General features: G+C 40.7%; 1 protein-coding gene across 1 annotated transcript; it reads left to right on the plus strand.

The window, feature by feature from the left end:
• The first annotated feature begins 16,064 nt into the window (after positions 1 to 16,064).
• On the plus strand, positions 16,065 to 59,266 carry LOC134528857 (uncharacterized). The gene is made up of 3 exons (XM_063362524.1): positions 16,065 to 16,464; positions 55,359 to 55,582; positions 58,860 to 59,266. The coding sequence occupies exons 1-3, from the start codon at positions 16,065 to 16,067 to the stop codon at positions 59,118 to 59,120; spliced, it is 885 nt and encodes a 294-aa protein (XP_063218594.1). The 3' UTR covers positions 59,121 to 59,266.
• Positions 59,267 to 72,089: the final 12,823 nt, after the last annotated feature.

Genomic DNA, 72,089 nt, shown 5'->3' on the forward strand with positions numbered 1-72,089 from the left:
ACTCTAGTATTATAATAAATTGTTCTTGATTTGACTAGCGTATTATTCCATCCGGTGCATGTATATAAGCGAGTCCTAGACAGCAGGTCGCTCAGTTGTTACTGTCGTCGACGGTGTACGGATCACCTAGTTTGTTTCTTCTGGTGCATTAGTCACGTAATTACCTGTTCTTACGAACTCACTGGCATCTTTACGGACTTTAACGACGAACTCGATGGAGGTTGTACCATCGTCTACGGGAACCTTGACGACAGCTACGACGGAGATAGAGCAGATCCCGTTGGCAACGACGACGTCAACACTGGAGTAGACTTCAACAGACGTGATACCACCAGCAGAAGAGACTTTAATGCCGGTAGTGCTGGCTGTACAGGAAACCTCTACGAACGCTGTTTCGCCCTCGATGGTGACATCAATGGATGGTGATTCGACAACAAACAACGAACATCGGTGCCGTTACTGCGACAAGATTTTCTCAAACAACAGTAATGCTCGACGACACGAGAAGAGAGAATGTGTTAAGAACCTTTATCGAAAAATGTTTGGCTGTGAGAAATGTCGTAAGCAATTTACAAGAAATGCTAATTTGCAGCAACACTTGGAGACATGCAAAGGACCTGTTACGCGGCAGAAAGTAAACGTGTCTATACAACAGCGAATGATTGATGTGCATAAGAGTATGCCTGGAAATGGTACGACGGCCGCAACGTCAGTATCTGGATCGAGTCTGAAAGGTTCGTCTTCATCACCGCGGTATCCTTGTAGCTACTGCGATATGACGTTTGCATTTGCTCATGATGCACGGAGACATGCGAGGAGTAAATGTACAAAGAATACTTCTCGCATGAAGTTTCGCTGCGATGAGTTACATGAATGGTTTATTCGAATTGATAATTTGCGATGACATGCGAACAAATGCAACGGTAAAGTCCGGGCGCCTACTGCTGAACTACCTGCAGAAATTTCGACTCCTCGCTTTATATTGGAGACTCGTAAGCGTACAAGCAAGAAAACAGATGCGCAGCAAAAGATTGGTATGTCGTCTGGACATGGATCTAAGCCTAAGACTGTTATCGGTGCTCTTCAGATGAATGATAATGGCTTCTACTTGGCGCAGTCTGCATTTCGTGGAACATTGAAAGACTACTATTATCTAAATACGTTAGGTGAGTCGAAATACATTTGTAATTTTCTTGACGATATTAGACAGAACATAATCAATCAGCTTACTGATGACGTATCAAAAAACGGACCTTTGAAATATAACTTGTGGTTGGACTGTATATATGGAAAGCCATATCCGTTGGATGATAAAGAGAAGAAGTGTGCATTCAAGACTGCGGCTGCAGAAATTTACAGTTCTGACGATGTGAAGCAAACTGTTAAACACGGTATCCAGTAACTCTGTCAAGAAGAGGAGGATTATGTCAGTAAAGGTTCTGTTTGGTCACTGTCTAGTATAAACCGATTGGAGCTACGAATTAGTCATTTCACACCGATGCGGAACTAAATGATTATAAGATTGCTGGCTTTGGCAAGTGTTCGTGTAGTAAAATATAAATTATGTAATAAATATTATGTTTGTAAAAGAACTTGCGGTGTTTTATTTCTCAAACCTGCCACTTAAGTGGTACTTTTGTAAAATTAAAGTTGTTTTGTATCGGTCAGGGATCGAACCAATATGTTCATTAATGAGTGAATTATTTAATTAATTTTAATTTTTTTCATTAAAATCGGATAATAAATACAAAAATCCAAGATGATGGACGTACTGGCTTAAAGGATGATGGTTGATTTGGAAACTATGCTTCTTTTAGGACTTTGATCATTATTTATTAAAATTATTATTTTTACATAAAATTAAATGTTGTGCATCGTCTAGGGATCGAACCAAGGACAGGAGCGGATCGAATTAATCTGTAGAATGATTGCAATATTTTAATTAATTTTGGAATTTTTCCCGCATTTCTAGCATTAAAATTACGGATTTCCAAGATGGCGCCCAAATTTCAAGATGGCGGATGTCACAGTAATAAATTATTACTGTACTCTAGCGGTTAAGAATCAAACTAACGTGGCATCAGCGCACTCTAGCAGACGATAACATGATGGTGGCTTCCAGCAAACGAAAACAAGATGGCGGACATGACGTCATACTAGGTGACGATATATACTTTGACATAAGTGGTGGGGGCCAGTCTGCCAGCACCCACTGTGAGGGAAGGATCGGTCGCCATTTTTTTTGCCCTCGTCAGTTTCGAACCGAGGACTCTGAGCTCCGTGTCGTTAATGTTTGTTCTTAAAATATTTTTTATTAAAATTTTATTAATTGTTTTTTTTATAATTTTAAAATTATTTTTCATTAAAATCGGATAATAAATAAAAAAGTTAAAGATGGCAGGCGTAACGGAAATTGCAACGGTGACGTCATAATCCAAGATGACATATTCCATGATGACGTCAGAGGTTTATCGGAGGCTGTAGGCATGAATGCTTAAGCCTCTATATGGACATTTCTAGCCGCTGGGATTTTTAAGGATTAAAACGGTAAATTTTCCCTCGAAACGGGAATTTTCCCTCGAAAACGGTAAATGTTTCCTCAAAACGGGACTTTTTTAATTATTTTGAGTCATTATGAGGAATTTTTGAGTCTTAAATTGCCGCCGTGACGTCAAAATTCAAGATGGCGGACACCGACACACACACCACACCCTGAACCCTGCACTCGGAGCCCCTTTTCTATACTACTTTGCTGCACTCTAGCAGGTAAAAATCAAACTAACATGATGGTGGCATACTCTAGTAGTCGAAAACAATATGGTGGTCTCCAGCACAAGAAAACGAGATGGCGGACATGACATCATACTAGCTCTTGATTTATATATTGTTACAGCCTTGTTCATTAATCTTAACCAAAGCAGACAGAAAGTTAACCACACTAAATGCTACCATATTTGTAACAGCACTGCATTCTGATTACCATTTTTGTTACATTGAGGCAGTATAGGTAAATCAGATTAAGTACATAAACATCACCATGAACATTATAAACTGCTGTAACGGTGGATCTTTTAGTTTCACAAGGACATGAGGAATGAACAGAAACAAGGTGTGAATCCGTCTGAATATAATTACTCCATATTTATTTAAGAAAACTTATAACATATATTAAAATGTGTTAAAATACAATTACAATTACATAATTAAAGAGCCGGCCCTAAACTAATTTTTAAAGGTTTCACTTATTATAAATAAACAAACTCAATTAAATTAAAGAAAAAAATACAAAGTGGTATAACAATTGCAATGTATATTCTTAAAGTCCAGAACGGAAGTTTTATATAATTAATTTCTTCGAAAGTAGTAATTTAAAGAATGTTCCAAAAAGGTCCATACATACTGTAGCACCGGAGGTCGGTGGTTCGCTGCACGGAGTTCAGTAGTCAACATGGTGCCAGGGCGCCTGTTTGTTGAAGAGGAAGAGTGTGAAAATCCTAAGTTTGCATCCGGCTCTTGGACCCTGTCTGTGAACAGTCCGAATCAAACATGATCAGAACTAGTACACAGACAGTTAGCAAACTGGGCAGAAAATGCCCGCAAAAGATAAGGGGAGGTTGCGGAATAACGCTGATAGTAACTCACCAGACAGTGAAGTTGGCGTCTAGGATCTGAAGCGTAGCAAGTCCGGATCTGAAGCTCGCGTAAAAACGGGAGGCGCGGACGATTCCATCATTTAAAAAAAATATATTTAAAAGAAATAACTATTTTGTTGAGTACTGTACAGACGGACTAAACTACTTAAAGAAGAAATATGGATAGCATCCCTTGTCTAATCGACTACATCGTTGGTTGCGGCCGGACAGAAGTCTTGTAGTGCGTCTCGTCGATCCGCCGATAATGTTAAATAGTCCTCCTGGAATCGCGACGCGAAGTGTCCGCGGAAGGTCCGCGTCTTGTAATTCAAAGGAAATGCTCAAACCATATTTGGGGGGGGGGGGGGACTAGGGTGTCCGGACCGAAAGGTTCCGAAGTTCCCCGAGTGGAATCACAGAAAACTTTGACTTCGATATCTCGAAGGTGGTAGCACTGGCCGATTTTAGCGCTACCTGTTGAGGGGTGTCTGAAACAAATAGGGATCGACTCGCCCGAGACGTTTGCTACAGCCTGGGGCTAATGGCGCAGTCGGTGCTGCTCTCTGGCGGCCTTCAGGGGAAGGTAGATGGGAGGTTAGCAACGTCGCCACCAGATGTCGCGGGCGCAGCTCCACCATCTGGCGACAAGAGAATAAGTTACTATTTCTGCTGCTAGATGTCGTGTATGGTCCATCTTTGCACATATTTTTTCTATGGCAAATCGTCCTTGAAGTCGGCCACTGCCTGGCGAGGTTCACGTCAGGGCAATGATCCTGGGCTAAATTCTGAGAACCAAAGTGGATACTGGGAAGTAAGGGGGGACAAAAAACGCAACGGGGCTGGGAACGAGCGTTCTAACGTGACTTTCTAGGAGAGAACCTAAGACGTATGCGTGACGGGAAAAGCTATGGAAAGCTCGTCTCAGAAATGGTAACAACTCGTCCAGAGCTGTTGTATGCAGATTCAGTCATCCAGGGAAATAATATTACAAACCCCGCACGTGACTGTAAGTGGTAGATATGTCAACCGGGCAGCCAACGACGTTTTAGACTTGCAAAAGATCACATTGGTCCCTGAAAAAAGGTGCCTCGGTCCACTGGCGCAAATTTTAACTAAGTAGAGTACACCAGCCTAACAAAGTGTAAATCACCCCTTTGTAACCGAATTATATAGAAAATAAAATTTCCAAAAATAATTTAAAATTATAACAATTTAATAAAACGTTTCGAAATACCTAATTTCCGGCACAATATATTTTGATATAAGTGGTGGGAGGTCAGTCTGCCGGCGGCTTCCGTGGAGGAAGGATCGGTCACCATGTTTTATTCTTTTATGCCTTCGCCAGGTTCGATCCGAGGACTCCGAGCTCAATTTCGTAATTGTACATTTTTTATATATTTTTTTTATAATTTTTTTATTATTTTTTTTAAATTCGATTGTTTATTTTTTTTATGTATTTTAAATTTTTTTCCGATTTTCTAACATAAAAATTGCGTATTTTCCGGATGGCAGCCGTTACGGAAATTACAACGGTGACGTCATAATCCTAGATGATGTCAGAGGCTTATTGGCGGCTGTAGACATGGATGCTTATGCCTCTTTTAGGGATTTGTGTTCTTTCTAAGGCAAAAAGTATTTTTAGGTTTTTTGAATTCCTATATTTTGAATTAACAAATTTTTAAGAATTTTTTTTACAAAAAACTGGAAATTTTGGCAAATGTTGGTGAATTTTGAGCAAATTTCGGCAAATTCTGATGGTTAAAGATCAAGGACAAGGTCAAGGTCATCCAAGATGGCCGCTGTGATGTCACAATCCAAGATGGCGGTCGGCTCCACGGCTCCATCGCCTGGTGCCTAGCGCCGGACCGCCATTTATATACGACTATTGTCCCACAGGTAATCTGAAAGAACCTTAGTTATAGAAGTATCTAATCACAGGCAGCCCAGTACAGACGTACAAGCCAGCAGCCAATGAACGGGTGACATTTGCCCGAGCATGCTAAGGACTTTGGAGTCGACCCTTTAGGTAATTGAACCCACGAATTTCTACACTTCATTCAAAAAACATAATATATTTGTAGCGACTGAAAATTTTCACGGATTCAATAACCTCAAGGATAGACTCCACGACCATTTGCAAACTTGGCCCAACGGCAAGTGTTCATTGGCTGCTGACTTGTTAGGCGTCTCAACAGCGGAACTTGAGATTCGACACTTCTTTAATTGAGGGTATCTAATTGCCTTAGAGTCCTTCTGATTAACCGTAAAACAATAGTAGAAGTAGCAGAAACGTTTAATTATTTGAATTCTAGCATATCACGTATTGATTCCGCGAACTTTTCCGGTCTCTATGTGTTGGCCCCAGTTTTCTGAGGCTTGTAGTGTTCAATTTTGGGTGTCTGAAAACTGTAAATATTCCTGTTCTAATAATAAAATTCTTGCAAACATTGTACTAATTTCTGGGTTCATAATTGATTTCACACACGCGCGTAATAAATAAGACAGTGTATTTTGTTCGATGGCTTCTGGCACATTTTCCATTCTTCTCAGTGTGCTTTTGGTTGGGTTTATGGTTATATGTAGGGACTGGAAAAATTCGCGGTTCCATGACTTCTAGGATACACTCCATTATTCCCTTCATACTCGCGGAAATGCCATATGCTCATTGGCCTATCAACTGCAATGCTTTCGATTCGATACATCTGTAGTTGAACGTTTTCGTCGGCTCAAAGTAATTCAGATAAACCGTGAGCCAACCACAGAAGCAATACAAAGGTACATGTATTTTGATTCTAGCAAAACGCGAAATGAATCCACCTGGAGACAAGGTGAAATGTCGCTGCAGCCAATGAACACGTGATAACGTCTTTATTCTACACAAGTAGTATGTACTAGTATGTCCGAGAGCAGGGTTCAGGGTGTGTTGCCTGTGGTGTCGACCGCCATCTTGGATTGTGACGTCACGGCGGTCATTATGGACTCAAAAATTCCTCAAAATTCCTCAAATATGACTCAAAATAACAAAAAAAATCCCGTTTTGAGGAAAATTTTCCCGTTTTCGAGGGAACAATTCCCGTTTCGAGGGAAAATTTCCCGTTTTAGTCCTTAAAAATACCAGCGGATAGAAATGTCCATATTGAGACACAGCCAGCTGTACACAGCCTCCGATTAGCCTCTGACATCATCACGGATTATGACATCACCGTTGCAATTTCCGTTAAGGCCGCCATCTTGAAAATCTTTATTTATTATCCAAATTTTAAAGAATAAAATTTAAAATTTATAAAAAATTCAATTAATAAAATTTTAATAAAAATATTTAAAAACCATATTTTTACGACATGGAACACGGAGTCCTCGGTTCGAACCCGGTGAGGGCGAAAAAAAATAAAAATGGCGACCGATCCTTCCACCACGGAAGTCACCTACAGACTAACCTACCACCACCAATAACAAGGTCAACGTGTATGATGTCATGTCCGCCATCTTGTCTTCGTCTGCTGGTAGCCATCATCATCTTGTTATCGTCGGCGAGAGTGGCATGTTTCGTTACAGACACCATCTTGTATTCTAGATCGTTGCACTTTTCATTAAGCCTACCATCTTGAAATTCCGTGATTATTATGCTAGAAATTTGGAAAAAAATTAAAAATTTTTAAAAAAATTATTAATAAATTTTTAATAAAACATGATTTAAACACGCACTTACATCCTTGGTTCGAACCCAGAGAGGTCAAAAATAATAATATGACAATAGATCATTCCTTCATGGAAGCTGCTGGCAGCCTGACTACCCCCACCACTTATGTCAAAGTATATATATCGTCACCTAGCATGACATCATGTCCGCCATCATGAAAATCCGTAATTTTAATGCGAGGATATCGGGAAAATTTTTAAAAATCATTAAAAAAATTATTAATAAAAATGTAACAAAATATAAGTTAAAAACCACTGTTGGACTCATCGTTACGGTCGTCATATTGGATTATATACATGTTGCATGTTTCGTTAGGCCCGCCATCTTGGTTGAGTACCATGACATCATTAAACTTTACATTACTACCGCCATATTGGATCATATTAATGTTGCATGTTTCGTTACGGCCGCCATCTTGAAAATCTGTAATTTTAATGCTAGTAATTCCGAAAAATATTCCAAAAAATATTTAAAAAATTGCTTACTACAAACGTTTAGTTACTTAATTCTTTTCGGTCCTCAGTTAGATTCCTGGCGAGAGTAAACCAGTAATTTATTAATATATACTAAGAAATTCTCATTAAAACGAAATAAAAATGTCTTACACCACACCCGTAGTTTTGGATTATGTCACCACTGTATCAATTATTGTTACGGACGCCATCTTGAAAATTATTATTTATTATCCGATTTTAATGAAAAAAGTTCAAAATTCATCCAAAAAATAACTTATTAGAACAATGATTGATTAGATCGGTTCCCATCCTTGTTTCGAAACTGGTAAGAGCAAAAGATAAAAAATGACAGATCCTTCCTCCACAGAAGCCACCTACAGACTGACTTCTCACCACCAATACCAAGGAAAATATCGTCAGCTGGTATGATGTCATGTCCACCATCTTGTCTTCGTCTGCTGGAGACCACCATCTTGTTTTCGTCTCCTAGAGTGTGCTGGCGACATGTTAGTATAATTTTCTGCTCGTCATACCTTTAACCTCAACTGTTGACATTGAACTTTGGCCTTGACCTTGAAATTTGACCTTGAATTTGAAATTTGACCTTTTCCTCGAAGTTTGACCTTGATCTTGAACTTTGAACTTGAATTTGAAATTTGACCTTGACCTTGAATTTAGACATTGACTTTTAAATTTGACCTTATCTTGAAATTTGACCTTGACCTTGAAATTTGACTTTGACCTTGATGACCATCATGGATCCGACATTTTATGTTCAGTACATGCTACCAGGAGGTACCACCTGCTAGAGGACATTGCCACCATCTTGTTTTCGTCTGCTGGAGGACACCATCTTGTGTGTGTACTCGTCTTATAGAGTACATTACCATCATGCTAGTTTTATTCTAACCCGCTAAAGTGTAGTAAACATTTATTATTACTGAGATGCCCGCCATCATGAAATTTTGGGCGCCATCTAGGAATCGCGTAATTGGTTAAGTATATATGCGGGAAAAATTCCAGAATTCACCAAAAAAAAATTACAATCAATTTACAATTTGATTAGATCAGTTTCTGTCCTTGGTTCGATACTTGACCAGTGACAAGTGTAACTAAAAATTAAATAAATTTTATATTTTGGTTTCCATTACCTTTCGCAGAATTTATTAATCATTAACTCTACAAAAACCACTCAAGACAATATACCTGACCAACGAATTAAATATGTTATTGATAAGCCTAACATGAAAGTCTAGTTTTTGATACTTAGAATAACCTTTAAAATGTTCATGTACAAAGCCATCCATACATATACACCAAACGTCTTCGGACCGCAGACCGGGTCATGAACAATGTCAGACATATAGACCATGAACACACAGTACCCACAGTACACACAGGAAACGGAATGAACGCACAGTACACACAGGAAAACGGAATGTATACACAGTACACACAGGAAAACGGAATGTACACACAGTACACACAGGAAAACGGAATGTTCACACAGGAAACTGAATGAACACACACAGTAGCGGAAACACACACAGGCTTAGTTAGAAATCATAATAAAAGAAATGAAACATTAAATTTTTACTTTCAATATTTAATTTATTTCTCAACATTATAGTACAAATACAAGTAAAATAAGCCTTTATTGTATGTAGCCAGCTTCCCTCAGTTCTTCGAGTATGAAGGATATTTCTTTGATGCACGAATAGTTTCCGCCATAAAGCGAGCCATGTAGAAGTCTTAGCCGGTCAACCAATATGTTTGGATCTTTCCATGATGTGTAATCAATCTCTTCTACCACCATCTTCCATGCATGCTCATTATAAATACTTTTAATATCACTATCGTCCCAGTGATCATAATAAGCTTTTTCAGATTTATTTATTATAACACGTCGTTTCCATCGTTTTGGTCTCAGGACACCGTCACATTCTTCGATCTTGTCAGCTTTAGGTGCTTCATCACAGTGTATGCCTTTGTCAGCAGCCTCAGAGTCACTGTAGCAATCACCGTAGAATGCATCGTATTCATCCAGATTACCGTAAGAATTCGATATCGATGATGTCGAAGTGTCTTCATCGTCTTAATGCTTCCTTTTTAGGAGTCCATCATTTTTACAAAGTAGGAAAGATGTACTTGAATTCGGTTGAATGTATTCTTACTTTTCACGTTAAGAATTCTTCCATTGTCTTCATTCTTCCATAAATCATCAACGTCCTTCAATTTAAGTTGTACTAGAACTCTAACTTTGCACGACAATGAGAAGTTCACAAGCTAGCAGAATCTGTTTTTGTATTTTTTTGTTTTCATTTTCAATTTTTTATTAATTTATTTTTATTTTTTCTGTAATTTTATGACATCAAAGAAAACTTGTGATGGTTTTCTCCGTGTGCTCCTGATTATTCTTGTCAATATTTTGATGGTTTTCTTTTAGTGCTTCTAATTATTCCTGACTAGACATCTGATGGTTTTCTCCGAGTGCTTCTGGTTACAGATGAGAAATTTATCTCTGCATGAAGGATTTTTTTACTTAATGAGTTATGTCATTTTATCCTGTGATGCAATTAAATTGTGAAATTCTGCTACTAAATCAGAACAGACAATATTTATATAAGGTGGATTTTTTAAAAAAAAAACAATATTCAGTCCAAAAATATGTGACAAGACGGATGAGAAACACTATCACGAAGGACGAACTTCCTTCTCCTTGTTGTCTAGTAAAGCCTTCCTTCTTTTAATATCGTTAGTGAGCATCCCGCATCCCACATAAAATAAATAATATTTACCTGCAAGAAAAAGGTGTCGTCATCAGTTTTTGACAAGCAGAACTACTTACAACTAGTTGCTTTGCATAAGATAACTTAACTCTCGCTGATGAAATATATAAAATTCTATTTAAGTAATGGTTCCAATTGGAAAACTGTCAGTTTGCATCTAACATTAGTCACAGAAGCTACCATGGATCCTGGTTTGTTATCTGCAGCTGAATCGGAAGGAAGCGCTGTAGATACTGTAGCAAGAATTTTGTCACGAGAAGGAATGCTAGACGTCATGAGAAGAATGATTGTATTAAAAGCCCACTACGCAAAATGTTAAGCTGTAATCGGTGTAGCAGGTTGTTAACACGAATTGACAGCTTAAAAAGACATGGTAGAACATGTAAAGCCAAGCCCACTTACGGCATAGAGGACATCGATGGATCTACTAGACTAAAGAAGAGTGATCTGCATTACGACAATAATTTTCCTTGTCTTGGGAGAGATTATGTTCGTGGCTTTTCCGATCTCGGCAAAGAACTTAAATTGAAGGACGTTGAAGATTTATGGAAGAATGAAGACAATGAAATAATTCGTAACGTGAAAAGTAAGAATACATTCAACCGAATTCAAGTAGATCTTTCCTACTTTGTAAAAATGATGGACTCCTAAAAAGGAAGCATTAAGACGATGAAGACACTTCGACATCATCGATATCGAATTCTTACGGTAATCTGGATGAAGACGATGCATTCTACGGTGTTTGCTACAGTGACTCTGAGGCTGCTGACAAAGGCATACACTGTGATGAAGCACCTAAAGCTGACAAGATCGAAGAATGTGACGGTGTCCTGAGACCAAAACGATGGAAACGACGTGTTATAATAAATAAATCTGAAAAAGCTTATTATGATCACTGGGACGATAGTGATACTAAAAGTATTTATAATGAGCATGCAAGGAAGATGGTGGTAGAAGAGATTGATTACACATCATGGAAAGATCCAAACATATTGGTTGACCGGCTAAGACTTCTACATGGCTCGCTTTGTGCCGGAAACTATTCGTGCATCAAAGAAATATCCTTCATACTCGAAGAACTGAGGGAAGCTGGCTACATACAATAAAGGCTTGTTTTACTTGTATTTGTACCTATAATGTTGAGAAATAAATTAAATATTGAAAGTAAAAATTTAATGTTTCATTTCTTTTATTATGATTTCTAACTAAGCCTGTGTGTGTTTCCGCTACTGTGTGTGTTCATTCCGTTTCCTGTGTGAACATTCCGTTTTCCTGTGTGTACATTCCGTTTTCCTGTGTGTACTGTGTGTACTGTGCGTTCATTCCGTTTCCTGTGTGTACTGTGTGTACTGTGTGTTCATGGTCTATATGTCTGACATTGTTCATGACCCGGTCTGCGGTCCGAAGACGTTTGGTGTATATGTGTGGATGGCTTTGTACATGAACATTTTAAAGGTTATTCTAAGTATCAAAAACTAGACTTTCATGTTAGGCTTATCAATAACATATTTTATTCGTTGGTCAGTTATATTGTCTTGAGTTGTTTTTGTAGAGTTAATGATTGATATAAACTCTGCGAAAGGTAATGGAAACCAAAATATAAAATTTATTTAATGTTAAGTTACACTTGTCACTGGTCAAGTAACGAACCAAGGACATGAACTGATCGAATCAATTTGTAAATTGATTGTAAACTTTTTTGGTGAATTCTGGAATTTTTCCCGCATTTATAGCTAAATAATTGCACGATTCCAAGATGGTGCCCAAATATCAAGCTGGTGGGCACCTCAGTAACAATAAATTATTACTGCACTTTAGCGGGTTAGAATAAAACTAGCATGATGGTAATGTACTACTATATAAGACGAGTACACACACAAGATGGTGTCCTCCAGCAGACGAAAACAAGATGGTGGCAATATCCTCTAGCAAGTGGTAGCTCCTGGTAGCATGTACTGAACATAAAATTATCGGATCCATGATGGTCGTCAAGGTCAAAGTCAAATTTCAAGGACAAGGTCAAATTTCAAGGTCAAGGCCAAATTCCAGGTCAAGGTCAAAATTCAAGGTCAAGGTCAAAATTTGAAGTCAAGGTTAATGTTCAAGGTCAAAGTCAGTTCAAGGTCAAGGTCAAAGTTAAAGTTCAAGGTCATGATCAATGTCAACAGTCGTGGTCAAAGGTATGGTGAACAGAAAATTATACTAACATGTCGCCAGCACACTCTAGGAGACGAAAACAAGATGGTGGTCTCCAGCAGACGATGACAAGATGGCGGACATAACACCATACTATCTGACGATATTTTCCTTGGTATTGGTGGGGAGAAGTCAGTCTGTAGGTGGCTTCTGTGGAGGAAGGATCTGTCGTTTTTTTTATTTTTTGCTCTTATCGGTTTCGAAACAAAGACGGGAATCGATCTAATCAATCAGTGTTCTAATAAGTTATTTTTTGATGAATTTTGAACTTTTTTTTCATTAAATTCGGATAATAAATAAAGATTTTTAAGATGGCGTCCATAACGATAATTGAAACACTGGTGACATAATTCAAAACCACGGGTGTGGTGTAATATATTTTATCTCGTTTTAATGGGAATTTCTGAAATATTTTAATAAATTACTGGTTTACTCTCGCCAGGAATCGAACCGAGGACCGAAAAGAGTTAAGTAACTAAACATTTGTAGTATGCAATTTTTAAAGTATTTTTTGGACTTTTTCTGAATTACTAGCATTAAAATACGGATTTTCAAGATGGCGGCAGTAACGAAACATGCAACATTAATATGATCAAATATGGTGGTCGTAACATAAAGTGTAACGATGACATCGTACTCAACTAAGATGGCGGGCGTAACGAAACATGCAACATTTATATAATCCATGATGGCGACCGTAACGATGAGTGCAACAGTGGTTTTTAAGTAATATTTTGTTACATTTTTATTAATAATTTTTTAATAATTTTTAAAATTTTTCTTTAATTTCTTTAATTCGGATAGTAAATAAAGATTTTCAAGATGGCGGCAGTAACAGAAATTGCAACGGTGACGTCATAATCCATGAATACGTCAGAGGCTTATTGGAGGCTGTATACATGGATGCTTAAGCCTCAATATGGACATTTCTAGCCGCTGGTATTTTTAAGGATTAAACGGGAAATTTTCCTTTGAAACGGGAATTTTTCCCTCGAAAATGGGAAAATTTTCCTCAAAACGGGAATTTTTTTAGTTATTTTGAGTCATTTTTGAGTCATTTTGAGGAATTTATGAGTCAAAAATGGCTGCCGTGGCATCACAATCCAAGATGGCGGTCGACACCACAGGCACCACACCCTGAACTCTGCGCTCAGACATACTATCAGTATTACATACTACTTACACACGTTTGTGGAGCCTAGTCTAGGATGAGTAAATAACGTAAATTTTGCAGTTATCTAGTTATGTCATTATATAAATTTTGATATGTTATAAGTACTTATTGGTTTCTTGTTCTTGAGGGTGGATCCATGCATATTTCGCGAAAATATTCCGAGACTAGCTGAAGTTAAAATACTGTAGCTTGACTGTTTTTTGTGATTAGGTGAGTTTATTTTATGTGCATGTCAATTGTTACACCAACAATGGCTGCTATTCAGTTTGGAAGCAAACGTGTTCTGAGTGGCTCGGTCAAATAAGGCAACGACTTCTCTCGCAGACGACCGCCAATCACAAGGAAGAAACCGCTAGTGCGGGTATACCTCGTTGCTTGTTGCAGTCTAATAGACGTTCAGGTTTTTTCGCGAAAATGCCTGCTCCTAGCTATCGCTTGTGCCGAGACGTCATATCCTTTTTTGTCTTCCCCCCAAATACGGAATCCACTCACCCGATGGTTATAATGTTTACCAAGTGTTTGACTTACCTTGGTTGTGTTGTTTGAAATGCCGTCCATTTACATAGGAAGAAGAAATCCACAGATGTTTGAAATGCAGCATGATGGCTAAAATATAACTGTAACCGTAGGTTTGCAGTCTCAGTGACCTTGACGTTGGACACTAAAATCCTCACGGTACTCGAGTATAAATGCCATCCGCTCATTGGCTATTGGCTTTGAAACCGGTTAGATAGATTGCTCGTTATTCGATATACTTATATTTATGTTTACATAACGGATCAGTTCTCAATGGTCAAGCTCTAGGACTCAAGTGTACAATTTAAAGGCAAAAAAAAATGTATTATTGTAAAAATACTTTGAATAATCCTTCGTTCAGGAGATATTTCACATCTTGTGTTTTTACATCTTTGCGCTACCTTACCGTATAAAAACTTTAGTAATTAAAGATATGCTAAGACTACAACAAATTGGATCTTTCTTTAAATCTTGTACGGTTTTTTATTGCTTCAAAGTCTAAAGAAGCTATAGTTAGGGATAGACTCTACGGTCCCCTACATATTCGGGCGAATGCCACATGCTCATTGGCTACTGATTTGTGAGACCTGTCAACTGGGATGCTTCCGATTCGATACTTCTTTGGTTGAAGGTTGTACGGCCACCAATTACAAGGGAACACATGCTAGCGCATGCATTCCTTATTGCAGTCTATTGAGCGATCAGATTTTCTCGCAAAACATACATGCTTCTAGCATGTCCAATTGCTAGAGACCTGCAATATTCGCGGTTTCGATGGCCTTCAAGATAGACTGCACATACCCCTGTACACTCGGGCAAATAACGAAAGTTCATTGGCTGCCGACTTGTAAGTCGTCTCAGCTGGTTTGTCTGTGATTCGATCCTTCTTTGGTTGAGGGTTTATAACTGGTTGAGATTCGTCCAGATGAACAGTAAGCCAATAGCAAAATTATCTAAGAGGTATATGTGTTTGAATTCTAGCCTATCACCGAATGAATCCGCGAATTTTGCAGGTCTCTATCAATTGCAGAAGGTATACTTGTGTGAATTTTAACCCATCGCTAAATGAAATAGCTAGAGACCCGTGAATTTCGCGGATTCAATGACCTCCAGGATAGACTCCAATATTCTCTACACACTCGGGCAAATGCCAACTGTTCATTGGCTGTTGACTTGTGAGTCGTCTCGACTGGGTGGCCTGTGATTCGACATTTCTATGAGTGAGAGTCTCTAATTGGCCCTCAGTCCTCCAGATTAACAGAGAACCAATGACAGAAGCAGCACTAAGGTATAATTATTTGAATTTTAGCAAAACACGAAATGAATCCGCGAAATTCACGGGTCTCTAGAAATAGCTAATTTGTTAGTGCCGCGGACAGGAGAAAGGGTTTTCGGGAACAGCCTGTGGAACAAACGCGGCGAGAAAGTGGACCCGTGGACGGCGGAAACCGGCACCATGCGTTAAGCGCCGTCATCCTGTCGGAGGAAGGGGAGACGATTTGGGGCTGAAGCATTGACCAAGATGCCTCTCCAAGCAGAATGGCAGTTGGGCAACGCGGCTGCGGTATAAATGGGCCGGCGGCCGCGCCGACCCGCAGCACGATGACGTCTCACGGAGTGTTGCTGCTGGCGGCGGTCTGCGGCAGTCTTGTGGCGGCTCAGCTGGACACGTCAGCCAGCTACCCGGCCGGCTACGGCCTGGGCTACAACCTGGGCGGCATGGGCTACCTGGGGGGCGGCGGCGGCGCGCTGCAGTCCGTGTTCTCGGGCGGCCAGGCGGGGGGCGGCCAGGCGGGGGGCGGCGCGCTGCACAAGTCGTCGCTGTGGCAGGGCGGCGGCGGAAGCCGGGCCGGGGGCGGCGCGGTGGTGTCCCAGGGCGCCGCGGGCGGCGGGGGCGGCAGCAGCTTCGCGCAGAACGGCTACTTCGGCGCCGGGGGCGGCGCCAGCAACAGCTACCAGAAGGGCGGGGCGCTGATGGGCGGCGGCGGCTACTCGCAGTCAGGTGATCGCTGCTCTGCGTGTACCATGTCTTCGTGGTCCTGTGCATTCTCGGACGATATCGACTTTGTGCGTGCAGAGGTGGTGCTTTATTGAGACCAAACAATTTCGCCTTTTCTTTCGTGATGGTGTACAATTCAAATAATGTTATATTGTGATCGGTTCACACCTTATGTGAAGGACTCTGAGCAAATGAAAAAAACCTGGACAAAAGAAGTATCGCATAAAGTGCAACCCAGTTTATACATGCCAATGAGAAGAGAAATATCTTACCGAGAATGTAGAGGACTGTGCAGTATATTGTGAAGATCATTGAACCCGCAAATTATTTAGTCATAAGTAGGGGCATGCAGATTTCGCGAAAAGATTTCGAGACTAGATGAAAGTTAAAACACTATAGCATCGTCTGTGTTTCGTGATTGGGTGAGTTTCTCCCAGGTACATATCGATTGTAACAACACCAATCACAGTGATTCAGTGCGGAAGCAAACGCGTCCTGAGTGGCTCAGTCAGATAAGGCAACGACTTCTCTCGCAGACGGCCGCCAATCTCAAGGAAGAAACCGCAGGTGCGGGTATAACTTGTTGCAGTCTAATAAGTGTTCAAATCTTTTCGCGAAAAATGCCTGCCCCTAGTCATAAGTGACTCATGTGACAGGAAGACTTCACTTTTTGATGTTTCGACACACTTTGTCCATATTTGCATTTCTTTTCTCATTGGTTCAGATAGGCGGAAGAAGTTCGTTCCGCACTCAACTCAACCAATGAGGAGAGACATACTGCAAGTGCATAAAGACTTTGATCACTTTTGAGACACGAAAAGTTTTGCAATATTATCTGGAACCAAGGTGGGCTCCAAATTCTCCTAACATGACCATTACGCTGTTACCTGTTGGTTGGATGCCGCCACATTGTGAGCCTTGTGTTCTGGTCGCACATGACCAGGCCATGTGCTTTATTTCAACATTGTTATTGGCCCTTTGTACTCTAAATCTTGTGTAGGTAATCAAGTCTCGGTCTAACACTCTATGTTGATTTTTTTAAATTTTTCATCGTAACTTTTAACTGAGAGCTGTTTCTAAAATTTTAACTCAATACCTTTATTACATTTGTTGTTCTGCCACAACTATTTTCAACAGACACTCACTTATTGTATTTTCATGGATGTAAAAAGGCACGCAAGTTTTCTTTATTATCATCGTCACTTTCGTCGCGAATTTTTATACCAACATATTTTTAGGGACCGGAAAAATTCGTGGATTCGTTTCGCGTTATGCTAGAATCCAAACACATGTACCTTCATATTCCTTCTGTGATTGGCTCACAGTTTATCTGCAGGATATTGAGCCAGTGAAAAACCTTTAACAAAAGATGTATCGAATCGGAAGCATCCAAGTTGACAAGTCTCACAAGTCAGTAGCCAATGAGCATGTGGTATTTGGCCGAGTATGTAGGGGATCGTGAAGTCTATTCTAGAGGTCATTGAAACCGCGAATTTTTCCAGTACGTACCCATTATATTACACTAAATTAAAATATGTGGAAAATCCTTGTGGCAGAAAAACAAAGTAAAAATTTAGAAATAGCCCTTAAAAAATATTATGGAGACAAAGCTAAAAAAAATCAACATCACGTGTAAGGTCAAACCTTAACTCTAATGGGTATATATTATTTGTGGGCATCCCCAAAAATGCGTTTCGTTTTCAAACATAGACAATGTGTGGGTTGCCATATGTGTAAAAAAAGTAAATAACTACTGCTGACGTAATCACTACAGTCCCGGAAATTTCGCGGATTCCTCTGGCCTCAGGATAGAATTCAAAGTTATAGGTGTGTTCGACCCATGTTTACTTTCCCATTGGTTGATTTCTTAGCGAGAACATTTTTATCCTTGTTATTTGGTACTACCTGATTCGCCTACTTCTCTCCTAGCTGGACATCGTTGGCTCACGGTCGTAGAGGGGCGTGTCCAGATAACTGCGGTCCAACCATGAACACAGTGCGACAGTGTGGAGGTTTGCATTCTAGCTTGCGACTAAATGAATCCGCGAAAATTCCGTGGCTCTAGCTATCACCATACAAACAGCCCCCCCCCCCCCCCTCCCCGGCCAACATGTCATTAAAAATAAGCAAAGCAAAGACCCCTGCCCTCCTATACTTATACGGATTCACGAAAATGGAAGAGTTGGGTATCGCTCAACTTCGTTACGTGTATCCGTACATGACCGCCACCTCATGCGTGCTAGTTTACATACTCTTTTTCGTTGTTTACGTACCCGCGTGCGTGATCCGGCTCAGATTACGTACGCGGATACGTAATACGTAATGGCATGCAGATTTCGCGAAAAGATTTTGGTACTAGATTATAGTTAAAACAATCTAGCATCGTTTGTGTTTCGTGATTGGGAGAGTTTCTCCCAGGTACATGTCGATTGTAGCAACACCAATCACAGTGATTCAATGCGGAAGCAAACGTGTCCTGAGTGGCTCGGTCAAACAAGGCGACGACTTCTCTCGCAGACGGTCGCAAATCACAAGGAAGAAACCGCTGGTGCGGGTATACCTTGTTGCAGTCTAATAAGTGTTCAGATCTTTTCGCGAAAAATTCCTGCTCCTAGTAATACGTAGGGACCGGAATAAATTCGCGGATTCATTTAGCGACAGGATAAATTTCAACCATGCATACCTATAAGCTAATTCCGCTATTGGCATACAGGATATAGGGAATATTTCTGGCCAATAAAAAAAAAAGAATTACCGAATCACAGGCTACCAATTTCAGACGTCTCACTAGTCGGCAGCCAATGAACATATGACATTTGCCCGAATTTACGTAGACTGTGAAGTCTATCCTAGAGGTAATGGAAAACACGAATTGTTCCAGTCCCTAATAATAAGTAAATTTTTTTTTGTTTGAGTTAGTGGCAATAGGACAAATAATTGCCAACTGCCAAATTATTTGTGACTGAGCTGCTATTGTGATTGAAGTATTTTTACTGGCGTACATTCCAGGGACTCGCTGCAATTCTTTGTCCAAAGAGGTAGATGATTTGAGTTTCATCATCTCTAGTGCTGCTTAAATATTCATATGCTGAAAAAGTTTCTCAACTCACCGCCCAGAGCTTAATAATATATTCTGCGCAGTATAACTGTCTTTGAAGTAAGCATTCATTTCTCGCGTTTTGTGTTTCACACTATAAGCAGCTTCATCCCATTTTGAACTACACAACATGAACTCATTTGTTCATTTCATTAAAAAATATTTAAAAAATTAGGTCTTAAATTCCATAGCTATTCAATCCATATATATGGGTATTACTTGTTTTATTTTATATGGTGTTAGAGTCCTAAGGTTATGCCAGAGATATGTTGGGAAACGGCTTTCAAAATAAATCTTAACTATATTCATGCACAAGATATCACTTGAACCCATGACTACAGGTTCAGACTTCGAGTGTACTGAGCACTACATTAGCTCTGCCAACCTTTTGGGGAAAAAACTCCTTGCACGTAAATGACAACAGTCATCATTAAATACACTTTATATATTATAAACCCGCTTTCTTTGGAACAGTTAATTTATTTACACTTAAATAAACTTTAAATACACTATAAAACCACTTTCTTTGCGAAAATGTTTTTTGCAAAAAAAATTGCATGTCATATTAGATGTATATTTTCAGTAAAAGCAGGCTTAGATTGTCAATAGATAGTACAACAACTTTAAAAATGACAAAATTAGCTACTATTGCTGCAAAGAAAGTTGAACTAATGTGACATTAAAGAAAATTTAATGTAAAAATAAACCAAACATATCAAAGATAGTTTTGCTAGCAATAATTATTTTATCGTTGGTATCATGTTAGCTTAAATTAATATGAACAAAAACTAGTTTTTTTTTTTTTCATTTTGCCATAAAAAAGTGACTTAACGGTGAAAGGTTAACCACTATCTCCGTTACAGAAAATATTTTTGTTTAGTTCTTGAGGTTAACTTTTACGACAATGGAACTAATTTTCCTGGCCAAAACTCGGTAACATGGTGGTGAGACGTCACGTCTAGGTCTCGAGTCGTGATGACAGTTTCGCAAGATTTCCTGAAATCTCCCTAGGAAATTGCTGGGATTAGACTATTCCATGCCAAAGACCGGAGTTGGTTACTTGGCCAGCACCTGTATTTGTGAAATAATGTTGTTGCATTGCTGCGTCTCTAATGATGTTCTGTCGTTTAAATGGGTTTAAACTAAGCAACTTGCTGGTTAAATTTCCTGCAGTAAGACCAACAAGGAGGGACCTTCGAGATTTACTTTGTTTCCCGGGACCAGGATGAACTCCACATACTTGTACACAAATAATTGCATTTCAATGGGACATTTTAATTTTGTATTATTAATTATTATTAGAGACCTGAAAAATTCGCACATTATTTCACGATAGGCTAGAATCTTAAAACTGTGCATTTCTGCTGCTTCGTGATTGGGCCACAGTATATCTGAAGTACTTTAGGGCAATGGAAAAATGTAAACAAAAGATGTTGCGAATCACGAGCATCCCAGTTAACAGGTGCTGCGAGTCAGTAGCCAATGAGCGGATGCAATTCTCCCGAGTGCATAGAGGATCATGGAGTCCATCCTATAAGTCATTGAAATCGCGAATTTTTCCGGTCTCTAATTATTATTATTGAAGTGAAACTTCTTTACTGAGGGGGCAACAATATTCTAGCGTTACGAAAATTCCGATCGCGTGAGGGGAATAGTTAGTTACGGGGTGGGGTAACCGGTAGAGCAGGACAGTGCGTCAGCGGTGACGCCACTCCAACGCATGCGCTAGCGGTCAAATGGGAAGACGGCTTGGTGGAGGGGGGAAGGAAGAATAGGTACTTAGTAGAGCATGCTATATGCTAGTTGTAACGGCTGGGGGGGGGGGGGGGAGAGATAGAAATGACGCAGCAGTGATGCTACGAAAATCTTGTAACGCCGCTTGTGTTTGTCTACTCCTTGATTTTCGTAACGGCTGACGATTGACGCTGACATATTTATTTTATGTTATTTAAATAATCTACAATTTATTTATTCTTGTGAAAAATAGTTGTGCAATTGAGTATATAATTATCATTAGAGACCTGAAAAATTCGCGAATTCATTTAATGTTATGCTAAAATTCAAATAATTATACCTTAGTGCTGCTTCTGCCATTGTTTCACTGTTTAATCTAGACATCTAGAGGAATAAGGGCCAATTAGAGACCCTCACTCATAGAAGTGTCGAATCACAGGCCACCCAGTCGAGACGACTCACAAGTCAGCAGCCAATGTAAGTAGTATGGTTTGGGGGCTCCGAGATCAGGGTTCAGGGTGTGGTGCCGGTGCCGGCTCCGCCATCTTGGATTGTGACGTCACGGCGGCCATCTTGGAGGAGTGTAACGGGACATAGCGTAACGGGACAAGCTTGACCTTGAATCTGATCCTCAAAACGGGTCAAAATTTGCCAAAATTGGGCAAAATTTGCCCAAAATTCGCCAAAATTTCCATTTCTGTGGAAAAAAGTTCCACCAAAAAATCTCAAAAAATTCCACAAATTAAAAATTTCTCTTTTCGAGGGAAAAATTTCCCGTTTCGAGGGAAAAATTCCCGTTTTTAGTCCTTAAAAATCCCAGCGGCTGAAAATTCCTAAAACTGGCTTAAGCATCCTTAACTCAAGCCAACATTAAGCCATTTATAGGATTATGACGTCATCGTTGCAATTTCCGTTACGGCCGCCATCTTTAACTTTTTTATTATCTGATTTTAATGAAATTTTTTTTTAAATTTATAAAAAAATTAAATTAATAAAATTTTAATATATTTTTTATAAAAAATATACTTTTTAGACACGGAGCTCGGAGTCCTCGGTTCGAACCCGACGAGGTCAAAAAAACTAAAAATGGCGACAGACTCCTTCCCTCGTGGTGGGTGCTGGCAGACTGACTCCCACCACTTTTTATCATCATCTAGTATGACGTCATGGCCGCCATCTTGTCTTCGATGCTGGAAGCCATCATCATTGTATCGTCGGCTAGAGTGCGCCGATGACATGTTAGTTTAATTCGTATCCGCTAGAGTGCAGTAATCATTTATTATTGCTGTGTCACCCGCCATCTTGTCATTTGGCCACCATCTTGGAATCGTGTAATTATTTAGCTAGAAATTCGTAAAAAATTCCAACATTCATTAAATAAATCACTCATTAATTTACAGATTGATTCGATCAGTTTCAGTCCTTGGTTCGATACCCGATCGATGCAATAATGTTTAATTTGATGTAAAAAAATAATAATTTCATTATTCCATGTTCAACATTCTTAAAGAGACATTAAAACCTTTACTGTCATCATCATCCTATAAGCCACCAACACCAACATATTGGTAATTCATAATTTTAATGCTAGAGATTCGGGAAAAAGTTCAGATATCATTAAATAAATTTCCAATCAATGTACTGATTAATTAGATCAACTTAGGTCCTTGGTACGATTCTGGACGATGAAAAAAATATCAATTTAACATAATAGTAACAGGTTCGAGGAATTAAACACCACAAGTTCTTTCACAAACATAATATTTATTACATAATTTCTATTCTACTACAGGATCACTTACGAAAGCCAGCAAATTTACAATCATTTAGTTCCGCAACGGTGTGAAATGACTAATTCTTAGCTCCAATCGGTTTATACTAGACAGAGTCCAGCCAGAACCTTTACAGACATAGTCCACCTCTTCTTGACAGAGTTTCTGGATACCGTTTTTAACAGTTTGCTTCACATCGTTAGAACTGTAAATTACTGCAGCCGATGTCTTGAATGCACACTTCTTCACTTTGTCATCGAACGGATATGGCTTTCCATATATACAGTCCAACCACAAGTTATATTTCAAAGGTCCGTTTGTTGCTACATCATCAGTAAGCTGATTGATTATCTTCTGTCTGATATCGTCAAGAAAATTACAAATGTCCTTCGACTCACCGAACGTATTTAGATAATAGTAGTCTTTCAACGTTCCACGAAATGCAGACTGCGCCAAGTAGAAGCCATTATCGTTCACTTGTAATGCTCCGAACACAGTCTTAGGTTTAGTTCCATGTTCAGACGTCATAACAATCGGTTGCTGGGCATCTGTTCTTTTGGTTGTACGCTTTCGTGTCTCCAATCTAAAGCGAGGAGTCGAAATGTCGGCAGGTAGTTCAACAGTAGGAGCACAGACTCCACCTTTACATTTTTTCGCATGATGTCGCAAACTGTCAATTCGAGTAAACCATTTAAGGCACTCATCACATCGAAACTTCATGCGAGAAGGATTCTTCGTACATTTGCTCCGCTCATGTCTTCGTGCATCATGGGAAAATGCGAACGACGTATCACAGTAGCTGCAAGGATACCGTGGTGATGAAGACGATCCTTTCAGACCCGATCCAGATACAGACGTTGCAACAGTAGTACCATTTCCAGGCATTCTCTTATGCACATCGATGCATCGTTGTTGCGACGAAACCTTTACTTTCTGCCGCACAGCAGGACCTTTGCATGCCTTCATGTGCGTTTTCATATTATCTTTTCTGGCAAACTGCTTATGACATTTCTCACAAACAAACATTTTACGATATAGGTTCTTGGCACATTCGCTCCTCTCGTGTCGTCGAGCATTGCTGCTGTTTGAGAAAATCTTGTCACAGTAACAACACCGATGTTCGTTAGTTGTTGTCGATTCGGCATCCATTGAAGCCTCCATCGAGGGCGAAACGAAGTTCGTCGAGTTTTCCAGCACAGCCAGCACTTACCGGCATTAAAGTCTCTTCTGCTGGTGGTATCGCGTCTGATGAAGTCTCCTCCAGTGTTGTCGCCGTGGTTGTCAACGGAATCTGCTCCTTCTCCGTCGTAGCTGTCGTCAAGGTTCCCGTAGTCGACGGTACAACCTCCATCGAGTTCGACGTTAAAGACGGTAAAGATGCCATCGAGGTCTCAAGAACAGATAATTGACACGACTTATGCACCAGAAGAAACAAACTAGACGATCCTTACACCGCCGACGTCAGTAACAAACTGAGCGATCTACTGTCTAGGACTCGCTTATATACATGCACCGTATGGAATAATACGCTAGTCAAATCAAGAACCATTTACAATAATACTAGAGTCAAATCTACAAATTAAAAAAGAGGATCATTTGATCGAAAAAAAATTCGATCTCTCCAATATACGCCAGGCTCCAAGAGCTACAATTCACGTCATCAGATCCATCTACATTTTGCTCCTATGCTTCAATTGACCATTAGCTGCAAGTTCTCCAACAGCTCCATCAGCTCCAACACGTAATGTACGCAATGTACGCGCAATACATGCAATTTACGTACAATAAATGTAATGATCACACAGTACACACAGGAAACGGAACGTACACACAGTACACACAGAAAACGGAACGTACACACAGTACACACAGGAAACTGAACGTACACACAGTACACACAGGAAACAGAACGTACACACAGTACACACAGGAAACGGAATGTACACACAGTACACACAGGAAACGGAACGTACACGCAATTTACGCAAAGTACACGCAATGTACGCAATGTACACAATATATATGCAATGTACACACAATGACTACGCTTCGTTCGCGCAGGACAAGCATTTAATGAAAACGAAGCACGTTTGGACGGAAATTCTATAAAACGAAAGCTCATTTAACGAAAAGGAGGCACATTCTCTCGTTCATTCAACTTGGTAGGATACGATCATCAATGATAAGTTAGGATATAATCTCTCCAACAGTCTATGAATCCAACAGTTTATATTTCCATTAGCCATCGACTCCAACAGTCATTGGCTCCAACAGTCATTGGCTCCAACAGTCATTGGCTCCAACAGTCATTGCCTCCAACAGTCATTGGCTCCAACGGCCTTTTGGTTCATCAGCTCCAATGATATTTGGTTAGAATGCTACGACTCTAAGAGACTATGAGACTACAATTCTACGAGTGTACAAGACTCCTCCAACTACCTTCAAGTGTACAAAGCTCCAACTACTTCAGCAGCATTATGTTATAAGATTACATGACTGCTTGTTTACATAGCTACAAGTCAACGAGGCTACTTGGCTACGTAGCTACAAGTATACGAGGCTCCAAGCCATCATGACTACGCGACTACGAGCCATGAGGTAACGAGACTACGTGACTACGGGTATTCAAGCTTACGAGACTGCGAGGCTACAGAGCTACGAAGCTTCTAGAACATAAGTTTACGAGACTGCGAGAATACAGGACTGCAAGTGTACACGAGTACTTGACTACTTCTTAGCTTCATCAGCTCCAAATGGCTCCAACAGGTCCAACAGCCTCCAAATGCTTAACACAGCTCCAAATGGCTCCAAATGCTCCAAACGGCCTCCAAATGCTTGACAGCTCCAAATGTCTCCAGCAGCTCCAAATGCTCCAACAGCTCCAAAAAAAAGGCTCCAAATGCTCCAACAGCCTCCAAATGCTTAACACAGCTCCAAATGGCTCCAAATGCTTGACAGCTCCAAATGCATAACACAGCTCCAAATGGCTCCAAATGCTCCAAACGGCCTCCAAATGCTTGACAGCTCCAAATGTCTCCAGCAGCTCCAAATGCTCCAACAGCTCCAAAAAAAGGCTCCAAATGCTCCAACAGCCTCCAAATGCTTAACACAGCTCCAAATGGCTCCAAATGCTTGGCAGCTCCAAATGCTTCAAAAGGCTCCAAATGCTCCAAATGGCTCCAAATGCTCCAAACGACCTCCAAATGCTTGACAGCTCCAAAAGGCTCCAAATGCTTAACACAGCTCCAAATGCTTCAAAAGGCTCCAATTATCGCATCTGTCTTCGTCGGCATTTTCTCTTTTGCTCCCACTGCTCCAACAGCATTATGTTATATGATTCCATGGATACTTTGTTACGTAGCTACAGGTCTACGAGGTTCCAATGCATCATGTTTACGAAGCTTCCAGAACACAAGGTTACGAGACTGCGAGGCTACAGGACTACGAAGCTTCCAGGACACGAGGCTACATGGCTACGAGACTACATGACTCTAACTGATTACAATAGCACCACTCAGTGGTGAGAGTTAGGTTATCTAATGCAAAGCAAATTGATGCAAGTAGTTCTGGCTGTCATCAACAGATGTAGCCACGTGTTGCTTGCAGGTGAATATTAATTAGTTATTTTATGTGGGATGCGGGATGCTCACTAACGATCGCAAAAGAAGGAGGGCTTCGCTAGACACCAAGGAGAAGGAAGTTCGTCCATCCTGTTAGTGCTTCTTAGATTTCTCAGAGATTATTTGACTGAATAATGATATATATTTTTTTTAAATTTCCACCTGATAAAAATTTACAAGTGCTGATTTATTGGCAGAATTTCAATAATTAAATGCAACCTTGAATAAAAAAATGACATGACTCATTAAGTAAAAAATTCTTCATGCAGAGATCAATTCCTCATCAGTAACCAGAAGCACTCGGAGAAAACCATCAGATGTCTAGTCAGGAATAATCAGGAGGACACGGAGAAAACCATCATAAAGTTAGCAAGAATAATCAGCAGCACACGGAGAAAACCAACAAAATATTGACAAGAATAATCAGGAGCACACGGAGAAAACCACCAAAATATTGACAAGAATAATCAGGAGCACACGGAGAAAACCGCCGCAAGTTTTCTTTGATATCATAAAATTTCAGGAAAAAATAGTAATAAAAAATAAAAAAAAATAAAATAAAAAAAATACATAAACAGATTCTGCTAGCTTGTGAACTTCTCATTGTTGAACAAAGATAGAGTTCTAGTACAAGCCAGAATCTGTTTATGTATTTTTTTTATTTTATTTTTTTTAATTTTTTATTACTATTTTTTCCTGAAATTTTATGATATTAAAGAAAACTTGCGGCGGTTTTCTCCGTGTGCTCCTGATTATTCTTGTCAATATTTTGGTGGTTTTCTCCGTGTGCTCCTGATTATTCTTGTCAATATTTTGTTGGTTTTCTCCGTGTGCTGCTGATTATTCTTGCTAATTTTATGATGGTTTTCTCCGTGTCCTCCTGATTATTCCTGACTAGACATCTGATGGTTTTCTCCGAGTGCTTCTGGTTACTGATGAGGAATTGATCTCTGCATGAAGAATTTTTTACTTAATGAGTCATGTCATTTTTTTATTCAAGGTTGCATTTAATTATTGAAATTCTGCCAATAAATCAGCACTTGTAAATTTTTATCAGGTGGAAATTTAAAAAAAATATATATCATTATTCAGTCAAATAATCTCTGAGAAATCTAAGAAGCACTAACAGGATGGACGAACTTCCTTCTCCTTGGTGTCTAGCGAAGCCCTCCTTCTTTTGCGATCGTTAGTGAGCATCCCGCATCCCACATAAAATAACTAATTAATATTCACCTGCAAGCAACACGTGGCTACATCTGTTGATGACAGCCAGAACTACTTGCATCAATTTGCTTTGCATTAGATAACCTAACTCTCACCACTGAGTGGTGCTATTGTAATCAGTTAGAGTCATGTAGTCTCGTAGCCATGTAGCCTCGTGTCCTGGAAGCTTCGTAGTCCTGTAGCCTCGCAGTCTCGTAACCTTGTGTTCTGGAAGCTTCGTAAACATGATGCATTGGAACCTCGTAGACCTGTAGCTACGTAACAAAGTATCCATGGAATCATATAACATAATGCTGTTGGAGCAGTGGGAGCAAAAGAGAAAATGCCGACGAAGACAGATGCGATAATTGGAGCCTTTTGAAGCATTTGGAGCTGTGTTAAGCATTTGGAGCCTTTTGGAGCTGTCAAGCATTTGGAGGTCGTTTGGAGCATTTGGAGCCATTTGGAGCATTTGGAGCCTTTTGAAGCATTTGGAGCTGCCAAGCATTTGGAGCCATTTGGAGCTGTGTTAAGCATTTGGAGGCTGTTGGAGCATTTGGAGCCTTTTTTTGGAGCTGTTGGAGCATTTGGAGCTGCTGGAGACATTTGGAGCTGTCAAGCATTTGGAGGCCGTTTGGAGCATTTGGAGCCATTTGGAGCTGTGTTATGCATTTGGAGCTGTCAAGCATTTGGAGCCATTTGGAGCTGTGTTAAGCATTTGGAGGCTGTTGGAGCATTTGGAGCCTTTTTTTTGGAGCTGTTGGAGCATTTGGAGCTGCTGGAGACATTTGGAGCTGTCAAGCATTTGGAGGCCGTTTGGAGCATTTGGAGCCATTTGGAGCTGAGTTAAGCATTTGGAGGCTGTTGGACCTGTTGGAGCCATTTGGAGCTGATGAAGCTAAGAAGTAGTCAAGTACTCGTGTACACTTGCAGTCCTGTATTCTCGCAGTCTCGTAAACTTATGTTCTAGAAGCTTCGTAGCTCTGTAGCCTCGCAGTCTCGTAAGCTTGAATACCCGTAGTCACGTAGTCTCGTTACCTCATGGCTCGTAGTCGCGTAGTCATGATGGCTTGGAGCCTCGTATACTTGTAGCTACGTAGCCAAGTAGCCTCGTTGACTTGTAGCTATGTAAACAAGCAGTCATGTAATCTTATAACATAATGCTGCTGAAGTAGTTGGAGCTTTGTACACTTGAAGGTAGTTGGAGGAGTCTTGTACACTCGTAGAATTGTAGTCTCATAGTCTCTTAGAGTCGTAGCATTCTAACCAAATATCATTGGAGCTGATGAACCAAAAGGCCGTTGGAGCCAATGACTGTTGGAGGCAATGACTGTTGGAGCCAATGACTGTTGGAGCCAATGACTGTTGGAGCCAATGACTGTTGGAGTCGATGGCTAATGGAAATATAAACTGTTGGATTCATAGACTGTTGGAGAGATTATATCCTAACTTATCATTGATGATCGTATCCTACCAAGTTGAATGAACGAGAGAATGTGCCTCCTTTTCGTTAAATGAGCTTTCGTTTTATAGAATTTCCGTCCAAACGTGCTTCGTTTTCATTAAATGCTTGTCCTGCGCGAACGAAGCGTAGTCATTGTGTGTACATTGCATATATATTGTGTACATTGCGTACATTGCGTGTACTTTGCGTAAATTGCGTGTACGTTCCGTTTCCTGTGTGTACTGTGTGTACATTCCGTTTCCTGTGTGTACTGTGTGTACGTTCTGTTTCCTGTGTGTACTGTGTGTACGTTCAGTTTCCTGTGTGTACTGTGTGTACGTTCCGTTTTCTGTGTGTACTGTGTGTACGTTCCGTTTCCTGTGTGTACTGTGTGATCATTACATTTATTGTACGTAAATTGCATGTATTGCGCGTACATTGCGTACATTACGTGTTGGAGCTGATGGAGCTGTTGGAGAACTTGCAGCTAATGGTCAATTGAAGCATAGGAGCAAAATGTAGATGGATCTGATGACGTGAATTGTAGCTCTTGGAGCCTGGCGTATATTGGAGAGATCGAATTTTTTTTCGATCAAATGATCCACTTTTTTAATTTGTAGATTTGACTCTAGTATTATTGTAAATGGTTCTTGATTTGACTAGCGTATTATTCCATACGGTGCATGTATATAAGCGAGTCCTAGACAGTAGATCGCTCAGTTTGTTACTGACGTCGGCGGTGTAAGGATCGTCTAGTTTGTTTCTTCTGGTGCATAAGTCGTGTCAATTATCTGTTCTTGAGACCTCGATGGCATCTTTACCGTCTTTAACGTCGAACTCGATGGAGGTTGTACCGTCGACTACGGGAACCTTGACGACAGCTACGACGGAGAAGGAGCAGATTCCGTTGACAACCACGGCGACAACACTGGAGGAGACTTCATCAGACGCGATACCACCAGCAGAAGAGACTTTAATGCCGGTAGTGCTGGCTGTGCAGGAAAACTCGACGAACTTCGTTTCGCCCTCGATGGAGGCTTCAATGGATGCCGAATCGACAACAACTAACGAACATCGGTGTTGTTACTGTGACAAGATTTTCTCAAACAGCAGCAATGCTCGACGACACGAGAGGAGCGAATGTGCCAAGAACCTATATCGTAAAATGTTTGTTTGTGAGAAATGTCATAAGCAGTTTGCCAGAAAAGATAATATGAAAACGCACATGAAGGCATGCAAAGGTCCTGCTGTGCGGCAGAAAGTAAAGGTTTCGTCGCAACAACGATGCATCGATGTGCATAAGAGAATGCCTGGAAATGGTACTACTGTTGCAACGTCTGTATCTGGATCGGGTCTGAAAGGATCGTCTTCATCACCACGGTATCCTTGCAGCTACTGTGATACGTCGTTCGCATTTTCCCATGATGCACGAAGACATGAGCGGAGCAAATGTACGAAGAATCCTTCTCGCATGAAGTTTCGATGTGATGAGTGCCTTAAATGGTTTACTCGAATTGACAGTTTGCGACATCATGCGAAAAAATGTAAAGGTGGAGTCTGTGCTCCTACTGTTGAACTACCTGCCGACATTTCGACTCCTCGCTTTAGATTGGAGACACGAAAGCGTACAACCAAAAGAACAGATGCCCAGCAACCGATTGTTATGACGTCTGAACATGGAACTAAACCTAAGACTGTGTTCGGAGCATTACAAGTGAACGATAATGGCTTCTACTTGGCGCAGTCTGCATTTCGTGGAACGTTGAAAGACTACTATTATCTAAATACGTTCGGTGAGTCGAAGGACATTTGTAATTTTCTTGACGATATCAGACAGAAGATAATCAATCAGCTTACTGATGATGTAGCAACAAACGGACCTTTGAAATATAACTTGTGGTTGGACTGTATATATGGAAAGCCATATCCGTTCGATGACAAAGTGAAGAAGTGTGCATTCAAGACATCGGCTGCAGTAATTTACAGTTCTAACGATGTGAAGCAAACTGTTAAAAACGGTATCCAGAAACTCTGTCAAGAAGAGGTGGACTATGTCTGTAAAGGTTCTGGCTGGACTCTGTCTAGTATAAACCGATTGGAGCTAAGAATTAGTCATTTCACACCGTTGCGGAACTAAATGATTGTAAATTTGCTGGCTTTCGTAAGTGATCCTGTAGTAGAATAGAAATTATGTAATAAATATTATGTTTGTGAAAGAACTTGTGGTGTTTAATTCCTCGAACCTGTTACTATTATGTTAAATTGATATTTTTTTCATCGTCCAGAATCGTACCAAGGACCTAAGTTGATCTAATTAATCAGTACATTGATTGGAAATTTATTTAATGATATCTGAACTTTTTCCCGAATCTCTAGCATTAAAATTATGAATTACCAATATGTTGGTGTTGGTGGCTTATAGGATGATGATGACAGTAAAGGTTTTAATGTCTCTTTAAGAATGTTGAACATGGAATAATGAAATTATTATTTTTTTACATCAAATTAAACATTATTGCATCGATCGGGTATCGAACCAAGGACTGAAACTGATCGAATCAATCTGTAAATTAATGAGTGATTTATTTAATGAATGTTGGAATTTTTTACGAATTTCTAGCTAAATAATTACACGATTCCAAGATGGTGGCCAAATGACAAGATGGCGGGTGACACAGCAATAATAAATGATTACTGCACTCTAGCGGATACGAATTAAACTAACATGTCATCGGCGCACTCTAGCCGACGATACAATGATGATGGCTTCCAGCATCGAAGACAAGATGGCGGCCATGACGTCATACTAGATGATGATAAAAAGTGGTGGGAGTCAGTCTGCCAGCACCCACCACGAGGGAAGGAGTCTGTCGCCATTTTTAGTTTTTTTGACCTCGTCGGGTTCGAACCGAGGACTCCGAGCTCCGTGTCTAAAAAGTATATTTTTTATAAAAAATATATTAAAATTTTATTAATTTAATTTTTTTATAAATTTAAAAAAAAATTTCATTAAAATCAGATAATAAAAAAGTTAAAGATGGCGGCCGTAACGGAAATTGCAACGATGACGTCATAATCCTATAAATGGCTTAATGTTGGCTTGAGTTAAGGATGCTTAAGCCAGTTTTAGGAATTTTCAGCCGCTGGGATTTTTAAGGACTAAAAACGGGAATTTTTCCCTCGAAACGGGAAATTTTTCCCTCGAAAAGAGAAATTTTTAATTTGTGGAATTTTTTGAGATTTTTTGGTGGAACTTTTTTCCACAGAAATGGAAATTTTGGCGAATTTTGGGCAAATTTTGCCCAATTTTGGCAAATTTTGACCCGTTTTGAGGATCAGATTCAAGGTCAAGCTTGTCCCGTTACGCTATGTCCCGTTACACTCCTCCAAGATGGCCGCCGTGACGTCACAATCCAAGATGGCGGAGCCGGCACCGGCACCACACCCTGAACCCTGATCTCGGAGCCCCCAAACCATACTACTAATGTACAGGTGGCATTTGCCCGACTGTGTAGAGGATATTGGAGTTTATCCTGGAGGTCATCGAACCCGCGAATTATTCCGGTCTCTAATTATCATTTATTTTTATGTGGATAGTTCGATCGAAAATTCTAATAATGTATCTCTATCTATATATGTACCTAAAAAGCAAGAAGTTTCACTTCTGTCGTGCTTGAACTCAACAGGCACAGTTTTTATTATTATTGGTTTTCTGTCCTTCTGGGTTTGTTGAAACTACCTACGATCCGACAAGAACGCCGTCTGAATTGCATTATAATGGTACGCATCTCAGTTATCTCAGTTATAACGCGAATTTCACAGGATTTTTGACGTGACAACGTGTAATAAATCGATGAACGCCGGCTGCACGCACGAAAAAGTGTCCCGTTGCGCACATTGTCCCGTTACGCTGTGTCCCGTTACGCTCATTGTACACTTGCGCCGCATCTATCTCTCTTCCACTCGATTGGAACAACCATCGATTTGACTTTTTCGAGGCACATTAAACTTGAAACACTCCCATTAGTTTCCTACTTTTCCTATCATCGTCCTATCCTTAACAGAATAACACAGATTGGAAGAAGTTAAATATCAAACATGTATAAAAGTTATAATTAAAATAATCTCTTCGTTAAAGTAATAAACATATTTGAATTAATGAGTGCAAATAAAAGTAAATTTATCAATTAAATTGTAGATTTCATTTCACTCTTTCTTTGTATCCATACAAAATAGTGATAATTCAATAAAAATGATTCAATTTTATTCATATAAGTATGCACATCAATGTTTTGTTATGACGTTGTCACGTTAAACTATCGTCCGTAAACCGACTTTACAGACAACCAATTTTGTTTTCAAGACATATTCCAAACTATAACTTAAATTAGTGCTTATAAACTGTGGCATTAATTGGTGTTTATCTTTAATGTTTGATTGTGCTGACAATACAGTTGTCTCTAGGAAGAATGTGGTTACGGAACAAATAGAGCGTCAATTATTTAGCTTATTCTTCACGCGACAGGCTGGGTTAAATTTCTGTATATGTTTTAAAATGTTTTAAATACTACTTCATCGTGATCTTTGGCTGATATAAGGTTCATAGGCTTCTCATCTTTTGTGCTGGGCTCAACTTAAGTGACGTAACACTATTCCTGGGCTGCAGTGCTCACAGACTTTCGGGTGTATTCAAGAGAACTGGCGTTCAACAAAGCAAAGCAGCAGTATGCGTGCTTCAAGTCTTCTACTTCGCTGCTGACATATTTCGCGCTGTCTTCGTGCCTCTAAGAATAGGAGGTGAACATGTAAGAAGCTATGCTGAAGGAGGGGGGGGGGGGGAGAGGAAGAAAAAGCGCTAACTAGTTCACGGGCGATCAATATCAGCCAACTTGCATATTTTCGCAATAAATGTCAGGAGTCTTTTTCACCTTCAGCCAATTCATGGCAGAAAAGATGTTTAAAGCATTAAGTTCAAACGTAAAATACAAAAAATTGTAAAAATAAAGATTTAATTATACCTTGTAGAAAGGGTTTTTCTTGTACTTGTTATACGTACGTTTACAATAATCACTTCTCAAAACCAAGTAAAATTAAAGATAGGTAGGGGCATGCAGATTTCGCGAAAAGATTTCGAGACTAGATGAAAGTTAAAACACTATAGCATCGTCTGTGTTTCGTATTTGGGTGAGTTTCTCCCAGATACATATCGATAGGGACAGGAAAAATTCGCGGGTTCAATGATCTGTAGGATGAGCTCCATAGTTCTACGTACACTCGGTCAAATGTCACTCACTCATTGGCTGCTGTCTTGTGAGACGTCCCAACGTAGCAGCCTGTGATTCGATACAGCTTTGGATGAGTGTTTCTCATTGGCCCAGAGTCATCCAGGTGAGTTGTGAGCCAATAGCAGAGGCAGCACTGAGGTATAACTATTTGTATTTTAGCCTATCGCAAAATGAATTCGCGAAATTTTCCGGTCTCTACATATCGATTGTAACAAACACCAATCACAGTGATTCAGTGTGGAAGTAAACGCGTCCTGAGTGGCTCGGTCAAATGAGGCAACGACTTCACTCGCAGACGGCCGCCAATCACAAGGAAGAAACCAAAGGTGTGGGTATACCTTGTTGCAGTCCAATAGACGTTCAGATCTTTTCGCGAAAAATGCCTGCCTCTACTTATAATTATATAATATTTAAAATGATGTTTAAACAAAACTGATACAAACAATTCCAATAAAATAGCCATTTCTACACGTGTCCCTTTCAGAATGCCCGGACACAACACAAGTTCCGTTATGTCGGAGCAGTTATGGGCATACATTTTCGTCGTAGAACATTCTTATCTTTAGAATCACGGTTATTCGCGGATACACTGCGCAGAAAAGTCGACTTTAGGCACATACACATCTTCCTCGCGTTAATGATTGGACTACAGTGCTCTTGGCATGCTCTTGACGGCCCTGAGCCAGTTGTAAACAAGGAGAAGTGTTAGCCCAATCACCTGTAACCCGATGTAACCTTGCTATCGACCAATAAGTAGGGCCATGTAGTTTTCGCGAAAACATTTATAGACCAGCTTTGTGATAAAACACTGTAGCATCGTCTGTGTTCCGTGATTGGTTGTTTCTTTCCGTTGCATGTTTACTGTCGGTCCACAAATCACAGTCGTTCATTGCGAAAGCCATCACGTTCTGACTGGCCTGGCCAAACAGGGCGATGGCTTCTCTTGCAGACGGCAGCCAATTGCAAGGAAACAATCGCTAACGCGAACATAACTTTTTGCAGTCTAACGAGCTATCAGATTTATTCGCGAAAAACACCTACCCCTACCAATAAGTTCTCTGGAACGTCTTGTTTTTGTTTAGCCAAGTTGAGTCTATCCTGGAGTGAAGTCAAATACCTGAAATAATCGTGAAAATACCTAGTTTCATTGGCTACTGACTTGTGAGACCTGTCAACTGGAATGCTTTAGATTCTATATTTCTTTGGTTGAAGGTTTTTCATTGTCTTAAAGTCCTTCAGATAAATTGTGAGCCAATCACAGAAGCAATATGAAGGTACATTTGTTTGGTTTTCTAGCATAACGCGAAATGAATCCGCGAATTTTCCTGTGTCTATCAATGGCCAAAAACTGAGCCATACTTGAGTTATTTGAAGCTGGTTAATGAGTTTCACTATTATTGATTTCAAGATCGATGTAATGTGGATATCTCAATCAGCGTAGGAATGAAAATTTCTAGGCTACAGTTGAAAATAACTCAGGAAGTATTTTCGGTTGTACTTTTTTTTTTTGGGGGGGGGGGGGGGGGGTAAGTGAGGGGAGCCTTAGCATTTCGTCGATAGCAGAGACACTAACACACGGCGATAGAGACTAGGGATATTAGAACAGGAATAAATAAGCCACGTTCTAGAGATTGGAACAGTCGAAATATCGGTACTGATTTCGGAACACCATGGAAAATGGAAATCAGGATAGACAGACCAGTTTTAGAATACGGTCCTCTGCACAGAAAATAATTGTCTGTGCTTTTAAAAAAGACTCCTTGGAAACCAGTTGCCAAGAAATTTTTTTTTCATACTACGAGGAAGCTAGTGTATGTGTGAGACACGTGGCTATAATTATTTTTGCGTGTATGAAAATTTTGTTTCGATATAATAGCCTACTGAGTATTTGTTACGAAAATTGGTGCATAATATTATATTTAATCAATATTTAATTCAATCATAGCTTTTTTAAAAACCATGGAAAAATAATCGAATATTCAAAAATTTGACTTTATTTTGATGTAACATGCTTGTGTGCGCAAGCTATTCAAGGAACGGTTTACAAATAACGTTAACTATTGGTGGTACTAGGACTGCGCAAAGCATAAATGCCCGGATAAGAATCCGAACCAATACTACTACCAACACTATTTTCAAGTGATACAGATGTTCTCATACAAGTGATCAAATTTACAAATACCTACACTTTTACATGAATATTCTTGTTCCGTATACCAAAACAAAAAAATTCCGTATGTAATGCGAGTCTAGTGTGTTACCAACTGCGCCACCTTGCCTCATTGTCCTGGACTCCCAAGGACACACGAGATAAGGACGTGTTTCAAAATGTTTCTGCACAATCAACTGAAATGTCTGTAGAATCTCTTTAACGTGTAAAACCCCCGACTCTCGCTGTGTTGCCACATCAGTACGACGCCTCGTAGATAAGAGACTGGACAAATTCGCAGCTTTATTTTGCGATAGGCTAAAATCAAAATTGTAATAGCTTTGGCTTGCTTCTGTAACTAGCCCGTATTATTTGCCAATGGGTAGAGACCTGCAAAATTCGCGGATTCATTCGGTGATAGGCTAGAATTCAAACACATATACCTCTTAGATAATTTTGCAATTGGCTTACTGTTCATCTGGACGAATCTCAACCAGTTATAACTAGAGCCACGGAATTTTCGCGCATTCATTTAGTCGCAAGCTAGAATGCAAACCTCCACACTGTCGCACTGTGTTCATGATTGGACCGCAGTTATCTGGACACGCCCCTCTACGACCGTGAGCCAACGATGTCCAGCTAGGAGAGAAGTAAGCGAATCAGGTAGTGCCAAATAACAAGGATAAAAATGTTCTCGCTAAGAAATCAACCAATGGGAAAGTAAACATGGGTCGAGCACACCTATAACTTTGAATTCTATCCTGACGTCAGAGGAATCCGCGAAATTTCCGGGACTCTAGTTATAACCCTCAACCAAAGAAGGATAGAATCACAGACAAACCAGCTGAGACGACTTACAAGTCGGCAGCCAATGAACTTGCGTTATTTGCCCGAGTGTACAGAGGTATGTGCAGTCTATCCTGAAGACCATCGAAACCGCGAATTTTGCAGGTCTCTAGGCATAAGAAACATCCATAACGAATAAAAAGAGGAATATGCATACACACTGATGACAAGCCAAAATCAGCCGATGTGGAAAGTTGAATTCACTAACAGCACAGAGAATTATGTGGAAAAAATGAGTCAGAAAAGTATCACAGAACAGACGAACACAGTGGCCCGACAATGAATAAGTGTTTGGTAAGGGGGGGGGGGGGGGGTAGTTGGAGGAATATAAGACTCCCCGAAAGCCTAAGAAATCCATTCCCCCCAACAAAAGGAAATAATTTGAAAGCAATAGCGGGCAAAGAGGTTCTACATCCACCCTCCCCCCGGAATGATATTCTGTGTACGCTCCTGGATACGACAAGTTGGTACGAGAATAATAAATAAGGACAAAAACGGTCTTGGGCAACACAGCGAAAAATAGACGAACCCAACCAACATTTTTAATCATTCTTCCCAACTGGAAGAACCGTTTAAAGAACGTATCCGTGTAGAGATCTGAAAACGATAAAATAAATAATTATAATAATAATAATAATAATAATAATAATAACAATAACAATATTTTTTGAGCTACGGGAAGTACCGAGGTACCGCCCTTGTGTTTTCGGAGCGCGGCCGTTCCAGCGACTGTGATTTCGGAACGCGGTCGTGTCGTCGAGAGCCGCTCCTCAGTTCCCGCGAACGGCGCTATGACGTCAGCGTAGGCGTGGGGCCGGGTGACGCAACAGTGTCACGTGACTGCCGCGTCTGCACTCTGCGGCACGCCGCTGCGCTCGGAATCCTGGCGCACCGGAGACGAGAGCGTGGGGAAACATTCTATGTCCGTGAGAAGAAATTCCAAGCATGCCAGTGGCGTAGCCAGGATTTGTGTATGGGGGGTGTTAAGAAGCATGCAACCTCCCCCCCCCCCACCTACCGTATTAAAGCGGGGGGTCCGGGGGTCCTCCCCCGGGAAAATTGGGATTTTAAGGTGTAAAGTAGTGCTATTTTAGCGGTTTTCGGTACTTAAATTTAAATATTGTAATGGTAAAAATTTTATTAACTTTAATATGTAATTTGTTTGAGTGATGAATAAGAAATTTATTAAAGATTTGGTGCTAAGGGGGGGGGGGGGGGGGTTGAACCCCTAACCCCCCCCCCCCCCAGGCTACGCCCCTGCAAGCATCCACAAGTAGCTAATAAATAGTCGTGATTATTATTGTGATTATATAACTCCCTTCGCCTGTCTAGGCACGCTTCAGAAGAAACCACGCGATTTAAAAACTATTCAATATATCAGAGTGGTGTCTGTTTACGAAAAGTATTAAAAAATACGCTGAGGGCGGATTATTAGTATCTACTGTTTCCGAATTTCATTTTTAAACTGTATTTTTAGGAGCATTAAAAGGGTTGAAAAGTATGTTTTTTTTTGACGTGACGTCTAATAAATCGATGAACGCCGGCTGTACGTACGAAAAAGTGTCCCGTTACGCACATTGTTCCGTTACGCTGTGTCCCGTTACGCTCATTGTTCCGTTACGCTGTCAGCGAGTGCAGTAATAATAGGTTATGTTACAATTGACTAAAAAATTATGGTGATTCATATAATTGATGATAGATATTTTATTACAGTTTATTTATATGAAAACTTGTTCATAATTATATTTAAACTTTATAGCTAACCGCCAGTTTTTAAAATTAATTACTTGTCATCTACACGTGAACTGTTTCGTCGACTGTTTATAAAGTGAAGTGAAAAGTTAATGTGGTTTTCATTACTTATTACAACAACAATTTCGGCAATAAAGGTTAATTATTCTTGCATTTTAAAAATCTGATTACTAGGTAGTATAATTTCAAGTATTTATTCTTTTATTATTAAAATAAAAATTATTCAATTTTATTCATAAAAGTATGCAATCATTTCATGAATGTTTTGTTATGGCGTTCTCACGTTAAACTATCGTCCGTAAACCGACTTTACAGACAACCAATTTTTTTCAGAATAAATTTTATACATGAAACTCCCGATGCAGATTCTTGAAAGCACTCAAGGGACTTACATTACACCTTTATCTGAATTTCTCCTCCATATAATGTTATAATGACCGCTCTCATTTCATAGTTGTCCTATATGCACGACGAGAAGACTATGCGTCAGTTCAATGTCTTGCGCTTAGAGGCGATACCGCGCTAGAAGCACCAGCGAGCGTCGCACTTATCACTCCGCCGCACTAACGCAGACACCCTTGACTAGGCGGGCCTCTTAAAATTTACGACAGCTTAGATAACAGTTTGTTATTCACACCTAAGTTGAGCTAATATTCACTTTATTCCTTAAGTTATTATATTATTTACAATTGTTTCCCTGCTCTGCAGTTTTTATACTAAAAGTTCTGGAGTAAAAGAAAAATATAGTTTCTGCCTCCACACACACACATATGCGGGGGGCGATTTACGACGACGTTTTTTTTTTAGGAAATACACAGCTTGAGCAAACGTTTACGAACTAATTCTAATGTGTTTACTTTCGCTTATAGTCCCGTCGACATCAATCAATAGCGTACGTTCTGGGGGGGGGGGGGGGGGATATCCTCCCCTCCTCCAAAAAATAAAAATTTATAAAAATATAGCATTCCCACCAACAAAAGGAAGGCATTTGAAAGCGAAGAGTGGGCAAAGGAGTTTTATAACACAACCTCTTCTCCCCCCCCCCTCCCGCTAATTCCTTCAATAGAGAAATGAAATTCTGCGTACACTCTTGACATCAAGGTCATTGGAGAAGGACGATGGTGAGGAACGGTGTTTTTTTGGGGGGGGTGGAGGGGGGAGGGGAGTAGGGAGTGAGTACCCTGATAAAATTTGTCGGCAACATTCGCCACGTTTTTCAATTCCATAATTTACGAACTGCCGCTCTGAACACGGTACGACTTTATTAGCCAATCAAGTTTCCATTCTGATTTCAAACGAGAAGCGTAGGTCGTTAAAATGGCGGTATTGGTATTCGTACACGTACATGGGGTTTCAAAACAGTTTTTCTCGAATACATTACGTGGAACTAAATGTTAAAATCAGTCCGTGGCTAAATAAATAAATATTTTAACTAAAATGAAAACTAAAATAAAAATAAAATCATAGTGTATGTGCCCTCCAGTTTTCCGCCCATATTATAACGATTAAAAAAAAAAAAAAAAAAAACATGGCTTTACGAAAAAAAAAAAAAAAAAGAGTTGTTCGTACAGGGATAAAAATAAGCTAGTTTGTGAGTATCATATTATAACTAGAGACCCGTAAAATTCGCGGGTTCAGTTCGTGTTATGCTAAAATCAAATAATTATACCTTAGTGCTGCTTCTGTCATTGGTTCACTGTTTATCTGGAGGACTGAGGGCCAATTAGAGACCCTCACTCATAGAAGTGTCGAATCACAGGCCACCCAGTCGAGACAACTCACAAGTCAACAGCCAATGAACAGTTGGCATTTGCCCGAGTGTGTAAAGGATATTGGAGTCTATCCTGGAGGTCATTGAATCCGCGAAATTCACGGGTCTCTAATCATAGTGTATGAGCCCTCCAGTTTTCCGCCCTCATTATGTGATCTTCCAAATATAACGATTAAAAAAACATGGCTTTACGGGAAAAAAAAAACTGTTCGTACAGGGAAAAAATTAAGCTAGTTTGCAAGTATCATATTATAACTGTTCCTACCACACATGAAACTGCTATAACCTATATTAAGGTCCAGTCTCACATACAAATTTTTTTCTTTCGTTTTTTAGTCATTACTTCCTTTAAAGGGCTATTTATAAAATTTTAACTGGATACCTCTCTGGCATTTTTTGTTCTGCCACAAACATTTTCAACGGATATTCACTTAATGTAATATCGTGGATGTAAAAGGTCACGCAAGTCTTCAAGTAATGACAAAAAAATCTTTAAAAAAAATGGCGTTAAGACCGAGCCTTTAATTGTGCTGACGCGGATCATTCTGTTGCTGGCACTGGAAAATTAATTTTTGTAAATCATTAACATTTTAATTACATGCAATTGAATTCGTATATTTTTCTTTTCCCTAAACATTTTTCAAGAATGAAATACTTTTGTAAATGTATTACACAAATATTCTGTTGTTTATTTACTCAGTTTTCTAACTGATGGCTGAGTGACTAACCAATTACTTTTCTAAATATTTAATCATTTATTTTTTGAAATTTGCTTAGTGCAGCACAATTTGACTAAAATACGAATCTCAGGGGAAAAAAAGGATTATCTTCCATTTTAAATCACCAATCACATGTTATACATGTATGCCAGCTGTAGAGAACACACAGCCAACAATCCGTACAAAAATTATTCATCAAGGTTTTAATTACTGGAAATTGTTTACAAATAAATTTGGAGAAATGGTTTAATTAATTGAGTGTAAATATAAATTATCATTAAAATAAATCGTTAAAAATTTCGTAAAATTAGAAATACAAAGGTTTTGTAATTTTTCATTTTGGTCGTGAGGTTTTTAAAAACAAGTACTTAGGTACAGTATGTGTAATTTTAGACAAATGTTTCCATATATATATATATATATATATATATATATATATATATATATATATATATATATATATATTGCACGTCAGGCCTCGCTTAAATTGCACATTTTAAAGGTGTAATTTACACATTTGTGTGAAAATACACATACCTGTAAGTGTTAAAGTAATTAATGTCTAATTTTATCTCTGTACTTTAAAATTTTAAATACCTTCATGCCATTCCAACATTTTCGTCAGAGTAAAAAAAAATATTCATATTGACAAAATCACATAAGAAGTACAAATACATACTTTTCATATGTCGGAAGGTAAGCATATCGTTGTGATAGTGCTAGTCCCCATAATAATAATAATTATTATCGTGCACAATGATTAAGAGGTAAAGACGTTGGGATTGCAATCGGTAAGTCTTGGGAGCCACACTCTGACGTTCATTAGTAATAAAATAAATATAAAACTAAATTAAAAATAACTCAAAAGTACACAGACGGGAATTAACATACTCAAGCTATATAAAATAAAAATAAATTTGAAGACGTAAAATGTTACTACTAAAGAATTGTACAGTAAATTAACTGATATAAGTAGTAGATTTACACAAACATTGCGTATGTATATGTCTATACCATGGAATAAAAACACACAAACAGCTATGGTAAAGCTATCAAATCATAGCATTACTACTTTTAAACGTTCGGTAGAAGTCTGAGAACACGAGTAAAAACGCACCAACAAATGTAGTTGTAAAATTAAACCGACATCAGGAAAAACTCTGCTGCCACATTAATTTAGTGTAAAATTACACTTTTATTTTCAGTGTAGAACAATATGAGCAAGTACCAAGGTTTTCTTAGCATTCATTGTATATTTCGTGCAAGGTGCACAGCATATCTCATAGCTAGCCAAAGTTGTAATGACAGTGTAAAAATATTCTCCGTTGTGATGTTGACACAGAGAACAGTAATAATCCACATTAAAAACAATAAAAACCGAGCTCTGATTCAAGGTCGTATCAGTGTATGGGCAATGGGCTGGAAGCTGACCCCCTCCCCCTCCTTTTCGAATTGAAAAATACGGTGCTCTTCCATTTTTTTAAACACTTAAACATGACTAAGAAGCACTGTTTGTGAAAACGTATTTGAAGTCATACTTCTTTAGGCGCGTTTTGAAAATATGTTGAGAGTGAAGTTTTACTATACGCGCGCAGCATGAAAACGAAATTTTCATAGGGTGAAAAAAAAAAGGCTATGTAACTATCCAAATTATATATGTGCTTTTAAATCATATATTTTAGAGATTGATATTGAATACTGGTTCATATAAATAAAAACAATTATTTATTGTGAATCGTAGTAATATAAATTGTGTTGATAAACCTTTTCCAGTGTATTTTTATAAGTAAGGTTATTTTCTCGTATGTATAATTTATTTCCATTATATACAATAAACAATTACATTATTATATAATAAAAAATATAATTAATGAAATAGCATAATCATTCAGCCTATTAAATTATTTTCATTATTAATTTAAATTGATCTCGATTATTTAACTAAATTAAATAAATAATTTTATACACACGTTCATATTAATATTTAATACTGGGTATTTATTGAATTTTTTAATTTGATGGAATATATACTTTACCAACCGTAATAAATATCACTTCAGTCCTTTTATTATTTTATTTCTATTAATTATCTGCATACCAAATTAAAGTTAGTATTTACTACGCCAAGTAAGTAGCTATAATTAGGGACACCTGTATTTCGCGAATACATTTCGTGTCAAGGTATTTCACAAAATACTGTAGCTTTTCTCCTGTGGTTATTGGCTGCGGTGAGAGGTGTCGTCCCGCTCTTGACGGGGCCAATGAGAATTGGTCTCCGTACTTCTGCGCCCTCACAATTTGCCATGACTAGAGACCCGGAAAATTCGCGGGCTCAATGACCTCCAGGATGGACTCCAATATCCTCTACACACTCGGGAAAATGCCAACTGTTCATTGGCTGCTGACTTGTGAGTCGTCTCCACTGGGTGGACTGTGATTCGACACTTCTATGAGTGAGGGTCTCTAATTGGCTATCAGTCCTCCAGATTAACAGTGAACCAATGACAGAAGCAGCACTACGGTATAATTATTTGAATTTTAACATAACACGAAATGAACCCGCGAATTTTCCGGGTCTCTAGGCTCTAGCCATGACTCTTAGAAAAAGCTACAGTGTTTTGTGAAATACCTTGACATGAAATGTAATCGCTAGAGACCCGTAAAATTCGCGGGTTCATTTCGTGTTATGCTAAAATTCAAATAATTATACCTTAGTGCTGCTTCTGTCATTGGTTCACTGTTAATCTGGAGGACTGAGGGCCAATTAGAGACCCTCACTCATAGAAGTGTCGAATCACAGGCCACCCAGTCGAGACGACTCACAAGTCAGCAGCCAATGATAAGTTGGCATTTGCCCGAGTGTGTAGAGGATATTGGAGTCCATCCTGGAGGTCATTGAACCCGCGAATTTCACGGGTCTCTAGTAATCGCTAGGGCCATGAAAATTTCGCGAAAAGATCCCGAGAGTAGCTGGAAGTTAAAACACTGTAGCATCGTCTGTGTTTCGTGATTGGGTGAGTTACTTTGAGGTGCATGTAGATTGTTACAACAACCAATCACACTAATTCAGTGTGGAAGCAAACTCGTCCTTAGTGGCTCGTGCAAACAAGGCAACGACCTCTCTCGCAGACGGCCGCCAATCACAAGGAAGAAACCGCTAGTGTGGGTATACCTTGTTGCAGTCTAGTAGGCGTTCTGATTTTTTTGCGAAAATTTCCTGCCCCTAGTAATCGCGAAATACAGGTGTCTCTAGCTATAACTAGGGGCAGGAAATTTTCGCGAAAAAATCTGAACGCCTACTAGACTGCAACAAAGTATACCCACACCAGAAGTCGTTGCCTTGTTTGCACGAGCCACTAAGGACGAGTTTGCTTCCACACTGAATTAGTGTGATTGGTTGTTGTAACAATCTACATGCACCTCAAAGTAACTCTCCCAATCACGAAACAGAGACGATGCTACAGTGTTTTAACTTCCAGCTACTCTCGGGATCTTTTCGCGAAATTTTCATGGCCCTATTCATGGCCCTAGCTATAACTTCTGACGCGCGTACTTAAATACACGCACCCATTTTATTTTTAATAAATTATTTTTTTAATTTTGTTGGTGTTTATTATTTTATCTCGCCATGGACCCTCCTCTCCCACGAAAGAGGTTGGATTTTTAAAAATGCCTCCCCTTTTTTTCGCTCTGATCTGGATGCGCCCTCGCTATGATTGTGCTCTCTCCTGTCTGGCGTAGCCGCATGATCGACCTGCATGTCTCCTGGGATTAGCACAAGGAGCCCACCGATAAGATCGGCCTGATAAACTACAGAACTCGCGAGTTCTTTCGAATATCAACAAACAAAAATAGCTTCGTGTGATTTTATCGCTCACTATAGAGCGAACGTTTTCTACACGGAAAATCCTCATTTATAGAGACCTGAAAAATTCGAGGTTTCATTTCGTGTTATACAAAAATTCAAATAATTATACCTTAGTGCTGCTTCTGCTATTGGTCCACTGTTAATCTGGAGGACTGAGAGCCAATTAGAGACCCTCCACTCATAGAAGTGTCTAATCACAGGCCACCCAGTCGAGACGACTCACAAGTCAGCAGCCAATGAACAGTTGGCATTTGCCCGAGTGTGTAGATGATATTGGAGTCTATCCTGAAGGTCATTGTACCCGCGAATTTTTCCGGTCTCTACTCATTTACAAATAAATATTGACGGATAGTTCAAATTCGTCAATAATAGATATTATACATAAAATAATTTCGTTTGAAGATAAAGTTTGGAGGTTCTTGTTTCAAACGTCATTTGAGACACTGTGAAATAAGAAACAAAATTTGGTTTTGTACAACTGCATATGTATGTATGTATGTATGAGAGTTTGTGTACAGTGTAGTGTGCAGACGGCTGAGGTTACAGGTTTGGCCGATTAGATATTCACAAATGAATTATTGACTAACATAAATACACTTCACTACATTTCCTTGAGTTGTGTGACTTAAAAAATTCCTGATTAATAGATAGATGATAATTAGAGTCCCGGAAATTTCGCGGATTCCTCTGGCCTCAGGATAGAATTCAAAGTTATAGGTGTGGTCGACCCATGTTTACTTTCCCATTTGTTGATTTCTTAGCGAGAACATGTTTATCCTTGTTATATGGCACTACCTGATTCGCTTACTTCTGTCCTAGCTGGACATCGTTGGCTCACGGTCGTAGAGGGGCGTGTCCAGATATTTGCGGTCCAATCATAACACAGTGCGAGAGTGTGAAGGTTTGCATTCTAGCTTGCGACTAAATGAATCCGCGAAATTTCCGTGGCTCTAATGATAATTTTTAGTGAAGACGTTTACTTAATAAGCTTCAATTTTGTACCTGTTTTAAAAACGAAAATTAACTAAAAGTTTTGTACGTAATATTGTTGACTTGTTTACTTTTACACTTGGTCGAAAAAAGAAAACAAAACTGTACATTTCCTGACGGTAAACGAGTAGATTCTGTTGCATGCGCCAATATTCTGAACGTTTAAAATGGACGATGATCTCAATGACATATTTCCTCTTCAAAGAAAAGAGGCGTTGTCACGTGCTTCCTTATCTAGTTTCCCGTCACCGTGTGCACAGTTGTCAGGGCGGTTACTCGTACACACGCCAACGTCATTATTTGAACACTTTGCAGGGGGATGCACCGCAACGCCGAAATACCACAACGCCGAACGTACAATAACGCCGAAAACCACAACGCCGAAATGCCAAATTGACCACAACGCCGACAGCTAGAAAACTGCTGTGTACCACAACGACGAATTACCACAACGCCGAAATACATTAACCCCGAAAAATGTCATGTCAGGACTGCCACAAAGGTTAGGTTAGGTGAGGTTAGCACATAAATTCATTCAGTTGTTTTTCATTTTGCTCCTGTGCCCCCCCCCCCCCAGCAACATTTTCGGCGTTACTGTATTTCGGCGTTGTGGTACACAACAGTTTTCTAGCTGTCGGCGTTGCGGTCAATTTGGCATTCGGAGTTATGGTATTTGGCGTTACTGTACGTTCGGCGTTGTGGTAACTACAAATAAAATTCAAAGCGGACCACGAGTCCAAGTGCCCATCCCCCGCATGGTAGATCTTTTCTACTCTGTCCAACACTTCATCCAAACCATCCTCTGTCTCCTGTAAATTCCTACACGTAATGCATGCCAATTTGCATCCCGCATGAATGTGCCCAGGGTTTTCCCTATGTCTATGCAGGTTTTACCTGGGCCCAACCTATCTCTAGTTATAGTCTAGATTTAAGAGTGAGGGAAGTTAGTCATGGCGCCAATCGCTGCCATGGCTGGCCAATCCCCTCCTAGCACATGATGCATGCGACCCTCTCCCTGCATGGCTAATCCCAGCATGACTAGGCGTATAGGCTTCAGCCTGAGACGCACTTAGGTCCCTCCCTAACCCGGACCCCTCCAAAATACACTTAGTTTTATTTATGTTAGAAAAAAATCGTTGTGGTAACGACCCGCTTTGCAGTTTCTAATGCCTTGTTATCTGTCATCACAACAGCGCGACGCTGCTATGCTAAGTATGCCACAAGGAAGCAAAACATCGCGTCATTGCGGACATGCGGTTCTCAACTGCGCGACGAACAAAAACAAACGATTAAATATGAGATGTATCTTGCCATTACATAAGCAACAAACATACAACAGCCACCATCGCTTCCAAGAATTTTTGATGTGCAAATATCTTAGCTATCGGTAGAGACCTGTAAAATTCGCGATTTCAAATCCTTAAAGAATAGACTCCATGATCCTCTATGCACTCGTGCAAATTACATCTGCTGATTGGTTACCGACTCGTAACACCTGTTGACTGGAATTATCGTGAATTCGCTAATTCTTCTGTTAAAGATTTTTCATTGGCCCAGAGTCCTTCAGATAAACTGTGGCCCAATCACTGAAGCAAAATAATGTCAAAAGTATTTGGACTCTATCTTATCGCGAAATAATTCCGCGAATTTTACAGGTCTCTAGCTATCGGTAGAGACCCGGAAGATTCGCGGGTTCAATGACCTCCAGGATAGACTCCAATATCCTCTACACACTCGGGCAAATGCCAACTGTTCATTGGCTTCTGACTTGTGAGTCGTCTCGACTGGGTGGCCTGTGATTCGACACTTCTATGAGTGAGGGTCTCTAATTGGCCCTCAGTCCTCCAGATTAACAGTGAACCAATGACAGAAGCAGCACGAAGGTATAATTATTTGAATTTTAGCATAACACGAAATGAACCCGCGAATTTTCCGGGTCTCTAGCTATCGGTATACGTAGAGACCGGAAAATTTCGCGAATTCATTTCGCGATAGGCTAAAATACAAATAGTTATACCTCAGTGCTGCCTCTGCTATTGGCTCACAACTCACCTGGATGACTCTGGGCCAATGAGAAACACTCATCCAAAGCTGTATCGAATCACAGGCTGCTACGTTGGGACGTCTCACAAGACAGCAGCCAATGAGTGAGTGACATTTGACCGAGTGTACGTAGAACTATGGAGTTCATCCTACAGGTCATTGAACCCGCGAATTTTTCCTGTCCCTAGGTATGGGCTGTAAACCCGTCGGGCCGAGGTACGGCGGGTCGGAGGGTTTTCCGAGGCGACGAGGACACCCCGCGGCTGCACTCTGAATCGTGACGGTCTGGTCAAGCTACCGGCGAACAGTCTGCCGAGTAGACCAATAGTTTGTAGTAGTACGGGGAGAATCCACCATGTTTGAATGGTGCCCCGCTGAGGTTTCCTCTAAGGCCCAGGATTCTTGCTGGGTAGGACTCGTACTTGGTAGTGGTGCCCCGAGTGCTTTAGGGGCAAGCATCAGGGTTCCCTAGCCCTTTGACGTGCTGACGTAGTGAGCGACGAAGACAGCTCCGGTTCACCAGCCTGGCTAGCTGGGAGAGGTTGGGTAGGCCCCCACGGGACCGCGGGTTCGCTGGGTGATTGAGGAGTCCCAGCGTGAGGCGGGAGACTGGGGTAGACGCCAGAAGTGATGACAACTCCGGAGGGCTAAGGGAGCATCCAACTTTCTGGTGAGCTGAGTGGGGTAGGGGGCCGGAGGTGGTACATAAGCTGGGATGGGTAGCCTCAGCCCCTGTGTATAGCCAAAAGCTCTAACGCCCTTCCCGGTTGCGTATGCGGCGTATCCGCATCCATGCCCATGGGGGCCCCAGGGCGGTAGGGCCTATCGGCTAAGAGCGCTGGGATACGAAAGAAAAGGGGGGGGGGGGGGGTGAAACCCCTTGCACGGCATAATCATGTCCCTAGGTATACGGCATTTGGTATGAGTAATTTCGTGGAAATGGAACGGAAGTGGATGAACGGAAATGTGACACAAATATGGCGGACCCACATTTAGCAACGTAAACCCGTATATAGTCACTTTCGTAAACATTTGGTTACATACCAAACGTATTGGTGTGCCAAATGAAACTTTATGATAGTGAAACTACTTTGAAATATACTGGTGAACTTTAATAGTCATAGTAAAAAGTAATTTCAAGTTTAAAAATACCTAAGGAAGAAGGCATTACAATAATTATAATACATAGACGCTGTTTAAATTTCCAATTGACTTAATAGCACAGCGTTATAGCGCGAGCTTAATAATCTCAAGGGAAATGGTTCAAATCTCGTCACTGGCATTTGATTTCTTCTTTTTAATATTATAATATAATGATATTAAAAATATGAAAACAAATGCCAGTGACGAGATCTAAACCATTTCCCTTGAGATTATTAAGCTCGCGCTATAACGCTGTGCTATTAAGTATAATGATATTATATTATAATATTGAATCAGCTCAAAAAATGCTAAGGTTTGTTTTTAAAAAGTATTTACAGACTGATTCCTGTCTTTTAAGCAAAAACAAATATGCAAACCTATACTTGGTGATATAACGTGTGTTTTTAAATGTTTCAGGTTAATACTTTAGTAATGTCATAGAAGTATAACTTATAATGTTTTGTGGAAACTTTGTTTAGTGAATTTTAACAAGATAGGTAGTATTTTAATAAAACTCCTTGTCGAAAATCAGGTCCAAAGCCGGGGTTTTATCTTGCCGTTTCTAATAGTTTAGAATTTCCTGTTTTTTCGTGCTGCTGTTAGAAATGAGCGGTATTTACGACGACCAGCAATATACAAACGTTATGAAACAATAACCGTTTCGTTACGTTGCTGGGTCTCTGATAACCGGTTATCGAAGAGAATCTAGTCCTCAACTCTGCGGTACCGCAAATCGTCCGATCTAGCGAGCAAATAAAATGCTGTATCTCCAACTCTTGTGCAGCCGCTAGGTATCACGATATGTGCATTTCATTAGCGAAATACCAGTTCTTGCTATCGATAGTATCGACCCTCAAACAGCAACAACTATTTTCTGAACGAAACTATCTGTACCGTGTTTAAGAATGCAAGATACGCAAAAATGTTAAACAACGACGTTTTCAAATACTCGTTTGTAAATAACCAGGAACTGTTAAAATTAGTTGTTTCAGTGACCTCTAGGATAGACTCCACAATCTCCCTCATATTCCGGCAAATGTCACCTGCTCATTGGCTACTGACCTGTCAGACCTGTCAACTGGGATGCTTCCGATTCGAGACGTCTTTGGTTGAAGGTTTTTCATTGGCTCAAAGTTCTGCAGATTAACTGTTAGCCAATCACAGATGCAATATGAAGGTACATTTGTTTGGATTCTAACATAAATCGTATCGAGTACGTGAATATTTCTGGTCTTAATAAATAACGAAAGACGAAAAAATGCAACTAGATTATCAGAAAACTACCACCTTCTAGCGTTTCTGCTTGCTTTTCTGTCATCTTTATTTGAAGTGAAGTGTTGCGAGAACTTTAAAATATGCAGAAAATGCGTATAGAAAGATATAATTTTTTCCTTCACACACCCATTACGTTTTTACTTTTTAAACTAAGTTAGTGCACAGTGAAAGCAAATGTAGCTTAAAAATCAAATCATTAAGGATTTTACCAGTTTCCGTGAAAAAACATTAATTATAAGTAGAGACCTGCAAAATTCGCGGATTCATTCGGTAGTAGGCTAAAATTCAAACACATATGCCTCTTAGATAATTTTGTAATTGGCTTACTGTTCATCTGGACGAATCTCAACCAGTTATAAACCCTCAACCAAAGAAGGCTCGAATCACAGACAAACCAGCTGAGACGACTTACAAGTCGGCAGCCAATGAACTTGCGTTATTTGCCCGAGTGTACAGGGGTATGTGCAGTCTATCCTGAAGGCCATCGAAACCGCGAATTTTGCAGGTCTCTAATTATAAAAATAACTCCGATTAAGGAGTTTCTTCTAAAGTTTAAAGTTGAAGAGCTAATGTCTTGCATATTGCGTGTTTTGTGAACTATCGTTATTCTCTTGCGTTTGTTGCGTTTTGCATCCTTGAGATCTTGCGTTTCTTGTGAGGTTTATAAACCCAAGGTTTAAGCCTAAGCTACATTCGCGTTAGCACGCAAATAGCATATAAATAGTTGCACACGCACAGCACAGACGTCGAAGCTACATTGTTAGGGGCATGCAGATTTCGTGAAAAGATTTCGAGACTAGATGAAAGTCAAAACACTGTAGCACCGACTGTGTTTCGTGTATGGGTGATTTTCTCCCAGGTACATATCGATTGTAACAACACCAATCACAGTGATTCAGTGAGGAAGTAAACGTGTCCTGAGTGGCTCGGTAAAACAAGGCGACGACTTCTCTTGCAGACGGCCGCCAATCACAAGGAAGAAACCACAGGTGCGGGTATACCTTGTTGCAGTCTAATAAGTGTTCAGATCTCTTCGCGAAAAAAGGCTGCCCCTATACATTCGCACACAACTCAGCAGTTCGAATCATTCCAACAGATTTTTCCCTCATTTGCTTCTGTCGAAATTTTTATTTTTAAATGTTTTAATTTTGTCATCTATTATTAAAGAAGCAGTTATTTACCTAAGTTTAATTTATTTTATTAATTTATTATTTTTAAATTAATTAATTATTTTATTTTTTATATTTTACTGTTTTGTTTTCAACTTTCAAATAATAAACTATAAAGGATTCTTTCTCAAATAAATACCTACATATTCGAATGAATATCACTCTTTATCTTTGAAATGCACACATAAACTTTCTGCGCGGCATACGTAGGCAATGCCATGTTCCAATGTGGCAGCTGCTGTGTTTGCTTACATTCAACTTCTGTGCGTGTGTGCTGCGCGAGCGCTGTTGCGAATGCAGCCCAGCCTTCGCGGTAAATCTGGAGTCACAATGCCACGACGAACACGACACGCTCAGTAGCCAAAGAAATACAAGGTCGCCGTGACGTCAACACGACAAAATACGTGCCCCGACAGTCCGAGAAGTAGATTATAGCCTATTTCTAATTTCGTTATGTCGTGCCGCACGACGTAAAGAAAAATAGAAACCTTACAGAACTAAACTATAAATATTTAGTTATTTGGTAAATCTTTATGCTGAGAAACGAAATTTCGTTTTACGTTTGGGTACACTTTCATATTTTTAGTGTGACTTCAACTGTATATTACGTTTAGTTTTAATTTTGGCATAGCTAACAGCAGAATTATTTTCTATTCCTTATCAACGTATTTAAAGCTTGCTTCCTTGAATATTGGTTATGCACTTCAGCTATCAACAGGAAATAAAAGGATTCCTATAGGCCTACGCTGTTTTGGCGCATTATGTACTGAATTTCATGGACACATTTGGCTTGGAATAATTTGCCGACAGCCATATTAAGAGTTTTTCGTGTTAATATTGTCGTGGTATTGTGTGATTGTGTCCCTACGCTATTAACGCTGTCGTGCTAGAACGATGTAGGACGCCGCTGTAGTCACAATGCCATGACGGGCCCGACACAACAGGCCCGACACACTCAGCAACCAATGGAATACAAGACGCCGTGACGTCACTACTACAAAATACGCGCCCCGATGTCGTGTCGTGCTGCCCGACAGAAACGAAACGGAAAGGAAACCTTTCAGAACAAAACTTCAAAAATATGTAGGCCTACATACTTGGTAAATCTTGATGATGAAAAATGAACTTTCGTTTTATGTGTGGTTACACTTTAATAGAGACCGGTAAAATTCGCGGATCCATTTCAAGTTACGCTAGAATCCAAACACATGATCCTCCATATTGCTTCTAGTACTGGTTCACAGTTTATCTGAAGAACTTTGAGCCAATAAAAAGCCTTCAACCAAAGAAGTATCGAATCGGAAGCATCCAAGTTGACAGGTCTCACAAATCAGTAGCCAATGAGCATGTGGCATTTGCCCGAGTATGTAGGGGATCGTGGAGTCTCTCCAAGCGGTCGTTGAAACCGCGAATATTTCCAGTCCCTACACTTGAATATGTGTAGCTTGCCTTCATATGTTTATATAAACGGATATCATCGTGTTTATGGCCAATGTTGTTATTGTAGATTGGCGAAGATTTAATTTAAGAATGGACGAGTTCGCGAATAACTTGTAATTAATAAAGTTCAGGCTCATGGTATTCTGTATGACCTTGGGTTGAAGGACTACAGAAATCAGCCAAAAAAAGAATAAGCATGGGCTGAGATAGCATGTTCCTTTTCTCTTCTGCGCTGTTTTTAGCGCATTCTATACGGTATTTTATGAAAGTACTTGGCTTGGAACGATTTGCCGACAGCCAAATCAGAAATCGTCGGGTTAATCTTGTCGTGCAATTGTGACCCTACGCCTTTAAATCTGTAGTGCTGGAACGTTGTACGACAGTTTGTCGGGTTTGTCGTGTCGTGTTCATCGTGGCATTGTGACTCCAGCACTAACGCTCTTATTTTCTTTGGAAAGCAGTGAACTGTGCAGTTATCGGCAACCTAACAATCTAAAAGTCGTTAAATTGTCGAAAGAAAATGTTGGCTACCTTGATTTTTTTTTTGTCGTTCGTTGCTGGGAATATTCACCAAAAATATTTCAGATTATCTATTTGCCGATACGGAACAACCAAAATCCTTTGTTAAAGTGCTTCATTTTTGTTTCGAAACCTAAAAAAAACTGTAGAACCGCAAAGTATAAATGTTGAAAATCATAACTTCATTTTCAGTTGCAAAAATACACACGTGCCCACGTCTACACATGTGCACATGGCAGCCATGCTTATTTCATTGCTACCAAGATAATTCAACATAGTCACAAATATTTCCAAAGTATAATATTTTTCAATTATACTCAATACGCTACTCCGTTAATACACCATTCCATAAATTCTGACCTAAGAATGTTTTGTAAAATTACTTTTTTATTTAAGTCATGTTTAAGAAATGTCTATGTTGTGTTTATATTTAAAATTTGATTTTTGGTGTTGGGATTTCTCAACCACGCAGTTTTTTTAGGGGAATCCTTCTTTTCACAGACGAGAGAGCCAAACGCCCGATCGTGCATCTTCGGGAGTTTATTTTGTTCATTGTAAACAGGAGCGCAACAACAAAATTTCCAAAAGGGGGGGGGGGGGGCAGTATACCTTTTTATAAAGAATCATCGATCCCCCTATTGAAGCGGGGGGGTCTGGGGGTCCTCCCCCGGGAAAATTTGTATTTCAAGGTGAAAAATGGTGCTATTTAAGCAGTTTTACACTATAAAAATTGATTACACAGCACTTTCTTTGCCTCCGTTTGCCCCCACTTCAAGGTTGCCCCCTGTTGTTGCGCCCCTGATTGTAAATAAATATGGCGGTGTTGATAAAAGGATACTAATGGTCAATTAGGTTAGGTAAGCTACATTATAAATACTTTAAAACATTGTGGACGGTTGATTTGGTCAGGATAGCTACATAAAAGATACGGAAAAAAAAGCACGAACTTCGGGGAACTTCGGGTTTTGGCTCTCTCGTCTGTGAAAAGAAGGCTTCCATTTTTTTTGTAGTGGCCACATGCCGCCATTGTGGCTCGAGCGGTTGAGGTTATGTCGCAGGCGGCAGCAAGGGCGAGGCGAAGCAGGCCGACCAGCACAAGAAGGGCCACAGCGCGCGCGGCTTCCAGAACTTCCACCACAAGGACGAGACGGGCAAGCAGTCGACGTTCGTGGACGAGTCCAACGACGAGGGGGAGACGGTGGAGGTGCGCGGCCAGGGCGCGCAGTTCGGCGGCGCTAGCGGCGCGCGCTTCTCGGGCGGCGCGGTCAACGGCCAGGCTCAGGTGCGCGCGGGAACTTGTACAACACACGGCTTTCATTTATTTTGCATATATGAAAAACGTTTTTCGAGATAACACTGAGCGTTTCTTACGAAAATATTTTAATCTATGTTTAGGGACCGGAAAAATTCGCGGATTCAATGACCTCTAGGATAGCCTCCATTATCCTCTGCACATCTCAAGTAAACACGCGTGTTCATTGGGTACTAAATTGTGAGGCGTCTCCACTTGGTAGCTTGTGATTCGACGCTTCATTGGTCGATAGTCTCTCATTGGTCCAGAGAGCTCCAGTTAAACTGCGAGCCAATAGCAGAACCAGCAGAATTGTACACATGTTTGAATTTCAGCCTATCACGAAATTATTACGCGAATTTTTCCGGTCTCTATCTATGTTTCATTCAAACGTAATTATTTTTTAAAAAAAATGGAAAAAAATAATCGAATATTCATTAATTTGACTTAATTTTGTTTTATTATGCTTATTAATGTGAGCAGTTAATGCTGGAAAGCTATTCAGGGAACGGTTTACAAATAACTTTAATTACTTACATATTTAAAGTACTGGGGCAACATAAAGCATAAATTCTCTGGTAATAATCCGAACCCAGTATTATCGCGATCATTATTTTGAAGTGATACAGTTGTTTTCATGTAAATGCACAAATTTACACATATCTGTAATTTTACATGAATATTTCCAATTAAAAATTTTTACAGTGTAGGTACCACCGTCGAGGCAGCCTGAAGAAGGAATTACAACAGCCCATCGACTTCGTCTGTCGGTCACGTGACTTACAGCCAATCGGATGGTCCGAAAAAATTCAATTCGTCCGTCCGTCAAAAGCTCAGAAAGCTCGAACTTTTGACGGACGGGCGGATGAAATCATAACCTCCAAATGTCTGCAAGGTTTTGCGTGTCAAATATTTTTACAATATAATGTTTTGAAGTTTGTTCAAAAGTTAAGCTGCTCGCATATATTTTTTTTAACTTACGTCCTAGCATATTTTTTAAACTTACATTTTAACATATTTAAAAGGATGTTTCTTGAAACAAAAATCGCCCGAGTCACAGAAATGTAATTTATTACGCCTGGTAACATAGAACATGTTAGAATGGAAAAAAAATTGAGATTAATGAGTTATAAGCCCATAACTTACATTTTTGTCAAATTAGTCTAATTATAGAAGATATCCCCCCCCCCCCCCCCCCAAGATTTAGATAAGCTCTATAGTTGGCATCATTGAAATGGAAAAAATAATATGACGGATGAGCGGAGAAATGTGAATCGCTCGGCGGCTGACGGACGGACGCAACGGGCATTGTAATTCCGTCCTGCACACATCCTCAGTCACTCGCCAGAAAAATTCACGTTCGTGCAACTTCGGAGCTTTGCTTCTAGGAAGGATAAAAAAAATTATGTTACTGTATTAATGTGACTCACCTGTATCCGAGAAAAGAACAAAAAAAAAATTCGGAAATTGCACAGTTCTGCCATATTTAGCTGGACTCACTATTATCCGCACGTCCGTCATAATATTTTTCTACTTGGATAATGCCGACAACTCTAAAGGTGTATATTTTCAAGGAAATTTTCTTGTCAAGGTTTACCAGTTTGACGATCATGTACGGTAAGGACTTATTAATTATTAAACAAACTTCAAATATTTATTTTATTATATTTTCAAGCTACCATGAATTAATAATTTCTTTTGTGTCACAGACGATTAGTGTTTCAAATATCAAACTCAAAACGTGTTCCTGGGCAAGTTAGGAACATAATACAGAAGCAGCTAAGAAAAAAAAAATTCCTCTTTAATACATAGATAAGGCTTTTCAGACATTTTTGAGGTTATAATTTAATCCGTACGTCCGTCGAAAGTTAAAGCTTGGCAAGGTTATGACGGACGGACGCATGGAATTTTTCGGGCCATCTGATTGGCTGAATGGCACGTGATTGACGGATGGACGAGAAACGGACGGATGAGACGGATCAATAAGTTCATCTTTAGCACCCCGGGCGCGACGCGAACAAATAATTTTCAACCAATCAAGTTCAACACACCTGTGACGGACCAGCGCAACAAAATTTGCGGACGTGACAGATTAGAAAGAATTTATATTTTAAAGCATGCGTGCCATCGTAGATACTTCTCTGTCCCGTGAGATCTGCCTCCGCTAACGTGATCCGTCTCCGCTTCCATGTCATTTTAGAATGGTTATAAGCAGAGACCTGCAAAATTCGCGGATTCATTCGGTGATAGGCTAGAATTCAAGCACATATACCTCTTAGATAATTTTGCTATTGGCTTACTGTTCATCTGGACGAATCTCAACTAGTTATAAACCCTCAACCAAAGAAGGATCGAATCACAGACAAACCAGCTAAGACGACTTACAAGTCGGCAGCCAATGAACTTGCGTTATTTGCCCGAGTGTACAGGGGTATGTGCAGTCTATCCTGAAGGCCATCGAAACCGCGAATTTTCAGGTCTCTAGTTATAAGTAACTTAAAGACTCGTAAAGTCATTTTAATTTTATTTTCAACCTATATTATTAAGTCAGTGTGTAACCTCTCTTTTTGATAGAGAGGCACAGCAGACCCACTACCACACTGATGGGAGAGGGGCGGACCTTAAAACTCAAAATACCCCTTTAAGGTATTAGCCCAAATCGGCCACCCGAACATTCCCAGCCTTTAGCGTTCAGTGATTCCGTGGCTAACGTCTTAAAAAGCTGAAAAACAAAAGCAAATTTTATACGAGAGGATAATGTACCAATTAGCAGTGTACTCTTTATGAAAAACAAAAGTCTGTTGATAGACAAACAAATTGGATTGGTCTTCTTATGACCCAAAGAAAATGTTGAATAAGGCTGGCGCTTCCCTTTCTTAACGCACTGTTTTAAAACATTATTTAAAATCGCTACTGGATTTAAAATCATAAACAGCCTTAATACCACCTGGTTTATGCAGCTCGATAGCTGAAAGTGTAATTCCATCCCCCCTTTTTCCCATTCTTCTGAAGAATTCCGTAAATTGCCCTTCCACCCCCCCCCCCCCCCCCCCACTTTTGACTATTTCCATAAAATGCCTCCCTTCTAACGAATTCTGAAATATGTCCCCCTCTGTCTTGCAAACTCCGAAAAATGGCCCCAATCCTTTTTCTGACAATTTCCTTAAAATTCCCCCTTGTAACGAATTCCGAAATATGCCACCCTCCTTCTTACGAACTCCGAAAAATGGCCCCCACCCATATCTGAGGTATTCCGTGCTGTCGGCAGGCGGCGCAGGGCGGCAGCCGGGGCGGCTACGACGGCGGCTACGCCGCGGGCGCGCAGCAGGGCGGACAGACGGGCTACGGCAGCCAGGCGCTCGCCCAGGGCGGCCAGCGCTTCGCCAGCGGCGCCAACAACCTCGCCGGCTACGGCGGCTACGGCGCCAACAACGCCGCCAACTACGGTGGCTACGGCGCCAACAACCTCGCCAACTACGGCGGCTACGGCGCCAACAACGCCGCCAACTACGGCGGATTCTTCGTCTAGGACGCAACCTCCGACTGCAAATCAATGACTGTTTATCCATCTGAACATGCAAAGTTCTCATTATTATTTAGTGACAAGGTTGAATGTAATTTGAGGGGAAAAAAAAACTATTAGTTAGTGGATGATTTTGTGATGGAAGTACATAATTATTAAAATAAAATAATAAGTTAATTAAAAGTAGTTCTTATCTATTTCCTTAATCAACAAAACAACACCTATAATTCAGAATAATTAATCTTAACACGACACAATCCACAGAAATTTCAGTTAAATTTCTCTGAAACAGATCTGAACAGCGGGCGCTGCAAACATTACAACCACTACTGCACTACTGGTGATGGTCGCTTCCTGTCGTCCCATCGCTGGTCCGCTGTTCTTCGCACACCACACTCAATGTCACAACTCAACAGTCACTGCCACTGTAACACTACGACACTATCGCTGGCTCCAAGCAAGGCCTTAGCAAAAATTTTGTGAATGAGGGGATTTATACAACCATTATATTATTTTTTTTTTTTCATAATTTTTGTCTTTAACTGAATTTTAAATAGAAATTACACGTCACACTTGAAATAATCTCGGGGAATAGCAAATTATTAGATCTGCAACCTTATCAAGTAGAAATTAGAGTAATGATTTTGTTTGAAGAATCATAACATTTCATATTTTGGTTTTTATTTAATTGTTTTAAGAACTTTGTTGTTAAGTCAATTACATGATAATTTCTTTAAAACTGGTCATAAATACACATATGATTATGTTATTAAATACATGAAAAACGAATGTAAATTTATGAAAGCCATGCTTACAGTAACCCGTGTGCAAACTAGCATTAAATATAGACTACTTGGAAACACAATTACTGTTGCTTCTGTGTACAAGGAATGCCAGACTATAATGAGGAGGGAATACATTATTGCAGTCCACCAAGTATTACAATAATCATTATAAAATAATATCTAATTAGCTAATTTGCTATGATTTTCTTATTCTGTCTCGCTTCTTTATCTTTTTTGATTATGGATGGGAGGGGTCCGGACTCCACGGATCTCCCCCTGTTCACGTGCCCCCCACCTGGTCACTTGCCTCCCCCCTGGTCCTGTGCCACCCCCTGGTCACATGTCTCGCCCTGGTCAAGTGCCTACCCACTGGTCATGTGACTTCCTCCTGGTCATATGCCTCCCCCTTGGTCAGGTGTATCACCCCTGGTCATGTGCCTCCCCTTCTTCACGTGCCTCCCCCTGATCATGTCTCCCCCGATCACATTCCTCCTGCATGGTCAAGTGCCTTCCCCTGTTCACGAGCATCCTCCCTGGTCAAGTGCCTCCCCCTGGTCATGTGCCTCCCCCTTGTATGTGTTTCCCCTTATAATATGCCCCCCTGGTAATGTGCCTTCCCTTAGTCATGTGCCTCCCCCTGGCCACATGCCTACACCCTATTCACGTGCCTCCCCCCTGATCATGAGCCTCCCCCTGGTCATGTGACGCCCCCTTGTCACGTGCCTCCCACCTGGTCATATGCCTCCCTCGGGGTCACGTGCCTCCCACCTATTCTCCGTTCACTCTTACCTGAGTTTTGGAATAAACAAAGCCTCTTGTAAACAAACATTTTCATTGGCTGCCGGCCGCCGCGCACATTATTCGTGCGCAAGAAATAGTCCCTTGGTTACGTATCATTTGTAAGTATTTTTACACTGTCTTTTTTATAACAATTGTTGATATATAGCATTATAGCGATTCATCATTAATTTCCAATACAGTTTAATGTGTCAGCAAGTATGTACTTACAATTATGTTAGCAACCGCCGTGTGTACGGTGGCATAGACAAAAGGTAGTGTACAGGGTACAGTTGATGCCCGGCGCAACAGTTGCATTTCGGATTCGCGCGCGCACGGTTTGTTATGGCTGACGTCGGACCGAGTTTTGTAAAACACAGAACGGGAAAGCCTTTGAAAAGTGCACAGAAACTATTGTGTTGAATGTTTTTAAAACATTTTCAGACAAATATCCGGATTGTCGTGTGAACGGTATCGCGAGTTTAACTGCGGAATTTAGGCGTGTTTCGAAGAGCAGTGTGCTTCGTGCAAGGAAAAAATTACAGGACACCGGGACATTAACATCTTCCGGGAAGAAAAGGAAACTTGAGTATCCTGTTATAAAAACTTGTGATGATTTTGTGAAGACGGTTATTAGGCGTAAAGTGCATAGTTTTTTCTTCGCAAATGAACCACCTACGCTGAACAAAGTGATACGGTGCTTCCTGTTATATTACGTCTCCGTTATTTTATTAGCACCGACTGTACTGAAGTGTGTGTGTTGCAACTAGTGCTTGGCGCACCAGATGAATTCAGCCTATCACTTGCTGACGCGGCGCAGTGATACGGCGCTGTTTGTTTATTTCAGAACTCAGCTAAGAGTGAACGGAGAATAGTCATGTACCTCCCCCTCGTCATACGCCTCCCCCTGGTCATATGAATCCTCCCTCGTCATGTGCCTCCCGCCTGGTCATTTGCCTTCACCCTGGTCATGTGCCTCCCCCTGGTCATATGCCTCCGCCTGGAAAAATTCCTTCCCCCTGGTCACGTGCCTCCCCACTGGTCACGTGTCTCCCCCTGGTCATATGCCTCCACCTGGTCAAATGCCTTCCCCCTGGTCAAGTGCCTCCCCCCTGGTCAAGTGCCTCCCCCCTGCTCACGTGCCTGCTACAAGACTCTCTCTAAAGCTTGGTCTCACAGGCCATGGTATTTTTTCGTATTTTTGTCATTACATTTTTGAAATGTAACATCTCGGCTTACCACATTTGGTAGGAGTAATTTCGTGAATGGAACAGAAGTCGCACGGAACGGAAATGCTTAACCAGGGTGCTACCATCTGTGGCGTGTTGGCGCGAACCAACGTTCACAAAGCCAAAGGGAAACTTTTTAGTATTAACTTTTTAATTAATTTTTAACAATATGGGGAGTATTTAAATAAAATTCCTGCTCGGAAATCAGGTCCAAAGCTGGGGTTTAGTATTTTTGAAATTTTTTTCACTTTTATCGGAGCATTTCACTCTGCAAATCGAATGATTCAATAGTCGACGTAGCTGCTCCGGCAACATATTCTTTCGCGGGTGCGGAAACTACGTGTGATTCGCGTCCAGAAAGTAGTTGAAAACACAATTGGCGTATGTTTATTTACCACAATCGGCATAAAATGTTGTGTCCGAGTTTCGTATTATAAGTATTTGCAACATCAGAACACATGCATTTGCTCGTTACCAATGTTGGATGTTACACAACTCTGACGAGAACTGAAAGACTCGAGGGCATATTTTTTAAGGGCAGTTTCTAAAAATTTTTAAATCGATAACTCCCTTGCATTTTTTGTTCTGCCACATATATTTCCCACAGATTGTGTAATATCATGGATGTAAAATGATGATAATTACGAAGAATTGCACGCTTTTTTTAAATCCACGATATTACACAAAATTTTGAAAATATTTGTGGCAGAACAACAAATGCAAGGGAGGTATCGAGTTAAAAAGCGATGTCCAAAAAGTACGGGGGAAAAAAAAATCTGGAATTTTCTTCCCTAAACTTTCCACCTGAAAAACCCAGTCGGGCCACGCACGCAACGGCCGGGTTCATGCAGCTGTCGAAGACTCGTGGGTCCATGACGACGCAATACCTCGAGAACGATTTAATTGATTCGAGCTCCATGTCCTCTGCAGCGCACGCCGACGAATCGCAGGGCATTGCCCACCGGCAGGCGCGCGCCTGGTGACCTCATTGCATCAGTGGCTATAGTCTGTCTCACCTTAGGCTGCAGTGCAGAGTACGTGGTGACCACTGCTGCCAGACTGATACTGCCCGGCTTGCATCAGTGGCTATAGTCCGTCTCACCTTAGGCTGCAGTGCAGAGTAAGTGGTGACCACTGCTGCCAGACTGATACTACCCGGCTTGCATCAGTGGCTATAGTCTGTCTCACCTTAGGCTGCAGTGCAGAGTAAGTGGTGACCACTGCTGCCAGACTGATACTACCCGGCTTGCATCAGTGGCTATAGTCCGTCTCACCTTAGGCTGCAGTGCAGAGTAAGTGGTGACCACTGCTGCCAGACTGATACTACCCGGCTTGCATCAGTGGCTATAGTCTGTCTCACCTTAGGCTGCAGTGCAGAGTAAGTGGTGACCACTGCTGCCAGACTGATACTACCCGGCTTGCATCAGTGGCTATAGTCTGTCTCACCTTAGGCTGCAGTGCAGACTAAGTGGTGACCACTGCTGCCAGACTGATACTACCCGGCTTGCATCAGTGGCTATAGTCTGTCTCACCTTAGGCTGCAGTGCAGAGTAAGTGGTGACCACTGCTGCCAGACTGATACTACCCGGCTTGCATCAGTGGCTATAGTCTGTCTCACCTTAGGCTGCAGTGCAGAGTAAGTGGTGACCACTGCTGCCAGACTGATACTACCCAGCTTGCATCAGTGGCTATAGTCTGTCTCACCTTAGGCTGCAGTGCAGAGTAAGTGGTGACCACTGCTGCCAGACTGATACTACCCGGCTTGCATCAGTGGCTACAGTCTGTCTCACCTTAGGCTGCAGTGCAGAGTAAGTGGTGACCACTGCTGCCAGATTTTTTTTTCCTAGCCTAAGTTAATTCTAAATGTGTAGGGGAGGGTCCAGGTTAGGGGAGGACCTAAGTGTGTCTCAGGCCGAAGCCTATACACTCTACCATGCGGGTTTCGAACCATGCAGGACAAGGGCGCGTGCATCGTGTGCTTATTGGGGTTTACTGGCCAGCCATGGCTGCGATTGGCGCCATGACTGACGCCCCATTGGTCGCCTAGCTTAAAAGCTAGCTAATGTGACCCAGGTAAAACCTGCATAGACACAGGGAAAACCCTGGGCCGGTTCATGCGGGGATCAAATAACATGCATTAAGCAAGCAGGTAACTACTGGACAAGAGGAAGAAGGGTCCAGGTAAGAATAGTTGGAGGGGCTGAAAAATCAACCATGCTGGAGTTGGGTGCTTGGGCCTTGCGGCCCGCATTTAAAGGTTGGGAACTCCTGGGTTATTATTAACCAGGGGCGCATGCGCCCCCAGGGTCGGGCGACTTCACTCGTCGGCCCAGCCACAGCTGCCCAGGCAGCCACAGTTAAAACAGAAGTGGGCAGACGAGCCAGTAAACCGGCTCGAACTGCGGGCGCACAGAGCGAAAGGCAGCCTGACGTTGCGCCATCTTCATCTTCCTTCTTCAGGTCAACAGCAGTACTTTTCAAGCCAGGGTGGGGGGAGGGAACCAACCTCGCCACCCAAAATCCCCGAGACGGTTTAAGGTCGCGCCGCTCGAGGCTACTGCTGCCACAGCTACAGCAGCCCCAGCTGAAGGTTCCTGATGTCTTCCTTCAGAGTTCCGATGCATTTCAATTCCGTTGCGCGCGCAGCAGTTCACAGCTCCGCAAGTTCCAGCCCGCAGTTCGTCTACACTTCGCATTTTTTCAGCACATCGAGCTCCCCTGCGGTGCCTTCGCCGACGAAGCTGCTTCCTGCCACGCGCCGAGCTACATTCAGGCTACCTTTCACCCCGATAGCCGTAAAAACGACTCCACAGGCCGGCCATTGGTCCGCGGACTGCTATTGGTTATTCACAGCCACCCCAGCGAGATTGCAACTCTCGAGCTGGGCTCCCGTATCCGCCACCCGCGGGACGCGGTCGGTAGCAGTTGGCACTGCTAGGCCGCCTCCCGTACGCCCACAAATCCCCCGCGCACTGCCAGCCTTCGGTTACCCAATAGGGCACAGGGAACTCCCAGCCAACAGCCCGCGAGAGAGATGCGCACGCCCCGAGAGACGACCACCGACCACTGCTGCCAGACTGATACTACCCGGCTTGTATCAGTGGCTACAGTCTGTCTCACCTTAGGCTGCAGTGCAGAGTAAGTGGTGACCACTGCTGCCAGACTGATACTACCCGGCTTGCATCAGTGGCTACAGTCTGTCTCACCTTAGGCTGCAGTGCAGAGTAAGTGGTGGCCACTGCTGCCAGACTGATACTGCCCGGCTTGCATCAGTGGCTACAGTCTGTCTCACCTTAGGCTGCAGTGCAGAGTAAGTGGTGACCACTGCTGCCAGAATGATACTACCCGGCTTGCATTAGTGGCTACAGTTTGTCTCACCTTAGGCTGCAGTGCAGAGTAAGTGGTGGCCACTGCTGCCAGACTGATACTACCCGGCTTACATCAGTGGCTACAGTCTGTCTCACCTTAGGCTGCAGTGCAGAGTAAGTGGTGGCCACTGCTGCCAGACTGATACTGCCCGGCTTGCATCAGTGGCTACAGTCTGTCTCACCTTAGGCTGCAGTGCAGAGTAAGTGGTGGCCACTGCTGCCAGACTGATACTGCCCGGCTTGCATCAGTGGCTACAGTCTGTCTCACCTTAGGCTGCAGTGCAGAGTAAGTGGTGACCACTGCTGCCAGAATGATACTACCCGGCTTGCATCAGTGGCTACAGTCTGTCTCACCTTAGGCTGCAGTGCAGAGTAAGTGGTGACCACTGCTGCCAGAATGATACTACCCGGCTTGTATCAGTGGCTATAGTCTGTCTCACCTTAGGCTGCAGTGCAGAGTAAGTGGTGACCACTGCTGCCAGACTGATACTACCCGGCTTGCATCAGTGGCTACAGTCTGTCTCACCTTAGGCTGCAGTGCAGAGTAAGTGGTGGCCACTGCTGCCAGACTGATACTGCCCGGCTTGCATCAGTGGCTACAGTCTGTCTCACCTTAGGCTGCAGTGCAGAGTAAGTGGTGACCACTGCTGCCAGAATGATACTACCCGGCTTGCATCAGTGGCTACAGTTTGTCTCACCTTAGGCTGCAGTGCAGAGTAAGTGGTGGCCACTGCTGCCAGACTGATACTGCCCGGCTTGCATCAGGGGCTACAGTCTGTCTCACCTTAGGCTACAGTGCAGAGTAATTGGTGACCACAGCTGCCAGACTGATACTACCCGGCTTGCATCAGTGGCTACAGTCTGTCTCACCTTAGGCTGCAGTGCAGAGTAAGTGGTGACCACTGCTGCCAGACTGATACTACCCGGCTTGATAACATTAGCCATTTTATTTTCTATGCCATCTTTAATGACAATTAATTTTATTTATTATTTTAAGTTTACTGGTTTTTTAATACTATAAATTAGTGTTGTTGACAGGTGTAGTCATTCTGACCAAATAAAATAATTAATTGCTATAAACACCAATTATTATTTCACAGGATAAACTATTTGAAGCTATCCGTCACTATAGGCCTAAATAGCAAGGAATTCCATAACATTAGGAGCTCTGCTCAAAAAAAGGAAATATTAAAAAATTTAAATGATACAAAAAATCTTTTTCGGAATAAAATAAATAACGTCTTTCAATTCATATTCCTAATAATTGAATAATGAAATTATCAAATTATGCTCGTGATGAAGTACAACAGGAAAACGTGTTTCCAAAATTCTTATTCCAATTTTAATTTCCAAAATACAATAGTTCAGATACATTTTAAAAAAATTCCTTGCATTAGAAAGGTGTGTCTTAATAGCACGTGATCTCTGGTGTGGATCTGACAACAGAGCTTTCATAGTTTACGAGTTTTAAGCGGTGTCGAATCCTCAGTTGAAGTGACACCCAACCCGAGATTAAAGACACTCTTATTCCTGTCGGGAATTCATGTCAAAATGTTTTAACAAAATGCAGCACATAAAACGACTTCTCCTGCACTGCCGAATGGCATTAAATTTAAAAAAAAAAACAAGAAAGCTTTCAAAACTCTAAACCTTTCTCTGTCCAGGTGATGTGGTTTGTCAATTTTTACATCTTGTAAATAAACATTTGAAATCCTTAAGGTGAATTTTTACAGTGTAGCTAAAGTGGATACTGCGCCAACAACGTCATCAAATACGGCGCTTATAACCCTGCCAACTGTTGCAACTGCTAAAGCGCAGTGCATCACTAGATTTTGTTGTGAGTAGGAAATATAGGTCCGGTAAGGATAGCTCAATTAATTAACTAGTTTTTATTCGTTAACTGAAAATTACACTATTTACTTAATTACAACAATCTGAACGACTGTCCAAAAACTAATCACACTTTCATGAGTTCACTATTTACTTCCTCTACTGGAGCTCAGCTAGACAGTGGCTCTCTCCAGTTACTGTTCGTTCTTGCCACTCACCTCGGTGCCAACACACTATAATCAAGTACCGTCCCCGACGCTCCGATATTCGTACACGAAGTTTTTCGCACGCTATCACTCACCAAGGTGGCCACTGACCCTCTTCACTTCACTGCAGCTCGCAGGTCGATCCCTTCTTATACCTGCCGGTTCGTCACATGGAAAGGTCTTGTAGCTAGAGACCTGAAAAATTCGCGGTTTCATTTCGTGTTATGCAAAAATTCAAATAATTATACCTAGTGCTGCTTCTGACATTGGTCCACTGTTAATCTGGAGGACAGTGGGCCAATTAGAGACCCTCCACTTATAGAAATGTCTAATCACAGGCCACCCAGTCGAGACGACTCACAAAGTCAGCAGCCAATGAACAGTTGGCATTTGCCTGAGTATGTAGATGATATTGGAGTTTATCCTGAAGGTCATTGAACCCGCGAATTTTTCCGGTCTCTACTTGTAGCCCTCAAAGTATCGCATGAAGTTGCCTCGAAACTGAGAGAACAATTGCGTTCTAGTTATGCCACTTTACGCGACGGTGCTCTGGGGACCCGCAGAGAGACGCTCCGGACTACTTGGAAAGGTCGCTAATGGGATTTTCGTGTCGCTTTGGGGGAGGGAGAGGTGATGCTACCTGTGTCGCGCCCTTCAAAGAGGCGGGGTTTTACCTAGGAATCCGCTGGCCTGCACGCCAGTCTGGCTGCCCGTATACCTCGCTTCTGGCAGCCTCGTAACAATATTAATTATTAGGATTTCGTTACGCTGAGCACACACAACCTCTTAAGTTTATTATTGTTGTTAGATTCTCTTTAATATCGTCTGTGAGTGAAAATATGTAGATAGCTTGCATTTTGGCTGGGCTTGTCAGAATTCTGCCTCACTAGCTCTATACGTCCGTGATTTAAAAAAAAAGCCGCGATAAATAACATCTCAAAAGGATTTTCGCGAATAACTTTCGCTGAATGCTTGCCAGAATGTACTTATTTGTGTAACTTTCGCTTGGTATTCGTTTCATTACTAGCAATCGTCTGTAACTTTTCCATTATTTAGCTGGGGCAGTGAAAACTTTCATGATAACTATACTTTAAAATTTGACACTATAGTGTGAGAGAAACACGGAAGAATGCCAGTAAAAATGATACAGGTATTTCCGCAGTATTTATTACAAGGATGAGTGATTTTAAGTAAATAAAAGTAAAGAATTGCTTTGTTTGAAAAAAAAAAGTAGGGGCTAAAGACGATTTTTGTGAAGTTTTCATTTTGTACACAAATTATGATAATTTAAATATCGAATCTATCGACGTTTGTAGGAAATACATCATGTTCTGTATATAAATGCTGTACTAAAACATACTAAATGTTCAAATTCACTGGCTGTTCTCTATACGCAAACTGTTTTCAGTGTGCGCGTAAGCCTACACATGTCTGAAATCTTTGTGTTGTCCAAAACAGATCTACGAGAAAAAAAAATGCATAAACACATTGTCTTATTGAAAGTGAAAATTAAACGTGATTTCACTTGCAATAAAACAGCATAACCAATTTCCTACATGAACTCTATAATAATTCATGTTTTAAAGAGATCAACAACTCGTAGTTCCAATTCCATGCACGCTAGACTTCTCATCGTATTATTAACTAGTATATGTAATAGGTAGGGGCATGACGATTTCGCGAAAAGATTTCGGGACTAGATGAAAGTTAAAACACTGTAGCATCGTCTGTGTTTCGTTATTGGCTGAGTTTCTCCCAGGTACATATTGATTGTAACGACACCAATCACAGTGATTCAGTGCGGAAGCAAACGCGCCCTGAGTGGCTCGGTCAAATAAGGCAACGACTTCTCTCACAGACGGCCGCCAATCACAAGGAAGAAACCACAGGTGCGGTTATACCTTGTTGCAGTCTAATAAGTGTTCAGATCTTTTCGCGTAATCTGCATGCCCCTAGTAATAGGATGCTGCAACAGCAACACATCAGTTTTATGCAACGCACTCCACAGTTTGCTTACGATTCTGTTTTCTGTACTGTAGAGCCTCATTTAGTTTCGACAGTTTGAATGGCACGCAGCGAGTAAATTCTATGAATTTAAGGTATCATCGCGTCGACGTTTCTCACGAGAACGGAATGTAGTGATAGCCGAGTTCTTTCAACAATTATTTCAAGAGGAATAGACAATGAATGAAGAATTTTTTTACTGAGCATTCACCATTGCGAAAATTTGCCATGGCTTACGTACAAAAAAGTTCCATTCAAAAGATTGCCGGCTGCATGGGAGTTGAAACATACCAATTGGTAAATTGCAAAATTGTGTGAGTTTGCCAGTTTGAACACGTCTCGCGAAACGCGTGGTAGCACACAATGGAATATTGCCGCATTCTGTATGGTCACTTTCTAAGGACTAGCGTTGCAATGCCTCAATCAATTTTTTTTTGTAATTTGTTTGACGTAGGTACACATAAAGTAAGCAACTCTATCTCGCTCTAATTCTCTATCTCTATATCTCCATATCTCTCTATCTCTCCATATTTATATTTACATATAACTTATATACCTCTCTCTATCTCTCTTTATCTCTATCTATCTCCTTTATATGTCTATATCTCCTCTATATGCCTATACCTCTATATGTGTCAATCTATAGCAATAAAATAATAAAAATCTATGTTTTACCTTTCTACTTTTTTTAGCTATTTTTTACCTGTCACAGGTGTGACATAGCATAAAAAACACTCGCGTATTCGAATGCAACGTTGTGACAAAATTTCATAACGATCAGTGAAGAACTTTCGGAGATTTAAGAGTGTTAGTACAAGTAGTCTTTACAAGTTTGTAGAGTTTTGCTTATATACCAAGGTTATTCTTGTGGATTCATGCTCAAAGTAAATGAACTTAGTAGGCCTACCCTTAAATTTACGAAGACAGCGGTAAATTTAAGAAAATCCTTTGGTAATTTGTATCCAGCGTGCTTCGCAAATTTAAGGTGAAATTTTTCAACAGTGCCTGTGTAGCCATGAGTAGCCAAATGTGCAGCAATGTGTAGCCGTTTTTAGCTATTTGGAGCCGTGTGTTTGCGAAATGTTGGAGCCATGTGTGGCCGTATGTAGCCATGTGTACAGCCAAAAGCCTTTGTGTGTAATCAAATGCTTATAGGAAGAGACCGGAAAAATTCGCGGGTTCAATGACCTTCAGGATGGACTCCAATATCATCTACACACTCGGGCAAATGCCAAATTTTCATTGGCTGCTGACTTGTGAGTCGTCTCGACTGGGTGGCCTGTGATTCGACACTTCTATGAGTGGAGGGTCTCTAATTGGCCCACTGTCCTCCAGATTAACAGTGGACCAATGGCAGAAGCAGCACTAAGGTATAATTATTATAATTTTTTCTTAACACGAAATGAAACCTCGAATTTTTCAGGTCTCTACTTATAGGCGTAGTCATGTGGAATCAATTCAAACTAATAAAATGGTTGTTGCTTTTCCTTCCATATTATACCAGTGACTGCGAGTATAAAAGTAATTATAATGAAGTTCGTCCGTTGCTCTGGTAGAGTGCGGATCAACTCTCTCCGCTACACATCCTGGAAAATAGTGTTGTTAGTTGCAGGCGAATCATAGAAATTTATAAAGCAGAAAAGCTCATCTCGCCTAATATAGCCAATAAAAAAAAATTGTGCAAAACATTAACACAGTGTATCGAAGTTTAACGACAGGTCAGTTTTTTTTTTTCCCCCAACGAAATACAGGTGTCTTTAGCAGTAGATAACTTTTGAACTCGAGCTGGGACAACTGCAATAGATAGCAGAATTTTAATTGTCTATTTTTCCTTCACAAAGGCTTTGAAAACATTATATCACACTCTTTTTTGAATTTGTTTAAACGTTGTAGAATTAATTTTTAAAAAGATCCCGTAAAGCAGGGTATATCAAAATCGAATTCGCCATGCACGCAGAATTAACGCGAGAGAATTTGACTGATTTTCGAGCTTCATTTGGCTATACTTAAGTCAACAGTATTTTTTATTTTTTTTTTCGTTATTGGTCGTGATCGGAAAAATTATAAAAAGCTCGTGGAATTGAACACGTCTTTGTCGGTCGTCTCTTCGGAGATGTGAACAATACGGATCTACATGCTCGTGTTTGGGAAATAATGTTCTTTTTTTCTCTCTCTCTCCGTAAAAGTCATTTTACCCAGTGCAAGTTGTGAACAGAAGAAAAGGGCTTTAAATATTTAAAAAAAAAACGCAAATCTTGCAATTCTCTATTAATTTCTAATCCTCCAGGACGTGAAAAATAATTTTTACAGTAATACCTACAAACATTTACAATAATTTAGCCGTCTAGACTATCGCCAAATGATAGCGTGAGTTTAAAGGTTTCTGGCTGTTCATAATCAGACACAGCGCATAAAACACAAAAAATTTTCGAATGATGTTCATACTGCAAGCTGTGCACACTGGTGGCGTGGACAAAGGTTGGCCACACTGAGGTTGGCGCGGCACGGGTGTGTGGATGGAGGGCGGAAGCGGAAAGGAAACAATAAAGGCGTGGGAACGCACACTACTCCCACTTGACCAGGTAGATCAAACAATAAAGTATAAGGGAGAGGAGATAGAAGGCAAAAAAAAAAAAAAAAAAAGGTGGGGTTGAACCCGTGCTTCATACGCATCGCTAGACTAACACGGCTTTCAAAAACTCCTTCAAGTCAAACTTTATTTGCTTATGGCTAGATGCCTGAAGATTCCACATTATTATTTTTTTTTGCGACAGTC

This window comes from Bacillus rossius, chromosome 2, assembly GCF_032445375.1.
Source record: "Bacillus rossius redtenbacheri isolate Brsri chromosome 2, Brsri_v3, whole genome shotgun sequence".
Lineage (NCBI taxonomy): Eukaryota > Metazoa > Arthropoda > Insecta > Phasmatodea > Bacillidae > Bacillus > Bacillus rossius.

Bases quoted from the DNA above. Each gene is read 5' to 3' on its own strand.
- LOC134528857 (XM_063362524.1), top strand. From the start codon at position 16,065: ATGACGTCTCACGGAGTGTTGCTGCTGGCGGCGGTCTGCGGCAGTCTT. The intron at 16,465-55,358 runs GTGATCGCTGCT...GTTATGTCGCAG, and splicing joins CGGCGGCTACTCGCAGTCAG to GCGGCAGCAAGGGCGAGGCG. The intron at 55,583-58,859 runs GTGCGCGCGGGA...TGCTGTCGGCAG, and splicing joins CGGTCAACGGCCAGGCTCAG to GCGGCGCAGGGCGGCAGCCG.